We start from the raw sequence: 71,038 nt of genomic DNA on the forward strand, positions 1-71,038 counted from the left end.
CCAATTCAACGCCAAGAACAGGAAGAACCAAAAGCACCGATTTCAATCCCAAGAATTATAAATAGGAAAAGAGAATTACTCTGCAAATGAGGGAAGAGGCGTTTGTTGACGAATCTGGAAGCCTCGGGTCCGCCATGGCCATCATAGACGCCGATATAGGTGGCGGAGGGAGACGTGAAGACTTGGCCCTGATCTTCGAGACTGTTATTGGCCTGAGCAACGGCGATGGAGAAGTGGCCAGAGGCATGAGGCTTCAAGTCGGAATGCCACAAAAGGCCATCGCCGCCGGATCCTCGCCATCCAAAGCAACGCTCCAGCGGCCTGTAACACAAACGAAGCATCGTCTATACACGTAAAGGATCAAATCGTATAGATTCGGGGGGTCTGAGGGGAAATCGAGATCACGATTGTGATTGTGATTAGGTATAGAGAAAGGGAAAAATGAGATGAGAGATGAATATTGGATATGGAAGAGAGGAAGGGAGAAAGCGAGTGGGGTAATTGGTAAACGCTAAGGAAAGTGGCGAGGCAATGCCGCGTTAGAAAGAAGAAGATACAATACAACTACGAATGTTGCTTTTATACTTCACGCGTACTCTTCTTCTCTTTCTCTCTGCGTGTCCCTGACTCTACAACGAGTTGTCGATTGTTATTATCCCTGGCCATTTCCTCTCAAGGAAACAAGCCATTTATTTCACCTGTTCACTGCATTCCGGCCAAAAAATAAAAAATCCCATGTTCACTGTATCCACTCTTTTTTTTTTTTTTTGCCAAGCTAGTCATGCTTTTCTAGGCAAAAAACAACAAGACAAAACAAATGTTAAAACCATTCGATATAGGTCCACGTCATTATATCCTTGTGGTTAATTCTAATCTAGACTTACATTGGTTTGGTTATTTATATATTTTCTCAATCCTTATGTTTTTCATTGTTTAATTTATCATTGTGATTTTAAATTTTTATGAGAAAATTGCACATAGGTCTCATATAAGATATTTATTTATAAATAAGTATCACAAAATGTAAAAATTACAATCAAATCTCTTTAGTACTTGAGTGTAATTTGTAGTTAAAGTGTAAAGATAATACCACCCTTATTAAAATATATCATATTATATATTAACAAAATGATAAATTTGTATTTATAAAACACAAAATATAATTTATAAATTAAGAATTTTTACTTGTGAATTATGAGGTTTCACTTTATAAATGAAGGATAAATAGAGCTTCAATCTATTATTTATAAACACAAGAAATATAACTTGTGAATTAAAAATTTTTACTTACAAATTACGAAAATTATAGTTGTAAATAGAGAGTAAATATAGTATGACTTTAGTTTATTATTTATTAAATATAAAATATAACTTGTTAATTAAGAATTTTAAGTTATAAATTGTGAAAAAGTTACAATTATAAATGAAGAGTAAATATAACTTCATTCCATCATTTATAATACACAAAATATGATTTGTGAATTAAAAATTTTTACTTATAAATTGTGAAGCAATAGTTATAAGTGCACAGTAAGCATGGCTTTAGTCTATTGGAGTATTGGTGTCATGTTTGTTTCAGGAAGTAGGGGCATAAATGCCTTTTCACCTAACATTTCAATTGTACTCCGGTCTAAGGGAATTGGCTATGTGTTTCCAAATTTACGGGATATATTTATAAATTATGAAATTATAATTGTAAGTGAAGGGTAAATATAATTTTATTTTATTATTTATAAAACACAAAATATGAGTTGTGGATGAAAAATTTTTACTTATAAATTGTGAAGTTTTAGTTATAAATATAGGATAAGTATGATTTTATTCTACTGACTGTTTCCTTCTTTTTTTTTTAAGTAAGTAGGGGCATAAATGCTTTTTTATTTAAAATTTCAATTACACTTAGATGCCAAGAGAATTGGCTATATTTTTTAAAATTTATAGAATCTATTTGTAAATTGTAAAATTATAACTATAAGTAATGAATAAATGTAACTTCATTTTATTATTTATAAAACACGGAATTTGATTTGTGAATTAAAATTTTTACTTATAAATTAAAAATGGCAATTATAAGTGTAGGGTAAGTATGACTTTAGTCTACTGGCGTTTTTTTTTTTAGTAAGTAAGGGCATAAATGCCTTTTAATTCAAAAGTTTAATTACACTGAGGTGCTAAGAAAATTGACCATATTTTTCCAAATTTATAGAGCCTATTTGTAAATTGTGAAATTACTACCATGAGTGAAGAATAAATATAATTTCATTTTATCATTTATAATACATGAAATATAATTTGTGAATTAAAAATTTTTACTTATAAATTATGAAATTGCAATTATATATAAGTGTTGGATAAATATGGCTCTAGCCTGCTGATGTTTTTTTTTTTTTTTTTGGGGGGGTTGGTTTTAACAAGTAGGGGTATAAAGGTTTTTTTCACCCAAAATTTTAATTACACTCGTGTCACAAAAGAATGGGCTGAATTTTTCAAATTCATAGGACCTATTATTGACAAGTTACTCATATGGGACCCACGCATAAATTTTCCCTTTTTTATTATTATATCCATTTTATATTATTAAGCTTGCTGACACTAATTTATTCAAAATTTTCAACCATGTCACTATCATGTGTTGTTTTAATTGTCTAAATTAAAAAAACAATTTAGACAAATAATTAGCAAAAATAACATATATGCAATGTGTGGCCAAAACAATATGCAGACACGTGATACAACACATCATATATTAATTAGGAATTTCTTGTCATCGGTTATCTTGATGAATTAGTTTATAAATTACTCCTATTGCATATATGAGTAATATACTTTTTTTTTACCTGAATACGAGTAATATACTTGAGTATCTAGATAACAAGTGAGTGACCTCGTCAATTAAATTAAACAATGGTATTAATAACAATTTAAAAACAGGGGTCAAATAAATATTCTTTTTCGAATGAGAAATAAAGACTACTATTAAAGAATAAAAAAGAAAATAAATCAAAGTGAAAAAAGTTAAAAGATAAGGACAAATTTATTCAACGGTTAATTATTTGATTATGAGTTATGAAAAAACCTCACATTTTTGTAAAGACAATTATCGATTAAAGAGGCTACAGAGAAGTAATATTCTCAATATCTCAGTGCAGACTGTAGAGTAATTGAGACACTAACATGCATGGGAGGAATTAATGTAGGATTTCTTAGTTTGACTTTATATTTTGAACTTGGCACAGAGTAATCAAGGAATATTCTGATTACATTACATTAAAAATTTTCTTTAATGTAATGTAATCTAAATTAAAAATTCTAAAAAAATATTAGTTGGAATCTAAATTTTCTTTAAAATTTTTTTACATATTTATTCATTTATATTTTCATTAAATATTTTATAAAAATATCTTGATAATGACAACTAAAATTTTAAAACATTATTTTAAAAAATAATGAATGAAGAAAAGGTATATTTTAAAAAAATATTTATAAAATTTTATCAATACTCTGTATCCTAAATAAAGTAAAAAATTTAAAAAATATTCTACATATTATCATAGGGAGTGAGCACATAATGACAGGAAATACAAGTAACTCTTTGGTTGGCAGTTTCCACAAGTAAACAATAATCTATGCCCTCAGTCCTCGCCGCCGCCCCACCTCCCCAAACACGACAACAGGTACTGGGATGTTGTCTTATCATAAATAAAATTTTAAAATATTTATGATACTTGCAAAACCAAAACTTACTTTTACGAGACAAACTTAATTCTTTCACATGTTAAAAATCAATTACAAAAATAATTTAATTTAATGTTTTAATTTCACTCATAATTATTATGCATAGCTAACTTTTATAAGTTATGTAAATTGATTAAAATTTACTTACATTTTGAAAAGATTTATCCATTGCTCTTGATATTTTAGGACAAATATTTTCTGTTGTAAGCAAGACCTATTCCTTACCTCTTCAGTCCAGATTATAAGCATTTTTTTAATTAATATTGGTTTAAAATAGAAACAACTTAATACATGTAAATTTTTTTATTTTATTACCACTTGTATTTATTAATCCAAATCCTTATGTAAATTTATATTTTACTCATCATGATGTACTATAAGCTACAAAGGAAAAACTATCAGATATTTTTATTGATATGCGAATTTTTTTAAGAAATTATTTATACTTTAGACGAGAGGACTTATTAAGAAAATTTGCCTGCATTCTAGATATGGAGGAGTATGTGTTGACTGTTGACTAATACGGCATAAGTAGATTGAGTGGCAGATATTCACAGGACAATGTGAATGTTCGCTGTATACTCCCACTCCCACCTCTCCTAATCAATGAAATATTTGTGACTCATCTTACAAAATATTGACTTTTCAATCCCTCTCTCCCCCGGAGAATGATACCAATGCGATTATTTTGAAAAGTTGTAAAAAAAAAATTATATTTAAGTAGTTGTAACAAATTTTATTAATCTCGTGAAAAGAGTTAATAGGATTTTATAATAAAGACTGAAAAAAAGAAGATGCTATGATGGAGAGCTTGATGCACCGTACACGGTTGTTACGAGCTCCATCAAGTACAAGACGCATTAGCCTTCCGCAACGTGCCAAATCCTCTCTAACAATTTTTTTTTAATCCCAAACTCTCGCCCCCCACCCAAAAACAAAAACAAAAACAAAACAAAAAGGCGTAATTGGCTCACAACTTTATCGATCGACCTTGTAAAAAGATTCCCTGCCGAACGAGTCCCCATCTCAGAGGTGCTTCAATTTGACCATACCTATAAGGGGTGTATTTTTCCACACCATAACTCGTCTTTAACTGTACAGCTCAGAGATTGTTTTCGCTTCAATATTTTAGATTTTTGATTCAGATTGCTTATAGTCTTTTTAGGGACATATTCTCTATTAAAAACTTAATTACTGTTTCATCCTTAAGACTCGAACTAAAGACTTTTGATTAAGAGAGACCAGCTTCTCTAACAAATTAATCTAAACGTCCAATATCAGAGAAAGCGATTTTATATAAAAAGCAACTCGAAGTGGGAGACAGGATGAGGTTAATGGATTTTATCTAAGATGGATTTCAATTTATGAGGGTTAATGGGTACATACTCACGCTTAGAGGAGTTCCGTTTGGAAACAAGATGCATGTGTAATTTTCAAACAACCTTCTTTTTTCCCCATTTTATATGATGAGGTTTATGAATTTACTTCTAAAGGCCAAAATATTTCCATTTTACTTTGCTGTAGTCACTTCCTTCATATACTTGTAAATAGAATTGCATTTACTCAACTTGTATGTCATGGTTCTTGAACTAAAGTTTTGTTCATATATTTTATGTAGTCTGCTTGTTATCAAAATTATTTGTTGCTTATAGGGGTAATTTATTTTTCATGTCAAATTTCTAGCTTTTTACATACCATTATTGCTGATGAGATTTTTTTGCACTTTTACCTCGAGACTTGATTGCGTGTGTTTTATATTCTATATTTTTCCTGATATTATTAGTCCCCGAGAAAGTTCTGCCATATAGTGTCATACTTAACACACAATTTTTTTACCCATTGCAGGCCAAATCATGAGCCGATGAGCGCAAGAAGTCAAGAAGCTACTATAGGTGTCGTTAGGACTGATATTGTCTGGAGAGGGTTCCCTCCACTTACTCTCTCTCCTTTTCCTTTCATTTCCCAACCATATCTATTCATTAAATTTATAATTAAAATAAATTCATTTAATAAAACAAAATCAATGGTCATGATTTAGAAATGGAGGGAGAGGAGAGAAAGTAAGTGGAGAGACTCCTCTCCCGATTTGATCTCTATGAAAGCTGCATTACAAGATAGCTAATGTTTATGTGTATATTTTTTAAAATAACTCTTTTTTATATATACTATGAAATTTATTGTATTTTGAATACTATTAAAAATTATGTAATGATCAAAATTTATATAATTTATTATTTATTATGAGATCTATCAGAACATATATAATAATAAATGGTATTTTTTGAATTGAAAGTAATTTAAATAAAGTTAAGACTTATATACTGATCCTTATATACTTAATATACTTTTAACCAATTAAGTTAAGACATGTGAATTTTAATATATTAATAATATTAATAATAAAACATTATTATAGAATAAATAATTTATAATAGAAACACATAGTTTGATTTAATTGAAAACAAGCACCTCAAATATATAATGTTAAGTATATAAGTTTTTCTCTTTAAATGATGAGCTCCAATCCAAAAAAAACAAATGCATCTTTTTCAAAAAAGAAAATGACACTTTCTATATCGATTGTAACTATAATTGGTGTAGAAAGTAAACTTTTTACATTGATTGTAAATACAATTAGAATAGAAAATCTACTTTTTATACTGAATATAACTAGAACATGTGTGGAAAGTATATTTCTACACCGGTTGTACCTGTTGTCTTTACAACGGATGTAGAAAGTTTATTTTTTATACTAGTTGTAAAATCAGTCTTCCCATGCTTATTTTGAAACATGTATAAAAAGCCATTTTTAGTCTGTATAAAATGTAATTGTTTTAGTAGTGATATGGCTCCCAATCCACTTTGATCTCTCTCCTTCACTAATTTACTACTTTTTTCATAAACAAAACCAGAGATGCATCATGTGATTGAGGTGGATCTTACTATTCATGCCGTTATGAATAGCAAAAATGTATTGTAATTATTATATTTTAAATTGATGATGTTATTAAATATAACCAAGCTACGCTAATAATGTAGAAGTTGAAGTTAATTAGTTAATCTGTTGTACTATATCTACTATACATGATGGGATGCTCTCCTTCGATTCAATGTGATGCACCAGTTTGTACCCTTTTAGGTCTGCACAAGTCATGCTTCTTTGCCCCTTTTAAAGCCTCTTTGATTTGCTTCAAACTATGTCTTCGTGTCTCACGTTAATTCCGCTTATATCACAATTTAATCAAATAATTAATTTATCATGATGTGACATTTATTTCATTGAACAAAAGTAAGAAATATTTAATTATACATAGGTAATAAAATGGCTAAGAGAATGTGAATGGAAAAGTCTCACAAAATACAAGCATAGATATGCACATATTTAAACTAAAATCTATAGTTAAGTGAAAACATCTTGAAAAGACAACCTTAAATTATGTCATTTTCTTTCAATTTAGGATGAATCAGTGAAACTAATTTGATCAATTATTTTAATCCATTAAAAGACATAATTCCAATGTTAATATCAAAGATGTGAAAAAGTGCATTTTATGATCAATGTAACACTTGCCCTGAGTGTTATCCAAAAATCACACAAGTCAAATAAACTAAGTGTGATTAAGGAGTTAATCCTAAAATCAACTTAGGAAACAAACCATTTAAATCACTAAGCAAATATACGATTGCAAAGTAAACATTTAAAACCTTAAAAAAAATTATAGGTTCTAACTATAACGCACGGAAGCAAGCTAGACGAAAGAGAAATAAAAAGATACTGTCATGACAGCATTTAAATTGCTGTCATGACAGCCCTCCCGGGTCAACTTCTGGGAGGCGCCGTTCCGCCATCCGACCTCCGATCGAAGTGATTTTAAAGCTCACACGTCACATTCAAAGGGTACTATAAGTATACCAAATTTCAAAAAGATCCAACAGTCAGATTAAAAATTGGACATGTTATAAATTTGGTTACTTTTGCTATCATGACAGCTAAAAAAGCTGTCATGACAGCACTTTCGGACTAACTTTCGGAGTGCACCATTTCATCATCTGATCTCCGATCGGAGTGATTCCAAAGCCCACATGTCACTTTTAAAGAATACTATTAGCATACTAAATTTTGAAAAGATCCAACAGACGGATTGAATTTTATGCAGGTTACAACATCAACACTGTAGCTGTTATGACAGCAGTTTAATGCTGTCATGACAGCACCTTCAGACCAAATTTCGAAGTGCGTTGTTTCTCCGTCCGATATCCGATCGATGTGATTCCAAAGCCCACACGAAGCTTATAAAAGGTTTTACTTGTGACCCAAATTTTAGAGAAATCCAACGGTCGGATTAAGATTTGGACACCCGGATGTAAAAGTGCAGCTTTTTAGTAAAAACCATTTTCAAAATTGTCCAAATCTCATCCCAATGGTCACAAACCTGTGAAAACACTTTGGACATGTCAAATAAGATTAAAAACACCTGATAGAACATTCAAATGATGGAAAACCTCTATACATCAAAATTTGACCACCCGGGTGCCATTTCCCAAAATGGATCCTAGACCCTCAAAATGCACAAATCATACAAGAGTGGTCACAAATCAATCCAAATACCATGTATTTATATAAATACATATGCTAAACATTTTCACTTGGCTCAGAGCTCCTTGTGGGGCCCACGCACCCACTCTCTCTATCCAAGGTGTATGTTTGCCCATAGCACACCATTTGCAATGCAACCACTTTGCATTTGCTTATAAAATCACATATATATCAAAATAAATATCTGCTTATAATAGAAACTTAGTCTACTGAGTAAATCCATCAAAACCACACACCATAACCAAGTTTTCTAGCCACAAGTCTACAAACAGACAAAAATTCATACACAAGCACACAATCCACACATATTCACACACACACACACAATCATATCCTACTGGCACCCTAATCTTAAATACATTACAATATATTTGCTCAAAAGAAAGGGGTTGCAGTTCTTTACAAATCACAAGCAAACCCCTAACTTTGCTCCTTTCCCCGTCCACCACTGGATCCTTCACCTGGCCCTAGAATATTGAAAAGAAAGGGGTGAGACAACCACAGTCTCAGTAATAGCGAAATCTACATTGATTATTACAAAGTAAGCCATAATCAAATAAACGAATAATAAATTCAACATAGTATACAATTTAGCCATTTAAAACGCATGAATGCATGACCTAGGCCGGTATGGCCTTTCATGACCAACAGAATGCCCCCTGGCACTCTTTAACTCGCAGGTAAACCTTATACCTACTTGTACCTCCACAGGCACAAAACATAATCTAAGGCATGATCTAATCCACCGAACCTCCTATGCCCCTTCGACGTGAATCCTAAGCAGTTGAAGCTAACTCCCTCCCAGAGCCAGCCCAACTTACTTTCCATGTGAGGGCTACCTTGGCCTAGGCACTCAACCTCACACTTCATATGTTGGATTCCCTCCCCTACTGAGAGGTTTCGAACACTCAATACACTAACCACTTTAGTGCACTGAGCCCACAATACGTAAGACAACACTGAGTACTGACAGTGTGCCATAGAATATCAAAAATCCACACCCTCTCATTGGTGAACTCCCACCGAGATCATGCCTTTTACTCTTGTCTACCTTTCCTGAGTATTGACCATTCAACACTCTAAAGTAGTATAATATTTATAAATCTCTTTTTCATAAAAACATTGTTATTAAACAATTAGAAAACATATTTGGACTATAATCAAAGTAGTACCCCATAACCCCTTATAAAGCACATTTAATCTTTTAAAACATGTAATGCATGATAACTAGTAATATTTATTCAAAAATAGCTAAAACAAAGTAATAAAAAATATAAATTCCCCTGTTACCTCAACCCTTTGGTACCAAAAGGGTTTTCCTTGTACAAAATAGGGCCCGGCTTGTTCCTTACTTCTCAATAAGTTCCACCAATAATTTTCTACAACATATAAGTGATCCACATCACTTATTATGACAAATAGCATTAATGAAGACTATAACTCATACCATACAACTTAGGTCAATGAGTCATAATCCCCCCTAATGGTCCATATATTAAACCAACCATTCACATAGTATCACTTAACCACCAAAACCATTTATTAGCCATCACTAGGCTAATTTTCAATTTATATAATTTTTTTATCAATTAAAAACCTTTACTTAGTGCCATCAACTTTTACCATTAGCCCTTATAATGAAAACTAAACTTTAATCTAAATCTTATTGGGCTCAAATAGCAAAATTATAACTAAATCAATAAGCTTAAACCATTGAAGAGCAAAAACCCAATTTCTCAGGATTTATTTTGTGCCCAAAACACCTCTTTTCATCCAATTATCCACTCAAAACATTAGATCACTATATAGAAACTCAAAACATGCTCCCTAGGATCCAAAAAAATAAAAGCTTACAAGAATAAAGCCTTTGGGATCAAAATCTAAAAATTTCCTCTTCCAAAAATTGAAGAAAATCAAGAGAAAGGGAAGAGGATTGAGTAGGGAGTTTACCTATCGTGTAGCCGAGCTCGCAACGGTCGCAAAGACTCCTAGATCCAAGCCTAACTCCCTCCCTTTCTCTCTCTCTCTCTCTGTGTGTGTGTTTCCTTTCCTTTCCTTTCCAATTCAGTTTCTGCATTTCTGCATCAGTTTTGGCCTTTAAATTGCTGGTCAAAAAGTTTGGAAAAAATTACAAGAAAGGGCCCAATATTTTTTATTATTGCACAAAAGCCCGGGTCAACTTTGGTAATTTTTCCCATAGTTAAAAATCAAATAAAACTAAACTTTTGCTTAGTAAAATTCAAACTCTGAACCTCTATCAAATTATTCTAAATTTTAATTTAATTATAGATATTTTATTTTATTTTTAAAATAAATTTAAGTCTTAAAATTTTTAGGATGTTACAATCAAAATACTCTTAATGCATGTAACATCTAGACTTAGGCAAATATGTACAGTAGATTAAATATGAACATGTTTAGGAGTGTAAAATGATCTACTTAAGCTAAGAAATGTGTGTAAATAATGAGTATTATTACTATCTTTGCGTGTGAGATTTCCTCCTTTGACCTAATGCTTGAATCGTTACCATAAAGCGTCCATAGTTGTGCTTAATCAAGCTTGCAACTTTGTCAGGCTAGTTTCCTTAGTATTCGATGATGATTGTGAATTGGTATGTCATTCCTATTTCTTTTTGTGCCGATATGAGTTTGAGTGACATTAGTTGCTTGAATTTTAGTTTGTTGCCAAAAGAGCTTAAAAAGGGTTGAACAAAGTTGTTGCTTTGCCACTTGCTCCTCCCATAAGTAGAGACTGCCACAAATTTAGAGGCTGGTCTCCATTATGTAGAATATGATAGAACCATCCATTATTTATCCTCCACTAATTTTTGTTGATAGTAGTTATTTCCTGCCATGTTAATAATTGTAGGTGTATATATTATCTTCATGAGCAAGAAACAAAAAGACTATTTTATTTTCTTTCCATATAGGAGGAAAGGTTATTGTTGATTAAGGAAAATTACAATATGTTAATGGTAGAGCAATGAAAGGATAGTAAGTAGAGGAATGCCTATTGATGAGTTGAGAAGAAGAATATCTTTATGTCTTTGGTGTGAAATTAAAGAACTGAAATTGAACCATACATTACTGCAATTAGATGAAATCACCACTATAGACTTGAAAGATGATAAAGGAGTTCAGCAACTAATTGACTGTAATGAAGGTGTAAATAAGTGTAGACTTGAAATGGGACCCGTGTTAATTTTACAAGGGTTAAAGTCTTTAGAATGCTTACTTGGATTACTAATAGTTAGATCTTCAACAAGTCAACAAGTAAAGAGTTTCCTTGTTTGATTGAAAGCGCACATGCTCCCTTCCCTGATCATGATGTAGCAAAGTGGAAGGATTTATTATTGGAACAAGGTCAAACCTTCAAGAATGGAGGCAAATTCAAGGAATTATTATACAAGTATAGTTTGGGGCACAAGTTTATGTATAAGTATGCCAAAAATAATGCATGCAATATGATAGCAAAGTGCATTGTTGATGGGTGTCCATAGAAGATAATTGCTCGTGTAATGGAAGATTTGAGGTTCTTGCATGTACATACATTCATTAATGAGCACATTCACTCATCTTAGGACGATCTCATATTTCATAGGAACTTCACCTATACTTTGGCTTGATCAATCATTAATGATGGTTTGAAGTGTTCATGAGATAAAACACTAAATAAGGTAAGGTGTAACTTGTATCGAGATTATGATCTTTCATTGTCATGTAACTAAGTATGGAAAGGAAAAGAGCTAGCATTAGCAAAAATCTAAGGAGATCTTGAGCAATATTACATGTTGATTCATTAATTTTGCCAATAATTATAGGAAGGAGACCTAACAGAGCATCGATTGAAAATAACTATTGGAAAGAGGTTGTTTCTCAAGTGGTCCTTATCAGGGCACTATGTTGTCTACATCTACACATAACGCTAATAATGAGCTTTTCCTTATTGCATTTTCCATTATGATAATTGGTTCATGCACAACATTAAATATATTGTAGACAATGTGTTGGTGACAATAGTATCTGATAGGCACAATACAATAATATATGTTATAAGATTTGTGTTAGGGGTTAAGAGTCTACATTAATTGTTTCTATATCAACGATATGCTCTCTCCTTCTAACATCTCCTATAGCTACATCTCCAATATCCTCCAACATATTTTGACCTTTTATATCCTCCAAAATAACCTCCTATACATACCTTGCAATCTGTCCTTCCCTTTCCCCTTGTGATATTGCTCTCTCATGTTATAACAAATCTTGTCCAATCTTCAGCCACTCAATTCTAAGATTTTGACCAACCTATCCCATTATATGTGAATAAATTTGTCTAAATTTTTATGATAATGACATGATTAATGTCAAACAAAATATTTTACAAAATATTTTAAGTTATATCATAAACACAAACACAAACACAAATACATGGTTACTCAATAGAACATTGAAAATTGTCTAAAGTGGAATTGTTCAAAACAATATATTTAGATTCACATTTGGGCCCTTTTCAAGCTATTTGCTTCATGTATTCTTAGTAGGAACAGAGAATAGGAACTCTTCCATTATGTCCTTCTCTAATTGAACCCTTTGATTCACTTCTCATCCTCCTAAAAACAAAGTGTCTTGTCTATTGATAGTGTTACTTTATCTTATAAGAGAAACTTTTCAAACAATAATATCAGTAACAAATTACATGAATTTTAAACTATCAAGACTTGAAAAAACATATATGACATAAACTAATCAAAAAGCACATAAATAAAACAGATATCACATTCTTGCCATAAAAAAATAAATGCAACCATCAACATATTTCCTCCCCTCCCTTTCATCCATAAAAATTTTATACTCTTGAACCTCTTTCATTAAATTCCTAATTATAAAATTTGATCAATTGTAATAATCTAACCTTGTTTTCCTGCAACGAACCATTTTTAACAAATGTTGGGTTATACTTTCACATTCAAGAAGGCACAACAATGTTTCAAGAGTATAAATAACAAACATGGGCTCAAATATTTCATTATCTTCCCTACAATGATCATGGTCTTTACCTCACTAAAACATTTCTTTTCCTAAATTTGTCTTTAATATAGAATATATCTCCTTATTTAGTTCATCTTCCTCCATAACATCCACTCTCTCTTTAAGCAGCCCTGATATATTTTCAACTAGCCACCTATCAATTATTAGCCTAACATTTTTTTATGAATATTGAAAATGTTGTGGGGTCAACACATCTAATAATTTTCATACAGATAGTATGGTATAGTTTTATACACCTAATGTCTAACATCTTATTGAGTCCAATTTTTTCAATCCTTTCCTTCAAATTTGCATAATTCTCCACATGCTCGACCACTTTCACAAATTATTTTGGTGCGTATCGTGCCAGCATTTCACACCTTTGGTCGAAGAAGGACCTCTTTTGCTTTATCTTTCCTCTTTTGGCATTCTAGCATATTTACTCCTTTCTTTATACAAGTTCTTCCATGCTTCTTTTGCAAATTCATCAACGTCTTGAATTTCCTTAAACTTGCATTTTCCTTTTTTGTCTAACCAGAACTCTTGCTTAAACTCATGTAAAGAATTAACCCTTTCCTTTTTTTCTTTCCCTTTCTCCTTTTCCATCCTTTTTTTTCACCCAGACTTCATAAAGTTTACAACCTATTTTAACATTGCCAAACATTAATTATAACTTACTGTCACGGGATAAAATTCTCACAAATCACAATAAAAAACTTGAAAATAAATTAAACAAGATGAGAAATAAAGATTAAGAGTATCAAATAATACATCTTCGACCCAAAGCCACAAAAACTCCAATATTATCGTCGATACTCCTCAAGTTGCCGGCAAGTTAACCCCTTTACTGCCAATTCTTCATTTTCTTCGTTTGTCCTTTATGAATTCCAATCACTTGCAAGACTCACATTTGATTGTTGAACATTTCTTCTTTTCTGACTTTCAAATCTCATTTAATAGGAGTATTTTGGTCTTTTAAAGTCACTACATATTATCACAGAAGGATTTCACTCTCCAAAAAAAAAATTAAATTAAAAGTGATGTGATTTAAATTAAAGTAAAGTAAATTAATTAATTTCTAATTTACTTTAATCTACTTTACTTTAACTCTTCTTTACAATCTCACTTTTAATTTATTTATTTTCTTTCTATATTAATATACGATAATAGATATTATTTTATGTTTGAAAAGGATCATTGCACACGTTGGGCTTTGCTAAAAAGTTTGCGTTAGATCTCTAAATTTCTTTAACTGGCCTGAGATGAGGAAAGGGAGACAAATGGTTTGTTGGATGCATTTTGATCCTGTGGCTTTTGGTATGAATGAACCATTTCTCATAAAAACAAAATAAAAAAAATAAACGTTGACCTAGGCAACACGTTTATTGTTTTTAAAGTAAAAAAAAAGTACTACTCCGAGCACTACCAGTTTTTCCTTTTTGCAAGCAAAAAAAAAAAATGTAGCTAAATGAATTAATGAATTAAGTTAATTATTTTTAATAATGAAGTCCACCGAGACGATACTTACCCTAAAAAAGATGACGAATCATGTGATGTCTTTCATGATCAAACGTTGAACTTGATGCCTTATATTCCCAAAACCAAAAAATTGCTTTACCTAGCATGGTTTCGTGGCATTACGTTATTGAATTTTTTGTTCAAACGTAATTGCGTACAGGCCCAGCATTGCATCCTTCTTCCAAATTGTTGTCCTATGAATTACGTTGTATGACCATGAATTCCTGAACACAAACACACACACACACACACACAAACACACAAAGGACAAGGACACACTCCAGTGAAAACTCCACACAGGTATATTACACACGCAAACAAGCAAAAGTGCTTATCTTTGTACTCAGTCTTATTCTCTTTATAAATCATCTCCATTATGTTCTATTGAATAAAGTAAATCTTAAAACTTATTCTGTCTAAAAATTCAAAGTTTTCAATTTTACTTCTATCAATACATATTTTAGAAGTAAAACATTTTAACATTTAATAAATTTTCAAATATTTAATAAGGGCAAAATAGTAAAAATAGACTCCCTCAATCTCAAATTATAAAACACTTTGGAGAGATTTGGTATTTCAAAATACAAGATACTTTATAAACAATAAAATTTTATTAAATAAAATTTATTTCAGTGTTATCCTTTCTCTTTCTATATTTAATTTTTATCTCTCTTTTTTTTAAAATATATTAAATGAAGGATATTTTTTAAAGTTTATATTTTGTTTTTGAAAAAAATAAGATTATTAAGTGTATTTAATAAAATTTATTAGTATATGAGATTTTGTTCAAAAATATCTTATAATTTAAGATGAAGTGAGTACATAAAAATAAATAAGATGTCTTATAAATATAACTAAAATAGATACTCTTTCCCTTACTTATAAATAATAAAATAATAGGACTTAAGAGCATGCTGCAGGGGATTCATGACCGTGTGAATATGTGGATTATATCAACCTATTTCCAGAATGCTCTGTGACTTGATCAACACTATTTTAAACTAAATCTCGTTACAAAGCTGGCGTAGTGAAGTTGCTTTTGAATAATCTGATGACTTCTATAATTCGATTAAGTAATTTCATTTCATTTTGGGAGAATAACATATAGGTTTCAAGAAGACTAATTAATTTAAATTAAATTTTAAGTGTCAAATTCTAAAAATTTATAAGTTCGTCTCTCAATTTTATAATTTTTTTGTGATAAATTTATAAATTATTTTTTAAATTTTAATATGACTAAAGAATAAATAATTTTTTTCTTATTAAAATTTAAAAGATAAATTGTAAATTCATGACAAGAAAATTATAAAATTAAAAACTGAATTTGTAAAGTTCTGGAGCTTGACACTTGAAATCTAATTTGAATCTATTTCGTTCTCCCTTTCATTTTTTGTTATTAGCAACGAACAAATAAATAGAGAATCCCAACAAGTAAAAATAGACGAGGCTTGAATTTGGCGTTGGCTCGATTAATATGTAGCTCATTCATCTTCTTATTTAATTTTTGTTAGATTACAGTATGTCCAATCATAGGGTAATGCTTTGCTGGTATGATCTGGTCACTTGAACAGATAAACTAATTACAGAAAACTCATGTCATGCCGAAAAATTATTATGGAAAATAGCGGACAAATTGAAATATTATGAATGTCGAGGCCTGTTGGATTTGATTTGGAGGAAATAATTTTAATGAAACAAATTAATATGAATAAAGGTAAGAAAGGAATGAGAATAAGTATGCATGACTGAATGAAAGAACTTCGTTTACGGTGCTTTTGTAAGGCTGAGTGAAACTTCAATTATTGCTTGAGATAAATTTTCAATCATCAGATAATAGAGCTCAGAATATGAGCGGGCTTGGCCCTTAAAGATTTAAGTTCTAAAGTCTGATTTTTTATTTTGAATTTCATTTCTCTAGCCCAGTCCTTATGTGAAGGGTTCAAGGCCGGGCCTGCAAGTCCTTTTTTAAAAAATAAAAATAATAAAAATAAAATTAAATATTATAAATTAATTAAAATATTATGAAATTAAAAAAATAAAATTCTCATAATTTTTTAAAAATTAAACAACACACATTTAGAAGTCTAGTAATAAAATTTAAATCTTGGTTAAAAACAATTCATTTTTTATAAATATACAAATATAATAGTTATAGAAAAATAAAACATATCAAGAATTTTATACTATACACTAGTATTTATTAAATTATATTAAATTAATTTTAAAATAAACTAAAATTAATAATAATATAATGTGCGTAGGATCAGGTAAGCATGTCATTGGCTTCAAATATGTGTTTCACCAAATAAAATAATAATAATAATAATATAACAAGACTTGAAAGGCTACCCGAGCTCGAGCCTTTTTTTATAGGACTTATCAAAGCCAAGCCCTCAAGCCCGATTACTTAAAAAAAATTATTTTCAAAACCCAAATCCTTATTTAAATAGGGTCTTTAAGTCTGGTCCTTATTTTAAACTCTAACAGGTAGCTTATAAACAATTTTATAAGCATTTCTTTCATGTATTTAGCTATCGCTAAATATATATTTTTTTAGTTGGCCAAAACACATACTTAAGAGAAATATAAAACGAACTTTTGATTCCATTAAATGACTTTTTATTTTTATAATCCTAATGGGTGGTCTTATTAATAGAAAATGTTGATCTTGCAATTTTAAATACTGATACACCATTTTTAAATGTTGATATATTATATTTTATTTTTTCAAAATAAAAATACTCAATTAAAAGGGTTAATGACAATTTTGTCATTCAATTATATATTTAAAAATGTCTAATATCATAAATTTATTTTTGATATAATATTTTTTTAATATTTAAAAACAGTACAACGTTGCTCTTACAATTAACAAATATTAATTTTGACAGTAGTTGACAAAAAATTTAAAAAAAAAGAAACATGTAAAATTACATGTAAAAGGACAAAAATAAATTACAAGCAAATTCTTTTGAGCTCATTTTTAATAATTTTTTTGTTAGCTAACGATTATAATTAACTTTTGTTAATGATAAGAGTAAATACAACTCTAGTTACTTTGCATTCTATTTTGATTCACTGTTGAGGATGTTATACATGTCCTGATGTCCATCCAAGCTTTCAATGTGGTTCGTTGGGATCATTTTTATTTTGTCATGTTTTTCCTGATAGAATTAGTTATTTAGATGGGCTTTCTATTTCTAGTTCTACATTCAATTGGATCTCCTGTTTCGGAACAGAAATACAAAACAGCTAACAAGACCATGGAAACCATGAAATAATTTTTGAGGTTGTTGTAGCGATTTCCTTTAAAGAATACGTTAATAGGAAGAAAAGGTATCAATATATTTATACAATATACTATTCCTTACATTTTAAATTATAAAATACTTTTAAAAAAATTTATTATCTCAAAATATAAAATAATTTAAAAAAATTAAAATTTTATTAATAATACTTTTTTAATACCACTCTTTAAATGTAGAGAGAACTGAAATGATATTGTAATGCAATATTTAAGTGTATAAAGACATTTTTAAAAATTTATAATTTTTTTTTGAAAAAATAAGTTTGTAAAATATTACTATTGAGCTATATTATTATGCATAATCTTATATTAAAATTTTTCTTTTAACAATAATTAAAATGCTGTCGTTGGAGTTTTTTTTTTTTTGGTTAGCATGTTAAAAATAAAATAAAATAAAAAAAAGTGAGCAACCTAGGATGATAAAGATATTTTTAAAAAAGTGAGCAACCTAGGATGCATAATCTTATAAAGACATTTTTAAAAATTTATAATTTTTTTTTGAAAAAATAAGTTTGTAAAATATTACTATTGAGCTATATTATTATGCATAATCTTATATTAAAATTTTTCTTTTAACAATAATTAAAATGCTGTCGTTGGAGTTTTTTTTTTTTTTGGTTAGCATGTTAAAAATAAAATAAAATAAAAAAAAGTGAGCAACCTAGGATGATAAAGATGAAGCCAGACATTGATGATATGGCATTTAAATTTTAAATCTTACAAACAACATTGAATAAATGAGATCCTTAGACAAGAAACAAATGTTCTGGTAAATGAAACAAAGAAAAAACTCACTGTAATGATGAAGCAGACAGATGAAGATCAGAAATCAAAACTCAGAAGACGGCGATCGACTGGTGGCTGTGGCCTGTGAGTGGAGGCAAATGAGACGATCGACGAGGCATAGGAGGGAGGATGAACTTCACAGATCAGGGCATCGCAGCTTGGCAGGCTCCGTTATGTCGATTGATCGGCAAGAATGAGAGGACTAGGACGACGAACTAATGAAGCCGAACGCTTAAGTGAGGGTCGCGCGACGTCGATCGTGTGACAATCACAGACGCAGAGAATGAGAGGAGGAGGGACGAACTGACGAAGTCCAAGTTGAAGTGTCGAACACTTGAACTCTGATCTCAATTTTAGTTTTCAGCTCCCTGTCTTGCTTTGTTGGGTTTTAGCTTTTTGGGCTTAAAAATGAAAAAAAAAAAGGTCATTTTCTTTTTTAAAAAGTAATTTTTTGAACCGCCCGATTTTTTAAAACAGGATTCAATTCTTGACTTGATTTCGAATTTTGGTCCAATAATCAGTCTAAAATAGCTTTACCCATGAACAGTTTTTTATGGCCGACCGAAGTGGAAGCCTGACAGGTGTGGTCCGGTATAACTGATTAAATTTTTAGATAAAATTTAATAAATTTTAATTTTTTTTAATTTTAATAAAATATATTTAAAATAACTTTTATATATATATATAATTAGAATTTTAAAAAATAATATGTTAAAGCAAAAAATCTTTTAAATTCCTCTAACCCCTTCCTTTCGTCTCAAATCAACCAGACACACCCTTATCTTATACATTCTTTTAATTTAAAAATATAATAAATTTTTAATTGAACCTTACTTTAATAAAATAATAATTTATTTTTAAATTAATAATATTTTAATATTTATTTTTATTTAATAAAATATTTTATTTTAAAATAAATATAAAATGATTTATTCATTAAAAATATTTTTAAAAAATTAATAATTATATTTTAAAATATTAAAAATATTTTGTAATTTTTAACATTTAATTTTTTAAAAATTACCATGGATTTTTACAATAAAAGAGTATTACCTTACAAACACAACGGAGAAAGAAGGGGGTAGAACTTGGATGGAGATGTAACCTGCCAACCTGAACTGGAGAAACTCCCGCCATTGTCGTGTTGGGTCACATCTTCCCCTAAAACAGAGACAAAGCAACTAAAAAGCTTCAAATCTTGATATTCACTGTCGAAATTCTCCATTGTACCCCACGTCGCCCACGTTCTTAAAGCCTTCCCAGCTCAAACATTGGAGGAGAAAGTGAAGAGAAATAAAGGAACAGCATAATGAAAGCCAAAGCAAAAGGCTCCAATTTGAAGTTGGGCTTACCTTCTTTGATCTTCTTTTGTTCCCTTTTCTTCTTTGTTGGACTTTATTTGTCCACTATCCTCTTTCAGGTCTCTTAAATTCCCTCTACAATACTCGATTGATTGCCTGGTCTGTACTCGATCAATCTCATGGATTTAACTGATTATGTAATTTGATTGCAGGATTTGGGCGATGTACGGCCACGAACGACAGCGAGAATACTTGAAGAATCGGTGGCGAAGAACGAATATGACCCACTTGAGCATGGCAAAACTGGGGAAGATTTCGTTGAGTCAATCCCGTTTCAGGTGATTCGTCTTCTTTTGATCTCTATCTGGTTGATGTGTTTTCCGTTTATGCTTTTATGTCTAACGAATGAAAACATTGTCATGACCGAGTTTGATGATCTTATGAGAGTATCGAAGCAAGGCCTAAAATTCAAAGTGATACCTCGGTTCTCGTAAAAGTTGCTTGCATATTAGTTTAAGGTATTGATGATCCCCGCAGAGAAGCATCCTTAGGGTGTTCTGATTAGAATATCTATTTGATTCACTTCACATATGGAGGTACATGACACTTAGAGAGTAAGACAAACTGCGAAGGACCCGACTTTGGCTAGCACTATCAAAATCCAGGAGTATTGTCAACTGATGATGCGCGGTCATTCATGAATCATAGTGTATTTCGTTCTTATTTCTTTTTTGCTTTAAATGATACAGCTGGCAAGTCTGGTCCGGTCTTTTTTGTGATGAATTTATCCTAACTTTTCAAATTCTTGTGAATAAAGGAAGGTGAGTTCATATTTGTCCTTAAATACAAAAAAAGAATGTTGCATAAGTTTACTTGTGTGAGGAGATACGTGTATACATTTTATTGATTCTTGCTCACATCATCTTAAGTAACATGAAAATCCTAGCAAACGCTTAGAGGCCCGCTTCCTTTTTAAATCAAGTTTTCATACCTTGACAGTATTTAGAAGATTATAGAGCTTATGGCTATGGCCTATGTTCATAAGGGGAAAACTCTTGGTATTTGTAATTTGGAAATGGAAGTTGGCATATTCAGTTGAAGTGAGAAAATGTCTTTACTTGGGTTTTAAAGGAATTGTTTTCTACTATCATTGAAAAGAAGACATTTAATAGACATAGATTTGTCATCTGGAAGTGGTTAGCACTTAGCACCTGCAGCTGAGATGAAGCCTTCAGAAAGAAAATCTCTGCTTTTTAGAAAGCTCCTTGAACTTGTTCCTGTTATTCATTGCTGCTCAATATCTTTCTCTTCCTTTTTTCTCTTTTTTGCAGGTCTTAAGTTGGAGGCCACGAGCAGTTTACTTTCCAAACTTCACAAGTGCTGAACTATGTGAGCGCATAATTGACATGGCAAAATCAAAACTTCAACCATCAAAATTAGCTCTGCGAAAAGGAGAATCTTCTGAGAGCACCAAGGGCACTAGAACAAGGTATTATCATTCTCACGTACATCATCCACTTTGATTTTTCTCGTGAATTTTTATTAGATAGCTATTTAATGAAAGCTTGGAATTCCTTATATAACATACACGTGGATTAACATGATCAGTTTTAACATAGATAAGTCTGCTCAAATGAGTCAGACTATTTTTGGTAATGTTTTTTAATTACTTATCCTGCATTGGAGTAAATGGTTATCTCAGTTTTGCCATATACATAGGGTTTAGGTTATTGAGTTTGAATTATGTCATCTATCATTTATTGAGCTCATAGTACGGTAACAAAAAATAAAATTATTGTGACATTTGGAAGTTAGAACTATATTAACATCACAAACATTAACTATTTGTTTGAGGCGTTCAGTTCTCTTTACATGGATTATTTAATGCACGGTGATAATTGATGGTTTCAGGTAATAAGATGTTCTTTTTTAAAAGGGCGTATTATGAATTTGGTAAATTGATGGTAAGGGGATAAAACCTTTTAAAAAATTGGTTTATGCGAGAGTCATCATCTTATTTGCCAAACATTGATCTTTGATAGAATGGATTATTCCATCTCACTGAAGGCCTATCTCTAACATATTAGCTATGACTATACATAATAACCCTGCCATATTATATTTTGGAGCATAACATACAGAGGAAACAGCCAGATTATGATGCAATCAAATGCATTTTTCCTCACAAATGTTATCATTTGAACCTATCCACATCCTGAAAAGACAATTCAAAAAATAATTTGTGTTAGAACAGATAGTCATTGAAGATGATTGAGAGACATTTGTATTGCTGCTACTAATTTATACTTGGAAACAGTTCAGGCACATTCATTAGTGCATCAGAAGACAAAACTGGCATCTTAGACTTAATTGAGAGCAAAATTGCTAGGGTTACAATGCTTCCAAGGACCCATGGAGAGGTATTATTCCTTTTACAATTCCGTTAACTTTCTATGAAGGGTTAACGTTCAAGATGAGTGAAGTGGGGGCTGGTGTCAAAATTTTGCAGGCATTCAACATTTTGCGGTATGAGATAGGCCAAAAATACGATGCTCATTATGATGCTTTCAACCCAACTGAATATGGCCCTCAACAGAGTCAAAGGGTATTATTATCAAGGAATTCTTGTCAAATATCACTTTCTGCCATCTTTCTTTTTCTTTGTGGTGGTATTATTGGCTGAATCATTCTTCCTGCAAATCTCTCTTTTCAACAACTTTGTGTCTTGATATATTCTGTACTTGACACCTGTGTCTCTTTTTGAGGTTTGATTTAACTAAAGCCATATTCACCTAATTGATCTCCCAGATCAAGGAAAAAGAAATTTAAGGTTGGATGATTCGGAAATACCATATAACAGTTCTTAGCGAGATTTTAAAATGACCCTGGTCATTGTGTAACTAGTTCTTCTTATTCCTAGTGGTACGTGCTGTATGATATTTATTTAGACCGTGAATTCACTGGGAAAGTGGGAATAGATAGGAGTTAGAAAGAAAAGAACCAAGTGGGAAAAATAGGAATAAGCAAAGCAAATGGAGCATTCTTCAAAGTTATCAAGTAATTTTGACTTTACCTTCACTATCTAGATTAATTTGACATATTAAGTGCCCGTTTGAATTTTAGTTTATATCTGCCAAAAATACATTTGAAGGATCCAATTATTTATTGGATTTGGTAAAAACATATCCTAAATATAGTTTGGATGTACTTTGAAGGGTTACCCATATAGGCCTTAAGTTTGTTTCAATGTTATGACCAGTCCAGGTTGTTCTGATTACCCAATACTCATCATGGGCTCATAAATTGGTCTAAAACATGGACAGACGCCACATAGAGATATACTTTAAAACTTGGACCAGTTATGGCTGACAGTGATCCCTTGTGGTTTTTATACCTCCACCATAAATAACTAAGACCAGAAATCAGTTTAGGATTTTATATATGCCATATCTAGAATTTCAAGAATTTAATAACTTCAAGAAATTCATTAACTAACTTCTCTTTCAAAGGCTTTTTCTTATCTGAACTGGTCTGATCAGTCTGCTTATGGATCTCTTCTTACGCGTATATTCATGCTCAATTGGGCAGGTCGCTTCCTTCTTGTTGTACCTGTCAAACGTAGAAGCAGGAGGAGAAACCATGTTCCCTTTTGAGGTATATTGCGGAATTTGACGTCATCCGTATTTATGGTACTTTTCAAAATATGAATCTTGATATAGATGTAGTCAATGGAGAGTGTTCTAACTTGCAGGATGGTACGAACATTGGTACACGTTATGATTATAAAGAATGCATTGGTTTGAAAGTGAAGCCGCGTCAAGGTGATGGACTTCTTTTTTACTCTCTGCTTCCAGATGGCTTAATCGATAAGGTAATTCTTTTTTCTTTTGGGAATTAAAGTCATATAGTAATAATGTATGCATATAATTGCTGTTCTCCTTATAATACACCTGGTATGTGTGTGTATATATTACTGGAAGAGCATCCGGTTGTAACTGAGAAGATGAGGATTTTTTGGACAATGATGATAGAGAAGATGGTACTTTCATGATGATAAATTCAAATTGCTCTTATCATTCTTATACCAAGAAGTAAATTATGCGTATTTTCCTTTAATTTTATAAAAACTATACACATGTATCTTTGGACTTCGGTAACAAAAACTCATAGTTTCACTGTACTTTAGTGAGTCTAATTTTAAGTGGTGCACTTGTCGGTAGATGCATTGATTCTCGGCATTTCTATCTGGCAAGAGAAAATTTCGCTAATATTTTGTGTCAAAATTGCCATGGAATTGAAATGGATTCTTAGTACACGTCATTGATCGTCTCAAAAACAAAATCTCTCTCTCTTTCTCGCGTTATTTTGTTTGCTTTCATTTGTCAGTAACTGAACTTTACTGCAGACCTCTCTCCATGGAAGTTGTCCCGTGATTGAGGGGCAGAAATGGGTGGCGACAAAGTGGATTAGAGATCGAGAACGAGAGCGACACTAGTTGTTTTTCCATTACTAGCCATGGTCATCTTGTGAGATTTTTAAATTAGCCTAATTTATTAAAAATATGTAAAAAAAAAATTGACTCTATGTGTAACTGCGTGCAAGATAAATCTCGTTTGGAAGTATGTTTGAAATTCTTTGACATATACCAATGAGCATTAGATCTAATAGAAAGGACTAGTTTTTTATGATGTGGTGAAGTACGTTTGAATTTTCACTAAAAAAAAAGCATCCACATTTAGTGCACATGTGTCTTAAATGGGATCATTTGCACCTTCTAATCACTATTTAGCTGTGTTGTATTGTACGGGTATAGTAGTTATTGCTATGAAGTTTTATGTAGTTAAATTTCTGGATGTTGGTTTTAAATTAGTAAAAATGTGAGGAGAAAATATTTTTTTTTTCAAGGTGTAACTTTGGTGGGGGGAAAAAATTAAGTTCACTTTGTGAACTTATGTCATAATTTTTTATGACAAAAATATAATAAGAATTTTATATAACTTAAATATGATATGATTGAGTGTTTTAGAAAACATCATTATCAATTGTTTATTAAATAACTTGTTTATATTTTTTTTTACCAGCATTAAATAACTTGTTATCAAATACATTGAAGAGTCTCAATTTAACTTGAGTCAGAAGTGAGACATAGTCTGAAATTCATCATCCATATTAACATTAAGATACTATCTAATCGTCTTTTGGAATAAATTTTTAATTCTCAATATATTCCCCGTGTTTAATGTAATCAAATATTTTTAATTAATTTGCATTTCAATAAGTTAGTTAAGGATATCTAAAATTACATATTTTATATTTATTTTTATCTAATAGGTGTTTCAATTAAAAAAATCATTAATTATATCCTAATTAACTGCATTTTTGGAAAGACCTTATTAACTATACTTTCAAAGTCCCCAAATGTTTTATATTTTTGAATATGATATTTAAAAAAAAGTGTCTTATATACCCCTCGAAAAAAGTAAATCATAGAGGATTATTAATTTAAATTAGTATATTTTAATTTTACCTCTATTGAAATTATTAAAAGAGAAATTAATTCTAATTTAATATTTTCATATGACTCATCAAATATTGTGTTTCTCTTTCTCTTGTAAGGGCAAAGCTGAAATATTTTTAAATTTTGAGATTAAGATATATTTAATAAGTTAATCTTGTGAGGTGATTGAAAGTGATTTATAACAAAAAATAAAAGGGACTAAAATGCGAAAAAAATAGAAAAATAATAGTAAAATTTTCTCAAATTATATAAATGACAATTTGATTGCTTGAAATGTCATAATATTGAAATTTCTAGGGACTTATGTGTTAATAAATTTTAAAGTAAAAAAATTATTTTATCTTTATTAAAAAGTTATAATTTTTTATTTAATTCCTGTGATTCTTTGAATAAAAATTATTATTCTTTTAACAAAAATTATGATTGAGATTTGCTATTCTAAAAACTTATTTTTCAATAATAAAGGGCTTGTTTGGTTTCTGTTCTTATTTTTTATTTTTTAAAAAATATTTTGTAATAAATTTTTAAAATTGTTTTTTAAACAAAAAAATATAAAAATACGTTTGATTATGTTTATTAAAAAAATTTTAAAATTTAAAAAATAGACTGATAATAATGATTATAGACAGTTAATGGGGGTGATTAATAATAAAAATTGATCAATCTAATTAACAATTTTAATAATTAAATGTATTGCATTTTAAAAATAAAAAAATAAAATGAAAATAAGTTAAAGTTGTTTCTATTTTTTTTGTTTTTAAAAATAAAATATGAAAAAAGTTTTGGAGCAACTAAATGAAAAACACTTATCCAAACAATTAAATGAAAAATTGTGATTGATATTTGTTATTCTTAATAAAAGTAAAATAATCTTTTTAGTTCAAAATTTATTAATATAAAAATTCTTAAAATTTATAGTGAAATTATGATATTTCAAGAGATTGAATGGTCATTTATATAATTTTAAAAATTTTATTATTACTTTTTTGTAAAAAATATCCATAACATCGGTTAATTATGATAACTCAGATATTAAAGCTCTGCGTAAATATCTCTATTTTTCCTAATATGGTTTGATTGCTTGATAGGTGAAACACATTACTAATAATTAATGATTATGTGATAAACCTAATATTAATATTTTTATTTATTACGTGACTTGTTTGATCTTTAAAAAAATTTGACGCGGATGTTTTCTTCATTTTATTTAGATTTCGTTTTTTTCTGGACTAATTCAAACATTTCGATTTTTCCCCAAAAAAAAAAAATGGAGAAGAAACTGCCGCGAAGTTGACAGTCAAAGGCAATTTCCCCATTTGAAGTCAGATTCAGAGTCCTACTTCTCACGACACCACCCTCACTTTCCTCGGAACAACGCTCCTTCCCAATACTTCCAGTCTCTGACTGGGCCCCACACTACGCGCCAATTCATCCGTCACTCACCACCTTCCCATGATTTCATTTGCTTTCCTTATTCAATTTCAAACACTATTCCCACTCTATTCTATCTTTGACTTTGACACACCCCCCCTCTTCTCCGTCTTCCTCTTCTTTACCCTCATTCTGCTTTTCTTCACAGCAGAAAGAAAGAAAGAAAGAAAGATGACTCCTTTCATATCCCTCTCTCTCTTGCTTGTCCTTCTCCACTGTCCCCTCCCATCCTTCTCGACCAATTCTGAAGGTATGTTTTCCTTTTCTCTTGATTTCTTTGTTTGAGAAATCTGAGGAAACCACAAATACTCTGATTCAGAGTTCAGATGATAATCTTCATTTGGATTTTTCTTGTAGGAACTGCGCTGAATGCCTTGAGAAGCAGGCTCTCTGACCCCCACAACATTCTGCAGAGCTGGGACCCAACTCTGGTTAATCCTTGTACTTGGTTCCATGTTACCTGCGACTCCAATAATCATGTCACCCGCTTGTAAGTTTCTTACTTCTCATTTCTATTCATATCTTGATTTATATTCCTATGCTTGTTATGTTAGGCTTCTAACCTGCTTGTCTATACTTTGAATTTCAGGGATTTGGGCAATTCTAACGTCTCTGGAACTCTTGGCCCAGAACTGGGCGAACTTCACCATTTACAATACTTGTACACGCCCTTCCCTCTCTTCCCTTATGCTTTTATTATTGCTTTGGTATTCCAAAGGTAAACCCTAGTAGGATTGTGTTTTCATAATCAGAAAGCAAACAAGTACCTAAGAATCCCCAAGTTAATTCTCTCATATGAACTATTCCTATATCTTGATTGGGGACTGAATAAATACAGATTCTGAACTAGGCCAGTCTAGAACTAAGCCGTTATGTATGCTTGTCTGTTCATATGATTGTGATTTTGCATGGTAGATTGGGGTTACTCGTGATTGTTTCTTGATTGAGAATTAGCTCGGTGTTACTTGATAATCACTAATTGGTCAGGGTTTCTGGAATTGATCATTTTTGCAGGGAGCTTTATAGGAATGACATAAGAGGGAAGATTCCTACGGAACTCGGCAACTTGAAAAAACTTGTTAGTCTGGATATGTACGATAACCAGTTTGAAGGGGAGATCCCAAAATCATTCAGCAAGTTGAAATCTCTCAGATTCCTGTGAGGATGTCTCTCTTTGATTGCTCAGAAATCTTTGAACATTATATAGTTCTTGATCAGAATGATATCTAAATCACCATTTGTTTCGGTTTCCTTGTATCCAAAATTCAGCCGCCTAAACAACAACAAGCTTTCAGGGCCAATCCCAAGACAGCTCACTCGTCTCACTAATCTCAAAATCTTGTAAGCTTTATTGTGACTTGACTTGTGATTTCTTTGCTGTTGCTTCTATGAGCTAATGGAAATATGAAGATGAATTCATTTTCTAATGTTGCAGTGATGTTTCTAACAACAACCTCTGTGGAACAATACCAGTAGATGGCCCTTTTGCGTCTTTCCCTCCAGAAAGGTTAGTCTTCTCTCCAATTGATCCTGCTCATCAAGAACTTAAATCACTTGAAATAAACCAGAAAATAGTTGATGAGACATTCTTCTCTAATGTCTCCGGCATAATAGCTTATAGTTCATAAGAAGTTTCTCCAGAGTCTCTGATGTGGGCTTGCTTATTGTTGCAGCTTTGCAAACAACAATAAACTCAAGGGTCCAGAACTTAAAGGATTGGTTTCTTACAATTTTGGATGTTGAAGAAAGCTATTATACTGCGAAGAGAAAGGGAATGTAAAACAATATATTTGGTTGCCATGGAAAAGAGTCTGATATATGAATAATAAAAGGGAGTGATTAAACTATGATCTGATTGTATCACCGACCATTGTGTGCAGCATGTAGCTGAACTCAGACTTTGATGATGGTGATAAACAAATGTCTCAAGGAAAACTTGTTTGCTTGGAAAATCATTTTATTTATATAAAATCTATAGAAAAACTGTTACTTATAAGCGATCATCAGCAGTATAACTTATCTCCAATTTCATACCTGGTACCATAATTATGTCTGTTTTGATCTGGAAAGCTCCAAGTTTTATGAAAGAATTATCAATTTGTAGATCACTTGATTCAAATGTTTGCTTGATTGATAAATTTGTCATTAAAGTTTGTTTATTTCATTCCATGATGGCAATATTCTGTTTTTATTTTGGGAAAATAAATCATTTCGTATTAAAATTTAGTACTCAAACTTTGACCATGTCAACTCAATTCTTATTATTTTGATTTAATTAAGACTCAATTCTTGAATTTTAGTTCAATGTAAATATTATAATTCTCTTAAAGTTTTTGAAGACTTTTTTGTCATAAAGAAATTAATATAAATAATTAAATTGCTTTTAATTCAAACTTATAAATTGTTATAGAATTTTTATAATTTTAAAAAGAAAAATTGTAAATTTTAAAACAAAATTTATAAATGATAATTAATATTTAAACACTTGAAGAATATTAAAATTTTAAATGTGAACGTGTAAATTTTTGTTGAATTCTCATAATTTAAAAAAAATTGTGAATATTAAAACAAAACTTATAAATAGTAATTGATATTTAAATTAAAAAAATTTTAATCATTTATATTAATTTCTTAATAATAGAAAAATATTTACAAACTTTAAAAAAATTATACCATTTTAAGATATTAAAATAATATTTATATAATTTAAAAATATTTTATTATTATTTTTTCTAATTTTATCTATTTGAATGGACGCTTTAAATGTCTAAAATATAAAAATTGAATTGCATCAAATTAGACTTCAAAAATAAATTTTAATTAAGTTGAAAAAATAATGATTGAATTGCATTAAGTTTAATTTTAAAAATTAATTTTTGATTAAGTCAAAATCATATAATCAAATCATTAGTTTTCCAAAATTAAATAGTTTCTCCTCTCACTTGATGAGAAATTCTTAGATAGACCGATGCACAAAATAAAATTTATAATTTATTTAATTAAAATATCTCAAGTCATCTAAATAAAATTTTAAGTAATATCATTTTATTAGTTTTATTTTTATAACAAAATATATATTTAAATTCTTGCCCGCTGTTCCCTCTATTGTCATTAATTTTAGAATTAATTTATAATTAATAATATTTAAATATTATATTTTCATTGAATATATTACAAAAAATACCATACGCTTATTTTAGTTGATTCTTTATTTTGATTTAAAGCATATTTTTGTAAAATTTCGGTTTTAAAAGACGCATATCATGAATTGTGGGAAGAGTGGCTATCGTAAAAACATAAAATAAAGTTGTTCACATGTAGTCGAACACGCGGCCAGGGTGTTTACCAATTACCACTAGGGTGGATAAGTTGATGACTCAACACAAAGTCATTCAAAAAATTTAAAATTAAACTTAAAAAAAATAATTTTTTAATGTATGTGTCATTCGTACCAAGTTTGATTAAATTCAAATTTAATCTGAATATCAAAATAAAAAAATTTAAAAAAATATATAAAATATAATAAATAATTATTAATTTTTAAGTTTTATATCATTTTATACTAAAATATCATATATTAAATATTTTTAATATAAAAAATTTAGATTTTCATATTTTTATTATTTTAATTAATGAAATATTTCAAAATAATATTTTAAATATATTTTAATATTAAATTTTATATTTTAAAACCCATTTTTTGAAAAAAGTTTTGAGTCCTATATATCATTTTTGTATGCAAAAAAATATGTTTTATATTTTTTATAAAATAAGATAGTTAATTTTAAGATAAAGATAAAATTCAAGCATGTACAAATTCATGACTTTATTATTAAATAAACATAACAAATAAAATAATAGTCTTGAATAATTATTTGATTATCGTCCACTCTAAAATAGTATTTTAATCATAATTAAATAATTTTGTGATATAATATAATGATGGTTATTTTTTTCATATTCTTAAAAATAAAAAATATAATTTATCCAAAAGTTATTACAAATTTTAAACTAATTGAAGCAATGATTTTAAGTTAGGGGTTTAACTATAATTAAATTGAGATCAACTTGACCATAATTAAAATATTATTATTTAATTAAAATATATAAAATATTTATATATGATTATGGTAAGAGAAATATTTAAAAAATTAAATTATTAATTAATAAATGAAAAATTCAAGAATAAATGATACACAATACAACAAAACAGTAATAAAATTATTTAGGTATAAAATTGATAAGTTATTATTTTTATTTTATTTTTTTAAAATTAAAATAATATTTATACTTAACATAATTATTTAAAAATTAAATTATTTAAAAAATATAAATAAATAATATTTTAAAAAATTTTAGGTATTCAAAGTGACTCGAATAAAATTAAATTTAAAAGTATTAAATTTAAATTTAATTATATAAATTTTTTAAAACAAATATAATATATTAAACTTGATTCAAATAAATGTGACTCAAATTAAACTTAATTTACGTAAGCCCATCCACTCGAATTGCCACAGAGTCGTGTGTATTGAGTTATTGACCATTGAGACCATCTTCCCAGAAAAGAAATTGGCCTCCCCGTTATGCATTAAAGTGCACCTATACGTGGCATAAAAGTAATGGCCAACTGTACACGTGTCGAGAAGCCGATGCCGTGACTCGAGCCGCAGTTCTTACGACATCTCGTGATATAGTTATAAACTGTTGTTTGAAGTTTGAATCTAAATTAAAAGTTAAAATATTAATTTTTGTTTATTTTAGAACCTCCTGGATCATGGGCTCTTCTTTAAATTTAGTTAAAATATTACCGTAATATTTTGTGTACGGAAATATTGAAATATAATTTTAGATTTGTCATAATTAATTACGATTATTTTCAGTAAAATTAATATATTTTTCGCCAATTAGTAAAATTAATATTAGACTTCAATGTAACGCCATCCGCGCACATCCTTCTTATAGACCATAGATTTTGTATTCATATTTTAATTTCCATGCATGAAAAATAATAATAAAGCCAGGCAAAAAAAGGAAAATAAAATAAAGTGCGATTTAAATTATTGGGGGAAGCAAGAAAAACGCCGTTGAGGAAGCGAGTAGGGGTAGATTTGCGTTATCCAAGGAGTACGGTATTATTTCACTACTGGAGAGAAAATGATATCGCCACGTTTGTTTTCCTGCAGAGCTCCAAAAGGAATTTGCTCAGGCTTCAAAGAAGCAGCTTGAAGGCTTGAACAACGACTTTCGTCGCCCCCTTGGTTCTAGTTCTTTCTTTTTCTTTGTTAGGTCTAAACCCGCCTTAACCCCTTCTTCATCCCTGAAAGTCAAAACCCCTAATATTTTTAACCCAAAATGAGCTCTGCATTCTTGAGGAATCCTCCTTTTCTCGCTTCTGGATGCAGAGGCATTCGATTAAACATGTCACTGATTCAACCCCAGCCTCCATTATGTGTAACCAAACTCAGTACAGAGTATATTTTCGATCCCCATATTTTACGAGGAAAACCAAAGACTATGCCATTTCTCCTTCTTCGTTTTTCTCTTCCTCCTTTGCTTCTTCCTCTTCCTCTTCGTCGTCTTATGGTTGTCTCTCCAAGGTTCGTTTTGTAGGTTGGTATTTGGGGATGGTGAAGTCGCGCCCCATTCTTACAAAAAGTGTTACTTCTGGGCTTATTTACACGGCTGCTGATTTGTCCTCCCAGGTACGAAAACTCTTTCTGGATTCTTCATTCTTTTATAACTCTTCAAAATTTCGCTTTATATATCTTCATGAAGATGGATTTTGTTTACCAAATTCTTTTGCCCCCACAATCTTGGAACGGGCTATTACCCTTCCCAGCTTATGGGATTTCACCAATGCGAATAAGCAGCTCAACTGAACTCATGCTATTTTGTCTTAACATGATGGGGTTTCCCCCACTTTTTAGCAGTAAATAGGATTATGAACTCTCCGGATTCTCATCATTATTCTTTACATGGAATAATTCTGGCGGCTTTTAAGAATATTCGGTTGGCGGTGGCATGATGTTTGGAATTTTAATGCTTTCTTTATTATTGGATGCTGTTAACCTTACATTCTTGGGATTTATGTACTTGTTATTGGTGATAGATACACCCTCAAAATCCTGCGGCAGTTGTTACACTGTACTCATTCCCATTTATATTTGTGGTTCATCTCGTGCTAGATATGTGATTATGAGCCCTTTACTTCATGATCATTTTGTTTTCTTAGTCATATGCACTGGCTAATCGGATCTAATTTCTCCAGACTATTTCACTATCATCTTCAGAATCGTTTGATTTTGTGAGGACATTACGCATGGCAGGATATGGGATGATCGTTTTAGGACCTTCACTGCATTTCTGGTTCAATTTTGTGTCAAATCTTTTCCCAAGGAGGGATCTTTTCTCAACATTGAAGAAGATGGTCATGGGCCAAGCAATTTATGGACCTATCATGACTGTCGTTTTCTTCTCCTTGAATGCTATATTGCAAGGTATTTCTAATTCCCTTGGCATTACAACTTCTAGAGCATGTTTTTTGCTTCTTCTTCTTCTTCTTTTTCCCCCATTTTCTTTGCTTTCTGATATGGAAATTCCTTACTTCCCAAAGAGTATATTGAAATATATTGCTAACTGGTGTCAATTGAGGTGCTCAAGGTCAAAGGCTTAGGTTGTTAATAATGTAAATATGTAATGTGGAGCTGTAAACAATGATGTTTAGCTCTATACCATAGACATTGATGCAGGTGACTAGATAAAACAATGAATTAAATGTAAAAAAAGTTTGCTTTTGAGTTTCCTATAATCATATAGCACATACTGCCTTTCCTGAAATGTGACAAGACGCAGCTATTCTTTCAAGTTTAAGTTGCAACACTGCATTGTTGTGATTTAGTTCTGTTTCTAGCATCCAATTATATGAACGTTAAGTTTACAATATAAGCAGGCCTTTAACAGCATGGCGGACCCCATTCATGTCCTGATTAGTGATACATTGTACTGTGCTGGTTCTGTATCTATCTATCTATATATATATATATCACAAAGTCTATAAGAAGTAACAGTATTCTAAAATCATGAATAGTATGACTGACCTAAAATTTCACACAAAGCATGGGATCCATATTTCATTCATTGGTTTATTGCATTTTGTTTGTCTCTGTTTATGATTTTGATTCTTTAACTTGAAGAAGCCCAAACCCTTCTCACTTGGCGGAGAAAGGAGGGAAAAGTTTGAAAACTGAGGTGGCAGCGGATATTAGACAGGAATTTTTGTTCTATAATTGTGTGTGGTCCATATTTAGCGGGCAAAACATGACAAAAGATTTCAAAATTTTTTGAATCAAATAAAAACGTGTCTCAGATTCATGTCATGGTATTATTTGCTGCTTTAATATTTTAGTTCTGACCTTTTGCCAGGTGAAAACAACACAGAGATTGTTGCACGCTTAAAGCGTGATGTACTGCCTACAATGTTAAATGGAGTTATGTACTGGCCTGTTTGTGATTTTATAACATTTAGATTCATCCCTGTCCATTTACAGGTACGTAGGAGGTTGACTCCTCATCTTTCCTTTCTACTCTCGCAATTTGCCATGAATGGTCGTTAATTCCTGACCTTCTGTGTTCATATATTTTCGCAGCCACTAGTCAGCAATTCATTTTCATATGTGTGGACCATTTATATGACGTATATGGCAAACCTTGATAAAGCAGAGGCTGCGAGTTGAGCAACATAGTTTGAGGAGCCCTTGTTTCATGATTCAAACATGGGCTAACTATATGGTTACAGTATACAAGCCAAACTGGTGAAGTCGGTATTTTGCAGGACGCTCTAAGATTCATGATGTGGATCAAATGCTTAATAGTTTCGACCAAGTTTTCTTTTTTCCACTTAATTGTAATATTATAGTATCCATTCTTCCTAGGGGACTGGACCAACTAGTGGACTCTGTAAAGCATTTTCTGTTACTAAGTACATTGGTTTGGCTTATTTCTTCATTTTAGATATTTGGGTTCGATTTCTCAAATTCTTTTAGTTTTTAGCTCCTACAGTGTCACAATTCACATTATACTGCACATTCGACAACTGTGTGAATCTTTTGGAAATATAATAGTTTTTATCCAACGAGCTGTTGCTTGTTGAGGCTGAATGTCATTTGATAAGTACTTATGAAGTCGATTTTTTGTTACGATTTGGAGTATAAAGAAAAGTGGATAATTGGTTGAATATTACAGAATGTTCATAATTTAAATGGATGTTTAATATAATTTTTTTCCCTTCTCTTCGCTTCTCTGGATTATTAATATAAACATATATTAAGAGATGCTGTTTTGATTAAATTCATAATTATTCCAGAACCAGAATGCAGCAGATAATCTATCATTCTAAAGAATGCTTAACTCTAGAAACTACTAAATGCCCTGTTCAACAGAAAAACAAGTATTTAGGTTGAAGTTTTTGAAGTTGATCAATGTCTCAGAGATCACACGAAACTACCAATTTTAAATGTTTGGATTAGGAGAAAAGGGGACGAAAAGGTTTTATCTAGATGTAAATAAAAGCAGATTGTTCAAATTATTTTCCCCCTTTATATCTGAGCATGCCACTTTGGTAAATTTAAAACTATCATCCACGCATAAAATAAAATCTTAAAGATGCCATTTAGAGTTAGAATAAAATCATCATTATTCATTTGCGGCAACGAATGGAAAGTTAATGGAGGACTTGCCCCTTCTAGAGAACAGAGAGAAAATTGCTGGAATTAGGACTAAGGAGAAACTTGTATTATATAAAACAAGAGGGACCCAGAAACTACATTCAAGCCTAGTCTACAACAATTAGTCGAAAAGTCAAAATAAGAGTGACAAGAACTGGCTATCATCAACAATCAATGTTGAACTCTTGAAACAATGAAGCTTTCAATCCTACCCAGAGGTTCACACACTTTGGTATAAACATGTCCCACTCCCTAACGACCATCAATCTCTATATCTTTTGTGTAATCTAACCAACTTACACCTAGAATCCCAGATGCTCCTTATTCTGTTTTGGCAACCGACGTGACTTCAGGATATGATGGAAATCAATAATCATGTCAGCTGAAGCAAGAAATTATCAACACACGACTTCAATCAACAAATTAATCCCTCATCCGCAACTTCTGCCCTTTGATTCCCTTTGATTCCAGTTGAATTCTAATCAGCTGAAAGTACAAGCTTCATTCTTCAGAAGCACTTACACAGATCTTTTCAAGCTGTATGGGCCAATCAGGTCCAAGAATTTGGGGATTCAATTCCATTGCAAGACGAAAATCTAGAAGAGATGTACAAGAAGAAGTTGTTACTGTTTGCATATATCTTCCAGGTAGTGATGCAATTGAACCAGGCACTGACTGACTATTTGGTTGTCTTAAGCGCTCACTACCACATCTTGACGCAGCTAAACTGAAAGAGGACTCAATCAGCCTCTTCAAATATGAATCTAGGGAATTATTCAACAGATTTACACAGTCCACAGTTACAGATAAATCCTCCTTTTCTAACTTCCACTCCAATCGCCTCCTCAAAGAACTAGTATCAGGTAGCTCTCCACTGCTTTGACAGGTCTCTAAATAATATTTACGACTTGCTGATGCATTTGATAGAAGTTTTCGACCACAACCAAAGTTCATGGATATACCAAGAGGCGCTGTAACTGGGCTCCTACTTTGGATACTGGGGCTTCCAGTCATCTGTTCAACCTCCTCGCCATCTTCAACAGAAACAGGTGGTCTACTCCCAAGGGAATGCAATTCGGTTGCACTCTGCTGCTCCAGTGCCTTGGATATCAATTCTAAAGACGTTACGCTTTGAGGTTTGCCCACTGGTCGCAATGGACTTTGCCAGTCCTTAAACTTGCCATCCCGGCCTACTGAAGATCCACTTCTCTGGAGGGAAGGTGACAATGAACCCCCATTCAAAACTTTTACACTGAGAGGACTTCCTACTTTACAAGCAGCTCTTGGAGGCGGGGCTTTAGCCAGACGAGCATTCTTGAGCAATGCCCTCATAAGTTGGTTGTGAAGAGGCATATTCTCCCTCCCTATTGTCTTGATGCAGCACCTATTAAACTCAGACTTGCTAATCTTTAAACAGATAAATCTTTTAAGCTGTTCCATGTATTTCACAGCTCTCTGATGCCCAATCTTCCGAACAATCAAAGCTTTCAGCTCCAAAGTGTCAATTCGAGTGAAGCTTCGACTGGGTACCGTCATTTTACCCAAATTTCTTGCAATAAACGAATCAGCATTCAAATCATCGTCCGCAATACTTTAACGAAACCAAGGTGATCATAAACGTAAGTTTCTTTAAACCCTAATTCCCAGGCAATGCCTTAATCTGCAATTCATGAAAATATCAATCAGAAACTATTACGTATCCCATTTTTTATTAACTTCTCAAGTGAATTCAAATTAAATCCATGAATGCTGCGCAGCCAAAACCTAAAATTTGCATCATTTTAAGGATTACAAGAAAGCTTCAAATTTACCAAACCAAACATTAATTGAAATAACAATTAAGACAAAGATGCGCGATTGAAAACAGAATATCAGTTCACTTAGTTTAACATTGAATACCGATGTGCACGGGGAAAATCGAAGTGGTCGAATTTGAAAGATATGCAGCAAACATGAAATACGAGAAAAACCATTAAGGGATTCAGAAGAAAGATAGAAAATTTACGAAGCGATGTCGAAGGTGAGACTTGTACAAAAGTGACGTGATCCCGAATTCCGGTAGGCTAAGAAGATCTAGCTTGAAGGTTTTGCCTCCGATTGCTGTATCGGCGAATTTTGCAGTTCGCGGTTCAACGCAATAGGAACGAAGACCAAACGCAGACTAAAGACGAAAAGCGCTCTGGGCTTTTACAACATGCGCAGATTTCATGTATCTCACAAAAAGCAAATTAAAACCAAGGCTTCAGACCGCAATGGGTAATAAAGGCCCGTTTGTTCCTGACGAATTTTGAAGGGAGCGAACTTGTTATTTGCAGGATCAATTTTGTTTTTGTAAAAAATATTCCCCTATCCAATATTCCGATCTATGAAAAAATAATAATAATAAAATAGTTGAAATAATTTAGAAAATGAAATAAAGAAGTTCTACAAAGGCGAGCCACATATGTTGTGGATTTTATTTACTGTTATTTGATCTTCTACCAAAAATAAAAAAAATTTACAGATACCCTATTCATGTCTCTTTAATGTTTTTTTGTTTTAAAACTAAAAATAATTTGAGATGTCAAAATTTTAAAAAAATATTGATACCCGAAAAGAATATTTAATATAAATCACCAATAACTGCACTTTTTTAAATACCTAAGAAGCCGGAAGCCTAAAAAGGAAAAGAAAAAAAAAAACAAAGAAACAAAACTACTGATAAACTAATCACTTTTCTTTTTTGGGCTCCATACCTTCTTCATTCAAATCGGTTATATTTCTCTTTTTCCCCCCTCAAATATTCACATTTCTAAAGGTTATTGTTCATCCCGTGCGTAACATTGGGAAAAAAAATTAGTTAAAGCTGAATTTGAATGGCTAAAAATTGAAGAATAAAAGAAAGTAAATCAAGAATCTAGTTTAAGCTTTTTTAGATAGTGTCCACCGTATCATTACACATCTGTAAACAATGCAAGCGCACAATTGATTCAATAATACATCTAGATAGGTATAATGTGACCCACTTCAAGGAATCTAAGGTGATAAATGGATGTCCTACTAGGCTAAAACAAGTGTCTACATTTACACAACAAATACGGCACATTCAACGTCAAGGCTAAATCATGTTAAGGCATCGCAATAAATCAAACCTAAAACCTCAATCGACATCATTCCCCCCTTCATCACCACCTAGGAGCATCATCACGAGATATGCTTCCATGAGCAGTGTGAACCTGCTAGCTTGACATTTAATCACTCAGCATAAAGAATAGTTCTAGCTTAAAGAAATAAACTACTCTTCATCATTTAGTGTAGATAGCATCATTATCAAATGCCCAAAAAACATCGTCCGCTTATGAGATTCTCTACTAAAAATATAACATACTGAAGAAATCCTTCAAATATTCACGTGGTACTAAGCTGTAAAATTAGGCATCTCGTGTTATTAGACAATCTGATAAGAAACGCCAAAAAACCATTCCTCATTTATCTAATAGCTGCATATCAGTGCATCCAACTCGCAATATTTGCATTCATAAGAAATTAATGTCAATGGCTGTAAGGCCCCTACAAAGATGACATTCAAAAACACTGAAGATAAGATGGCCCATTAAAAAAAGAAAAAAAAAAAGATAAACAGATATATCCTATGGTTTACAGTTACCCTGTCAAATCTCAACTCCCAGATGATGAATTTTCAGCTTGATTATCTCCACTGGGCGGATGATTAATTGTTCGCAATGGTGGAGCCTCCCTAAATTTCAATATATAGGCTATTTCATGAACTACACGCAGCTGTGGAATCGCTTGAGCATCTAAGTAAGCATCACAGGAGAAGCACCAGACTGACAGATCACTGTGTGGCAAGAGTGCATTTAGGACACAGCTTCAGTATGCCAACAGATTGGCTGAGAAATTATGCATTTCCAATTAACATTTCACAGAACAGCGGGCCAGTTACCTGAAGCTGAGCGCCACACTGTGACTTGTCCGCTGATAATGCTGAAGCATATGCTTGTTCACAAAACGGCTACAGAGCACATCCTTACAGGACAAACACAACCAATTCTCACTGGGGTGTTGGCAACTGAAAGTTTAATCCAGTAACAGATTAGAAAGCATCCACTTTTGATGCAAAAACTAGGCTTCTTATCATAAATTGTTTGTATGCTAGATTGTAGGGGTCAGTTCAAAGGTGGATACAAGCATATTGTGATCTATAATTGGGTGAATTCTACTATCAAGAGGCCATGCCTTCTTCCATATGTCTATCTCACATGCACTTCTTCGGCTGCCAAACCTTCAGTCAACGTGAATATCCCTCAAATGTACAAACCATCCATTTTCCCTCATCTCCTTGAATTTGGCTATCCGTTTAGCCCCCCACTCAATGCACAGAACGTATAGGCAGTGACTCACGCTCTCAGTTGCACCCCTCACTTCGAATAGACCTCCTAGTATTTAGAGACAGGCACTAATGCACTGATATGATCTGTAACTTCCGTTCACTTACACATACACGCTTTCTGACACTTCGAGTGACGTTCACTTACACTTTACAAACAAAACATCCGATGATGGGTTTTCATGCCCAATTTCTTTCAAACACTTGCCATATTTTTCAAAAATCCTTAGAGCTAAGCAAGAACAAGACTTTTATTGATTAATAGCTTTGTGGTTTAAACTATAAGCATTGTGACAGTTCCACGGAGAAAATAACATTGGGCGTACATATCCAATTTCAAGAACATCCATTCCGCAGAAAGCGTAAATCGTTAGCGATTGAAAAATCAACTTAAGCTCCATTCATTAATAGGTAAGTTGAAGGAACTGGCTTTTGATCATAAAAGAAATTGATGACATTTTAGAAGTATGAACCACCAAAGGTACCTGTTGCATGGAGTCTCGGGGGTTGGGATGTGGGTAAGATCGGCCCCCAACGAACCAAGGTGATCGCACGAAGTTCGAGCTTCGACACAACCAGATTCGGAACCATACATTAAGTCGTATTCTTCTTCAAGCAGGCCTTCCTGAACATGGCACAAATATGACAACAGTAAACACATGTTGCATTGAAATTTTTATGAGCAAAATTTCTGATGGTTTTGTCGGGGCATCAAAAAGGAAAATACAGATGGAGGAGAAAGGTAATACCGGCCGAGAAGATGACGAAGCGCCTGCTTTTGCCATGAACTCCAGGACACGAAGAGATTGATACCGTCGAAGAGCGCCGTCTTCCCAAAGCTCGGCTCCGGTTACATATAATACAAAGCAATATGTATTGGCCGGGATATGAAGGATCTATACCAAATTTCTAATCTCGACCGTCCAAGGGTGGCGTAAATTTGCCGACAAAACACAAGCAAAAAAAAAAAAAAAAGTTTATAGTATTAAATAGTAAAAAAAAACTTATTAATTTTAATTCATAATAAAATTTAACTCAAAACGTAAAAATAAAAATTTTAATTATTTTTATTTAAAGTTTATCTATATTCCAATCAAATCCAAAGGGTAATTCAAGCTACGTTTGATGGCCAAAGCGAATAAGTACAAAAAAAATTTAAAGTCAAACCTAGTGAAACAATATTTTTTTAATGTTTGAATCTGTTAAAATTAAGCTGAATACAAAAAATTTATTTTAAAAAATATATAAAATATTAATAATTTTTTAACTTTTAAGCCGTTTTATATTCAAATATATACTATAATATATCATATATATTTGAGTAATTGTTATAAATTTTTTTAAAAAAATAAAAATATTTATATTGTCATATTTTTATTATTTTTAATTTATAAAATATCTCAAAATAAAATAAAAATAATTAAATTTAAAGTAAAAAATAAATTACAATTAATTTTAAAAATAAAAATTTGATAACTTAAGTATTTGAATTGGCTGAAAACTAAAAAAATTCAAACTAAACTTAATTATTTGGATTTTTCAAGAAGTTTAAACATATTTAATCGAGCTTAAATAAGCTCAACTCACTTAAATTATTAACTCTAAGCAAAATTTATGTAGTGAGGGTAAATTTAAGGAGGGCAAGGGCCCTTGCATAATTTTTTGAATTAAAAAAGTAAAATTTGTATTTATAAAAGACATTACATTAGATACTGTCCCCTTATTTTGTGTTTTAGTTTAAATGTATCGATTGTTAAAAAGTTGCATTGTTTAGGATTTGCAATAAGCACCCTTATAAGTAGGAAGTTGTGGTTCGATCCCTTCAACCAATTAACTTTTATTTCAACAATAAGCATGAAATATTTAGACTAAAATATATTTTTAATCCTTTAATTTTATATAAGGTTTTAATTTAATCATTTAATATTATAAAAATCTTTTTAATTTTATAAATTTAACACTGTTAATTATATTAATATAAATTCTGACTATAATGCTGATTATGCAATTTTATAGACTTACAAAGCATATTTCTTTAATATAATATTTTTATATTTTAAAATGAAAAAATTAATTAAAAATAAAAAAGTTCTAAGAAATGAGTGGCGCTGTCTCCTTATATGTCATTTCATTTGCTTTTCCAAACCCACAGCGTGACTACTATTTTGCCTTCTTTTCGACAACAATGGCTGCCATGCTTATCACTCATCCTCACATTCCTCCGTATTTTCCATTCCTTTTCAAAATCCATTATTTGAATCTTCAACCTTCTCCTCAACTAACTCTGTAGCAACTCCGTTTCTAAAATGTTCGAACGGCTCCTACTGATGGTGGCATGAGCATATTCTGTTAGCGATTGTTGGACAAGATAGGCTGGCTTATTGGAACTCTTAGTTATGAGAGCAAACAAAAAGAGAAGATGCGTTGGATTCTCAGACTCGGTGTAAAGGAAGCTTCCTACAGTCACTATCGGTGGAGTTGAAGCTTGAGATTAAGGTGAGATTTTTGTTCGATTGAGCCAAGGCTTTGAAATTACGGCGTGTGTAAGAAATTGTGCCGTTGGTGTTGATGTTCATTCGAATATGCATGGTTCTTTGTTGCTGGGTATATCCTGATAACTTTGGGATTTCGCAATTATTGGTTTTTTTCATTGTGATTTTTTTGGAAAAATATCAATCAAAAATCACTAAAAAAATTTATATTAGTTAAAGATTATTTGATGTCAAAATTCAAATGAATATTTGTCAATTTAAAATAATCTTTTATCAACATATATTCATTCTGGTTTTAATAATAATTTATTTAAAATTAACAAAAATTTATTCAAGCTTTTTTCATTTGATTTTTAATAGTAAGTAATTTTTGACTGATATAAATTTCCTCTAATGATCCTTCGTCACTATTTTTCCTATTTTTTTTTAGCATGGTTGATCTTTTATGTTTGAAACAATAGTGAAAGGGTCATATTCAAGAGGTGTTGTATCAAATTTTTCTTTTTCTTTTTCAATTACATAATTGGTTGCTTGTTTTCTCTGTAAAGTCCAATTATTGAGGGTATATGGATGCATCTTATGCATTTTTGTGGTATTTAAAAAATCTGTAATTTGATTTGAAGACATTAACTTATGTTATCTAGCAACTTATGCTCCGAAAACCTATTCTTGATGCATCTATCTCCTTTGTTCTGAATCAACGGCTTGCCCGAAAATAAAGACTAGAATTAATTCCAATCATTATTTAAAAAAAAATTAATGATGATGATGATAATGATCCAAATCTATAATATTAAAGTACATTTTTATGACACTTTTTTCAAAGAGAAAATGACATTTAAAAACTAGGGCTGTGCAAAAAAACTCCAGACCCAACCTGTTTAGTTCAATTCAGTTTGACTCCGTCCAAGAAAATGAACCAAAGAGAAAAACTAGACTGATCAGGTCAGACTCCACTTTCGGGTCAAATTGGACTAGAGACTGATGTTTGGGACTAATTAGTTTGGCCCGGTCTAGATTATTATTTTCCTAATATTAAATAATAAATAATTATATTATTTACAAATAAAATATAATTGATTAATAGTCAGACTCATATCTAATATCACTCTCGCCTCTCGCACTCAATCTCTTATCTCACCATCTTGCTTGCCTTAGCTGCTTTCACTCACCTCTCTGCCTTTCCTTGTCAACTGTCACTCTTTGTCTCTCCTTAAAATGCTTTGGGCATCGTTGGGCTTAGCCTTCTTCATCGTGCATTCTCTTCTTTTCCAGCGATGGTGTCGGCAACTGAAAGGTATTTTTTAGTTTTTCTTTTTTAGCTACATTTCCAATGATTTATTTTCCATTTTTGCATGCTTTGTTCTATTACTTCTCTTGTTTCAAGTTTTCTTGCCTTGCTCAAACTACTCAAAATCTATCTTGTTTCTAGATATTAGTCATGGTCCTTTATTAAAGAAAAAAAATCTGGCCTTAATGATGTTCACTTTGGAAGGCTCAACAAGGTAAGAGGACAATGATGTTGTTTGGCTCAATTTTTTTTAGAAAAAAGGAAGGTCTCGTAATCCGGTGGATCAAGTCTAACCTAGTCTAGATGTCGAGTTTAATAAGACTGAACCAATCCTCAAACTGAAAATTCTAGCCTGATCTCCATTTAGACTAGACTTTGGGTTGGCATCCAACTTGATTCAGCCCGGTATTTATGCAATCCTATTAAAAACCCTATAATGATGATGATGGATTTATCTTTTGCCCACTATGCCCTAAGAAGAATAGTTTCTACCATGACCAACTTATACTTATTGTATCAAAAAAATATAAGAATATTTAAATTCTTTTTCAACTTTTGAACTTTTATTAATTTTATTTACTTTAGTTTGGTTTTGACCCATCTCATTTTCATCCCTACTATAAACACTAGATAAACAAAATAAGTAGGAGATTGGGCTAACCATCCAGGCTTTTGAATAATTGTAATAGTAATACTTATTTATATGACACCATCTTGGTGTGACTATATTAGAAGGTAATGAACAACAAGATTAGGGTAATAGGTTTTTAAGCATCTAGGGTTCTCTTCTTGCCCTCACATTTTCTTGTTTCTGAAGCTTGTCTTCTTGTTAGATGGGGTATTCTAATGTGTGGAATTCTCATCCTAAGAACTACGATCCTAACTCTAGTACCTGGTAAAGGAAATTTTGTATTTCTCAACTCATCATATTATGGATTTGGCTTGCCTTTTCTCATTACCTTCATTTGGGCATATTTTTAAAGGCGTTTATTTCAAGTGTCAAGTTATCATTGAATCAGTAAAGCAATGGTTGAATCACTGCTTTGTGTTTCTGATTATAAGTATATTAGCAATTGAAGTTGTAACATCCTAAAATTTAATCCAAGATTAATTAAGTTAATCAAGGGCAAATGAATGATTTTAGAGAAATATTTAAATATAAATAATTTTATTTAAGAAATTATTATTAGATTTAATTTAGTATAAATCCAAATTTTAAGTTATAATTTTTTTTAGAAAATAGAATTATTATTATTATTATTATTATTAAAAGACAAAAGAAAAGGTGAGGAGCAAAAGCTATGGGACCCATGCTATTTTTAAAAAGGCCAACAAAACCTTTTGGCTTTTCATTCTCTTCTTCCTTTTCGTTTCTGCTTTCGCACACAGAGAGCGAGCGACGCTATGGCGGTAGGAGTTGATTTAAAAGGTAAAGCTCCATAATAAGATACTTCAGATGAGATTTTAAGTATTCTAAAACTAGATAAGTGTTCTAAATATTTTTTAGTCATTTTTTCCTTTGAACTGCAGATTTTAATATTTTGAAAAACTTAGGGTTTGAAAGAGGGATGAATTTTTTATGAGTAAATCTAGTTGTTGAGGTTGTTAGTAGTGTAATAAATATTTTAGAGTATTATTTTGTTGATAAAATTGAAATTTGAGGCATTTGAATTTATCCCTAAATCCCTATGGGTAGATTTTTGGTTAAATCTAAAAATATAAATTAATTTATTGATATTTAGATGATTATTTGAGATAAAAAAATAAATTATTATGGCTGTAGAATAATGATTCTAAGCTTGAAATTAAGTTTGCAATTTTTGGATATTTTTTATGTGCGAATTTTTGAAATAAAAAGGAAAATTTTGACATTAAAAAATTATTTGAATAAAATTATTGTGAAAGGGACTATTGAACCAAGTAGATAGGTTTAAATACATGAAATTAAATTTTAAAACTTAAAAGGCTGAGACTAAGGTCTTAAAAAAATAAAATAAAATAAAATAAATACTTAGGTGTTAGAGTATGAGTGAAAATTGTGTTAATAATATTATTGACACATTGGGACATGATCAATTATAGATTAACTTCCTTTTGACACCATTCAAGCTTTAGAAAGTTTTGGAAGTGTTGTAACTTGAAGGGTAACCTTTGACCTCTCAAAGGTTGAGGTAACCGGAAGAAATTTATTTTATACATTTGTATATTAATTAATTAATTATGTCAGTAAAAAAAAGATATATATATATATATATGTATATATCTAAATTTTAAAATGATTGCTTGTAATGCATGTGGCTTGGTTGAGACTCCATGATTTGTGACCAAGTTAATTGTAACTTGGTGTGAGTAATGAGATTGATAGTTGATGATGATGTGTACATCCTTAATTATAAATTGTGGATTATGTATAGTGATGAATTGTATTTGAGCATGTTAAGTTTTATATGATGCTAATATGGTTTTTATGATAATATAAAAATTAATGCAAGAGGCATGATTAAAATATGATGATTCTTGATGTTTGTTAAGCAAGAAAGTTGATGAGCATGTGAGATAATTGTGAATTATATATATGAGCTTTTGAAATGTATTTTCTCATAAGTATGATCATATGGCGGGAGTTCGCCTTAGTGAAGGAGTTAGCGGTTATGCAAAATCCATATAATACTTGGCTATTAACCAATAATTCTGGGGGTTATAGCTGGTACTTACCTTATAAGGTACTATAACATTGTTCCTATTAAGGAATTTGACCCTACTGGCCTACCTAGAATTTTGGGTAGAGCTAGTTTTGAGTATGACACCCCATAATGTGTGATTTGGGGGAAACCGTGTTCATAAGTGAGTAAGGTAACCCTGGCCCAGTAGCCCCTCATGATATGATTAAGGTCTTGGGTAGTCTCACCACATGGACGATCCATTTCGATTGTTGGCCCACGAATTTCATGTCAGAAAAAATAAGGGGGGATATAAGGGAAAGATTCATCATGCATATTATTATTATTATTATGCCATTTGAGTGATTGATGGCTATGTTAAAAATATAATTATAATTATATAAATAAGAACATGTAGTAATTATGCAAATAATGTATATGTGGCTATTTGTGTAAATTTTGTACTTGACTTTATTCTTGAAATTATTCACATAAGTTGAATGTTAATGTGATTAACATGTTATTAATGTAATTATTTGCATGATCACCTTGATAAATTTATTGGCCACTTGCATTCATGAATAATTATCATACATTTGTATAACTTAGATGTACCTTGGTTATTGAGTGTTTGTACTCACCCCTTCCTTTTAACATATTTCAGGAGCTAGCTTATCTCAGAAGAATAGAGGAAAGGAGCATTAGGCCAAGTGATAGTAATCACTTGAAGTAGTCCTTTTTCTTTTTATTTTGATATGTGTATTTAGTTTATGATATTGCCAATTAGGATAATATATTCTTGATCCACTTGCATTATCGGTTTGTGTAGGGGAAAATGTATTTTGGGCCCTTGAAAATGTGGTTGGATGCTTGTGCTACATTAATAGGCTAAAATATTTGTGCAAGTGAAAATAGTTAATATTTGCTTAATTTGAGAACTTGAATATTGTTATGGTCTCCCCTTGTATTTTTAATATCTAAGGATAAGCAGTTGATATTAATTATATATGAATGAAAAGGAAAATTCGTGCATATGATGGGTTATTGATGAATAGATGATATATAGAGTATGATAATTAGATACTAGTCACTGTGATAAATGTGATTGAGACCTTGGCCCCCGCTGCCAATTATAAAAGGGTTTGAGTGGCTAAGGGTCATGTTGTGAATATGTATATATGTATTGTGGAGTAAGGCATAGAGAGAAAATAAAGGGGGAAGCTCTTCTCCCATGTTGATGTGTTTCCTTTATCATGCTTTTGCATATGTCTAATTGAATGATATGAGTTTTTGAAATATGTTAAAGACTTGGGATCCCTTTGTGTTGAATCGTTTATGAAAATACATGTTAAGAATTTATTTAGATTAATCTCTTATACGATAATCTTTTTGGGTTTGTCCTTGATTCACTATAGTTAGTCTGATGATTAAGTCCTAATTTAGGACACCCTTTACAGAAGTTCTTTTCTTTTTAATCTATTTTTCTCATAATAATGTTAAATAGATTGCTTTGTTGAGTCTATCTCTTGGGGCCTCAACATTTTAAATTTTGCATACTTTGGTTTTGTTATACTCAAGTAATATTGCATTCGTCGATATTAGGGCTGCATAAAGGACTAGACGGAACTGGACTTTAGCCTAACTCTAAGTCTGGTCTCTTTCATGAAAAGGACTAGATTAGGCAATCCGTAGATCGGTTTGATCTAATAATAACTTGAAGATTAACAGAATTGGACTTGGCCCATAAGATTGGGAGACTGGTCCTGTTAGTCCAATATTCACTTATTTTTTTTCCTATATGAGAGGCAATAATCCATTTTAACCTAATAAACTCAATAACGATAATAAAAACACTTATTATCATAATAAATTCATAATAATTTATAATAAAAAATATTTCAGTTACAATTCAAGTAGTCTAGATTATTAAATTATTAGTTTGAGCATGTGACCATACCAGGAACCAGACTTATTAAATTATTAATAGTATTAACTTATTATTATAAATAATTAATGAATTAATTATAATTATATTAAATAAATTTAATAGGACCAGACTGGATCAAGTGGTCTAGATGCCCAGTCTCCTATCCAGTCTAACCTGAAGAAACAGTCTGATCTTTTTTGTCTTTTCAATCCTAAAGGATCATTTTTTAACAAGATCGAATAAGACCGGACCTTCTCATGTCAGACTAGGTTGAACAAGACTAAAAGACTTTTGCACAGCCCTAGTTGATATAAAGGTGATGTGTGTGCTCATTGGGTGGAGATAATTGTTTTAAACTGCAATGATGATATTTGATTGTTTGTTTTACTACTTAGTAAACTGGTAATGATAGTATAATGTTCTTAAGTTGTGAACAACTGATGTATGGATTTATTTTTTCATTATTTGATGTGTTTGATTGGATGGAATGGGAGATATTCTATTCCCTCCTCTTTATTGGTTAAAGCAAAATGAATGGAGGATTCTCCCCTGGAAAGATCATTAACCCCTCAAGGACCTTTCCTCTATCAAAAAATCCTCCATTAAACTTTCCTCTGTTGAATCAAACACTATGTTTGGAATGAATCAAACACATTATGTGGTTTTCTCTCTTGTGGACATTGGCAAGCACAGATGATATTGCTTCACTGAACTGCATCTGGTTAGAGCCAAAATTATCTCACATTAGATGTTAAATCTACTTTATGAAGCTTGAGTGAAGTTTGCTATTGCTCATTGTAATATCCTTCCTTTTAAATCAACATTAACTCCAAATCTCTATAATTATAGATATTAGCTTAAAGTAAAGACATGTTTACCAAGTTTACAAATATTTCAAAAGATGGGATCTCAAGTTTTCAAGACCAAAACCATTTTGAAAGGTTTTATAATTGACAAATCAAAGTTAATAACCATGCGGAAGCAAGGGATTATTTCTGAAATCAATACATTTACTTAAAAGTCATAAAACAATGCAATTATGTTATTTCTAGGGCGTGTGTTGCGGCTCATTGAACAAGCGCCATAGCTAATTCGCCTTCGTGCCATGCACCACAGCTTATTACACAAGGCACTGCGGCGCATTAGATACTTCATGACAATAGATTTTTGTTATCAATTTGACAGCTTCCAAGGCAACTTTCGACACGCCTCATTCCTCTATTTAACTTCGATTAACATGAACTAGGTGTCTACGAAAAGCTCTTTCCAAGCTTGGATTTCATGACTAAATCATTATTCATTCAAAATTTGGACACTTTTTTCAAAATTTATACTTTTTACAATATTTTTCACAAACTAAGTGTCCAAATCATTCACCAAAAGCTAAAAGCCAAAAGCTATTGACACCACTTAGACCACTTACAATAGACGAAAATGAAACCATAAAACACACCACCTTGCACATAACATGTATAATTCACATTTTTAACGCTCTACCCCTTAATTTTCAAAAATAGAAGGGAGAGTTTAAATCACTTATTTTATCAAATATTTCATAAACATGACATAATATGTCAAATTCTTACTTACATTAGTATTTTGGCCTTATAACAAATATCACATTTCATAAACACACTCCCTAAAGCTAAAATACACTTACAACTCACAAAACACATAATGCAAGTAAAAACCAAAATAGATTAATGCTAGTTGGCAATTTTAATCATTATATATACATAATTACTCAAGATAAAAGAGGCCTACTATAGGAAGACAATCTTATGCCTTGGACTGTTTTCCTCTATTTGATTCTCTTGAGCTATTTCTTATAATATTAAAGATAACGGGGTGAGTACAACTATTTAGTAACTAAAGTCCAACTAACTCATACTAATGTATGTCAATTAATTTAAATGCAAGTGGCAATTTAATAAACCAATTCAAACATAAACATATTTACAAGCATAGCTTAATCTTTTCATTTTTAATAGGACACACACATACGGTAATGATCAATATATCAAGTCATATAACATGGTTTTAAAGCATATGTCTACATTTCTCATTCATAATAATACATGTTCGAGATATATAAATCAAATTAATGGCCTTTCTTAAAGGACACGGCTTTCACTAGTTATATATCAATAGGGGCACAATATAACAACCATGTGCTCATTTTCACTACATACATGATCACACCTTCTTAATATCCTCTTTATTCCTCTAACATGAAACTGTGGGTTATAACACATTGAGATAGTCTATAATCTAGGACTTCTTAAAGCCTAAACATGTGTGAGGGGTTACTAGGCCAAGATTCTCTCAACTCACTTGTGGCTCACAGTTTTCCCCATTTTCTCATACTATGAGGTGTCATTCTTCTTATACTAGCTTCCTTATTGAACCAGTGGGATTGTCACTCATTAAATAAGTAGGACAATATACATATAATAATCCAAGCAAGCTATCAACTCGGATAAGAACCTTACCACGTGGACTTAATCCTCTACTCCTCTTTCTAGGTGAGTTCTCACCTCTCAAGATTATGCAATGCACATATATGCACAATTTAAGCATGTATTTACTTAACAATCAAGCATGCATCATCATACGGTTGTGCTTAATCACATATATAATAATCACATATTATACACAAACAAATCATTGAACTCCACCACCAATCTCATTGAATTTCACATTTTCAAATAGTCATTGAACTTTTTAAATACATTCTCATTGAACTCCTCTCATATATAATCATTGTACCCTATCACAATTCACATCATTGAACTCCAAATTAAATAAATCATTGAATTCTATATTTTTAAAATCATTGTACCTCACACATTCACTATAATTAAAATCTAAAATTTTTAAAATCATTGAACTACATTAGTTAACCACCTTATAGTGGGGTTTTTAAATAAGTTGTGTCACATTTGCATTTTAATCAATCTCTCACAATTCAATTATCAAATATCAATCAATAAATTAATTAACATACAAAAACACAAGATAGAATTCCCCCAATTACCTCAAACCTTTAAAAGGTCACCCTTCAAATACTTACTCCTAAAGCTTTTAAAAAGTTTGAATGATACCAAAATGATTACTTTACAATCAATTACAATGAAGTTCATCAATATTCACTTTCGGGCTAATTTTCACTAGTAACTCAATACTTCTTTATGCTCAAGATTCATTTTCTACTCAAATAAAAATATCCATAAAGTTTCTTAGCTTTTCCTAACTTTGATTAACATCATTGAGCTCTTTAATGGTCATTAATGGAGTCACATTGCCTTAACTAACATATTTATGTGGAATTTTTGGATATTAAATGCTCTCCAACCACCAATCTTCATAAATACATAAATACCAAGTTTTACTAGCTCAATCTACTCCCTTTAACTCTATTTAAAACAATGGGTTCGGATTCACAATCTATATAGATTGAAAATAATCATTATCAATTAAATCCTAACTTCCAACACTAAAAAAAATGAAAAAAGGTAGGAAGATTTAAATGTAGGAAACTTATCTTTAATGTTTATAAACTCCAAATACTCCCAATGTTCAAATTCCTCAAGCCTTGGCGAAGCATTTTCGTCCCTCCTTTGTATACCTTTGTTTCTTCTCTTTATCTACATCATTTCGTGATCTTATTACGGCAAAAAAGCGCGGCGCATGCCACAGATAGATTTTCTTTCTTTTTTCATTTTTAGGTGACCTGACTTCCTTCAGATCCATGTTTAAGACTAGAAAAATAATCAAACACATCCATTAGACCTCTTTGGCGACAAACTTCACTAATAAACTCATATTACTCTAATTCATGCTTAATTAATCCGGTTTAAATTTGATGATGTTACACTCATGATCACTTGGTTTTTAATTTCAACCGTTTTGAATATTTTTGTGGATCATGGTGTTAATCTTATTGTTTGTTTTGCAGACGAGTGTGTGGAAACCCACATGGATTGGTTAGGAAATACGGGCTCATGTGTTGCAGGCAGTGTTTTCGTAACAATGCCAAAAAAATTGGCTTTGTTAAGTTATATATGTGTTCAGAATTTGTCAGTATAGTATCTCGCTGCTTTAATATCTTCTCTATCTGTGACTCTCATTGCTTATGATTGCCAGTTATTTTGTGTCATTTTCTGTTTGACAATGAGTTTCTCACTAGTTTTTTTCTTTGTTTTGTTTCAATGGCAGTATTGTTAGAAGGCTATTGGGTATTCATGGAGAGGGATGGAGGAATTTTAGACTTTTAATTTTTTTGTTTTATTTTTGTTTGGAACTACTAGATCATCAGTTATGTATTGGATTCTGAAAATTTCTCTCTAAATTGCCATATTCCTATATATAAAAGAGCTTCCCGGTTTCCTCTCATAAGGGACGTGCATACAATGGTTTTTCCCCTTCTCAAGCTAATTTTTACTTTGAGAAATGATTAGGCATTAGAAACCAATAAAGTTTTAATAATAAAGAGATGAAATTAAGCATATCTGATTTTAGTTCTTTTTCATGTCTCTCCCGTCGCCTGTCAAACAGTCCATTTTTCATTAGTCAATTTTATGCTTGGTGCTAAAAAAGAAAGAAAGAACATGGTACAAGTTAGCAGAAAAAAGAAATAACTCAATCAACATAGAGGTACAGAAAAAATTTATGTAAACATCTCATTTTGATGGGGCGTGTAAATATGGTGATGGTTACAAGTTGTGGCTCATGAAGTAGTTGGACAAGAGGAAGGCAACATTAGATTCAACAATACGTTTGGGTGCCTTGTTTTGCATCTAAATTGTTCCTCAGTTTCAAGTATGTATATGAAAAAATAAATGAAGAGAGCTGGAATGTAATGGAATCTTGTTCATCCTCCAATCGAATGATTTGATTACAGTGCACAGCACACTAATAAATGACTGTTTGACAAGAATATTTAGTTATACAAGTAACTTGTCTTTCTCAACCTTGTTTTTCTTCCTTTCAAGAATCATTCTATTCCCTATTTACCATTTAAACTTTACACTCAAGTTTATATATGCTTAGCTTCTGCTTATAAACCAATCTTCTTATATATCTTCCTAAATCTCCTCTTGGAATGTTTCTTAAGGTTTAATCTTCTATATTTAATATAAAAAAAGTGCCATGCACAAATTATTGCTATGTCATCATAAATTAAGTGCTTAAAACAATACAGGAAATACCAGAAAGAAGCTAATAGTTAGTGTGTGTGAATAACTTGAGGCATTGATGAACAAAGCAATGACAAGGATACTGAGTTTTTTTTTTTTATAATAGAAAAAAAAAAAGGTTCTTGAAGTGCTCAAAACTTAAGGTGGGCAAATAGAAAAAGAGGAATCTTTGAAGTCTTTGGCTTGAAGGTATATTAACTCCATGAAATAAAATAATTATAATAAGCATATTTTCAAAAAAGAGCGTATAAAATAGCCGCCAAATGGAAAGCCCCATAAGTAGTTGAGTTGTAACTCACTTTTAGTTTCCTCAATAAAATAATTAGCTGTTAAAAGACCATGATTATCATCTTATATATTATGTTATTGTCCGATAATTTATATTATTTGGTAATGGAGATATGATAAACATTTTTTGTTCATATTTTCATTTTTTTAAAAAAATATTAAAAATGCTGGAAAGATACTGGGGCAAAGGATTGGATCATTCTATATTCCATAATCAGTTTCCAAGCGAACAAATAGGGACCCCATGAACGGACATACTTTGAGTGGGTGACTCACTTTTTAAATCAATCATCATCATTCTTATTATTTTTATTATTATTAATATTATTCACATTTTGAGTGTCCTTTAAGTCACATGCCCTCAACACATTATTATATTTGCCTTTCTCATCACTTATCCCATCCCTTTTCTTTAATCAAGCATTACTTAATCCAACAATTATTATAAACCAGCCCCAATAAAAAAAGAATTTCGTTTTATTTACCACAACAACTTGATAGCATGCACAAACATGTCGGTAAATATTTGCAATGATTAAATCAAAATTTAACAGAACTAATTAATTCCATTTAAAGAGTTATTTCTTGGTGTCTAGTCATTGTAGCCTTTTGGAATGATCGGTTTCCAAGTAGTTAAGTAAAGTGGATTGTGCAATTATAATTCAAGGAATGTTTTACAAAATGACGCAAATGATGCAAATTGGCTTGTCATAATATGATCACGCACGGCGACATATGAGCTTGTCATAATTTAACAAGTTCAAAATACACACGATCAATTTCTACGTACAACATTTTTGCCAAGGAAAAAAAAATTCTACGTACAAGTTACAACAAACCTTAACACTCCACTTGTCATCAGAGCTTTGCTCTACAATAACATGCCAAAATATTTTTTCCACAATACTTCCTTCAACATAGTTAATACTTTGGAACTTGAAACGATACCGCGCTTTTATTAATTATTTTCCCCCCAAAACATGACAAGTGTCACATGAGAGTCAACCTTTCACTTCCAAAACAAATATTCAGATTTATAAATTACTCTTAATATATTTTACAGAAATCAACAAAAATTTTAAAATTTATTGATTATTTCTAAAAATTTAATAAATTTTTAAATTTTGTTTTTAATATATATATTTTAATAATGTATTTTTTTATTAATATTTAATAGTTAAAATGATAAATTTATAACAAAAGATCAATAACAAGTTTTATAAATAAAACTAAAAAATTATTTTAATATTTTATAAATAAAATTGGAGAGAATAACTACTGAGGAGAGACAACCTTAAAATGCTTAGAGAGAAAATATTATCTCACACAGTCACGCAGCCTTGAATTTTAGATTTCACTTGAGGAGTATTAAGCCACTTTCTCATTACAACTGATTTATAAAATGTTTACACTAAAAATAAAATGAAATATCTCATTAGAACTTATCTTGCTTAGAATTAATCCATTAATAACAATAGTTCAGAAATACTATATGCATCAATATTGTATCTGAAACTTCCTTCTCTTGCTCCTCTTTGGACTCCATCATCCCCTCCATTACAAATAATAAAGATAATTATTGTGTGTTTGAGATAACAATCTATTGAAAATTAATAATTATTCTAACTTATCACACAAGAAGTAAACTGTTCGAGAAGCAAAAGTGAGGGAAAAAGGATTCAAGAATGGGTGGAATTTTTAGATCCGGCCAATCTCATATTTGGTTGCTTTGGTGAAATATATATCAGTCAAAAAGAATGAAAAGTCAGTAAAAGGTGTATATCAAAGTATTCAAAAACATTGAAGAAAGAGAGGCGAACACGAAAAAAAGGATATATAATAACAATTTCAGAATTAATTTCCAAGTGACATTTAAAAACGCATCACCTCATTTTTGAATCCAAAGGTGAAAGAAACGCCAATGAGTCCAAATGAGTGAAAGGTCAGATAAAGCGGACGAAATGCACAGAACCATGGAACACATACAGGAGACAGACAAGATGATATTAACTAATTAATAAGGAACCAATAACTAAATAATTAAGAAGCTTTCAAAGCCTGCAATATGAATGAGGGAGACAGAAAGAGATAGGGCATCTTAATAATATATGTGGTCACACTAATAAAAGCCAATAATAATAACCATAATTAAATAAATTGAGTCATGTAGCTTGGCTTGCAAAAATCACAATTAAGCAGAGATGGGAATTGTGGTTGATAATGTGAAAGCTTTTTGGAATCATCATCAACAACTGTAGTGGTTACTGGTTAGTTCGTTGAAGTAACCTCTCTAACTTACGTCACTTTGGAGTATCATGTATCTTTCAAGTAATTATAAGTTTGTGTGTATAAAATCGTTTTTGCTTATTATTATATTCAAACATTTTATACACGTGATGCAATTTACGAGAATGAAACATCAAAGTCTTGTACAGCTTGTTGGAGCAGTTCTCTCTAGGTACTATTGTTGTATTTTTTTGTCCGTGAAATCCATGTCTTGTATATAAGTCTGATAAACGAGTTGAACTGTTGAAGATTCACAAATAGTACAATATGTCATCGATTTTGTGTTGAGTATTAATGGTAACATTGATGACATACTTTTCTTATTAAAGTTATTCCAACATCATTTTTTTAGGACTAATTGTAAAATAAAAAATTACTTCTCTGATCTTATTTATGAGTTTTAGTTTTGTTCAAATTTCTAATAAAAATTTAATGACTTATAAATAAGATTAAGAAATTCTTTCTTCATATCTTAAAAGATTATGATAAATTCTAATATTTTGGGTGAGCAGTGAGGTTTACTTTAAAGATTTTCTTTTTTTCCAGACTATCTTTTGCTCATTTTTTATGCATCAAACTATGTGTCAATGCTGTATTTTTCAGTTGTAAGATGTACATGTATTATTATGATAAATTCTAGTATTTTGGGTAAGTATAAGGAATTGATTCTACCAATGATAGAGAATCCAACTTGTTTAAGTGATGGAAGCCTCTACTACTCATGCCAATTTTAATTAGTTATGTTTCTTTGGTTAAATTGAAAAAAAAACTAATAATAAGAATTAAAAATGTCCCTAAATTTTGAATTAGAAAGAGTTTTGATAACTAAGAAATGCACACGTCATTTTTGTTTTGTTTTAAGGAATAAAATGTTTCATTTATTTTGTTATCAATATTATTATTCACATATCTTTTTTTTTCGTGGTATCTTAAATTATATAATTTCATGTCAACATAAACGGCGTGTGGGTTCAAACTGCAAACCCTCTTAATTTGGCAAAAAAAAAAAAAAACAAACAAACAAGCCCTTGTGAAAATAAAGTTGTATAAAAGAGGGTGTAATGCAGAGAATGATTTATTTGCTTCATCCATAAAAATTATTTGTTTCATTAAAAATATTTTTCAAGTGACTCAAATTTTTAAATTTTTAATTTTAGCTATTAATCCTCTTAAATTAATTAGATGTAATCACATTTGAAATAAGTTACATTGTTCGGAGCATGGTTGTCAAATCTCAAGTTTACTATTTGAGTTCACCATTTTTACTTTTTTTAATTTTTAAAATCACCTCAACTTACTCATAAACTTATCTCATATACAAATTCAATTAAACTCAAGAGTTAATTTTTTTAATTTACATTTTTTATATTTTTAACTTATAAAATTATGTTAACTTTCTTGTAAACTTAAACTATATGTAAACTCAATTAAATCTGTTAAACTTGTTAATTGTTTATCCAATTAAATGAGTCATGTACATATATGTAATACTCAGTTTATAAAAGTGGCAGGCATCATTCAAAGAAAAATAAAACTAAAAAAAATAATATTAATAAATTTAAAAACAAAAAAATAAATTGCCCTATTTAAAATTTTTTACATTGGATATGATAATTTATCAATATATATAGATTTAATTTTAATAATTTCTATTTAAAATATATTTAAGTTAAATTATGATTATATTTTATATTTTAATTATTTAATCACATATATTTAATGACTATTTATTAATAGTGATAAACTATCACAAATTTATGATCTAAGTATATGATTTAAATTTATATTTTCATTACGAGTTTACTTAAGTTTGTAAGCTTAACAACTTGATTCATAGTGAGTGTATAGATTTTTATAATTCTCTAAAACACATAAAGAAAGAGATAACTTATATATTGCATATTTGTTGAATTATATATGGTAAATGCTCCCACTTCTCCTGAATGCACTAGAACTAATGAATGATAATTAATTTATTAAATATATTTTAAAATAAAATATTTTTTTAACTTTACCAAAAATTGTATTAAAAAATAAGGAAGAGAGATACACAATATATAGGGGATATAAAATTAAATTTATAATAGGGTTAAAATTAAAATATAATAATAAATAATCTTTCATGTATCTTATATTAATGATTAAAAAAAATCTTTCTAGTAGAAGGTGCCATAAATTAACAATCGGAGGGAGTATGCTCTTTGAATCTCTATTTATAGAATAGAATGAAATTACTTAATTTTGACATACTGATTAAAGTAACTGAATTAATTCATGTTTTAAATTTACTTCCATTTTTTAGTGCTATCTTTATTTAACACCTATTTTAATTTTCTAATAAAAAGATAAAACTTATCACAAGTCATTTCATACATTCAATATTAAATTTAAATGTCCAATGGGATTTTTTTTTTTGGCCAACCATGACTACGCAAAATGCCTTTTTTCTCCCCTCTCCACATCCTGAGAATGACTTCAATATCGTATTACATTCTTTTTGGCCCCAAGACTTTCGCATTACTAAACCGTTGCTTTATTGGTGTTTTAATTCCAAATGCCACGTTACTTAAATTGTATAATTTGGGGGATATTTGGAGTGTGTTGACGGTTACTTATTTTAAAGTTATTAAGAAATTTACAGCTCACAACTACATTACCGGCGTATTAACAATGACCCAATAAATTACATTTTTTGAGTCAGCGAAACTGGGAAAACAACAGCCTTAAGTAGCGATTTAGTACTATAAACCGTCATTAATATAACATAACGTTCCTCCTAACATCCACAAAATCCAAAACCCAAAAGCTTTTTCCTCTCTGCAAGACTCTCCACTCCCTCGAATCTCGTTTACCTACTCTCGCTTTCTCAACCCTCTCCTATTTCAATCCACAACCAGCAAGCAAGATACCCCGTCACTGTTTCTTCTTCCTCTGGTCCTCTGAACGGTTGAATCTTGCCCTGCGCCCACCCTTTTCTTGATTCCTAACTTTTCTGTAATTTCTTGATCTCTCCGCACGGAATCGGCCATGGAAGGAGCTGGGGTTTGGGAATGAAACCCTTGATTTTAGAGGCAATGTGAGAACGAGATTGTCAAGTTCTATGATGGTGGCTGCTATTTCTGAAGCAGCTTCGACTGACCCGCTGAACGGCAAGATTTCCTCCAGGCAACAGGAAGAATCACAAAACCGCCAAAATCCGTTGAGACCCCCGCTCCTACCTTCAGAGAAAGACAATGGCACCGTGCCCCGAAGGCCCAAGGGCAGGCAGGTCTCTTCTAGGTACATGTCTCCCTCTCCGTCTACCTCCACTTCTACTTCGACTTCGACTTCGTCGTCTTCTTCATCTAGGAGATGTCCGTCACCGCTCCTTTCACGCTCCACCAATTCCACTCCTGCATCGACCCCGCTGGCCTCTGCGCTGCCCAAACGCTCCCAATCAGTGGACCGTCGGCGGCCCGGAACGACGCCTAGGTCTGTGACGCCTCTTCCCGATTCCAGGCAAGGCAATGTTGGTGATGTATCGGCAGCTACGAAGCTTTTGGTCACGTCTACTCGGAGTTTATCGGTTTCGTTTCAAGGGGAGGCATTTTCGCTTCCGATTAGCAAGACCAAGGCGGCGACGCCGACTTCGAGTAATGCCAGAAAGGCTACGCCAGAGCGACGGAGGTCAACTCCTGTTAGAGGTAAGGGTGACGGCGGAGGAGATCAGGGAGAGAACTCGAGACCCATGGAGCAGCATCGATGGCCGGGTAGGACTCGGCAGACAAATTCAAGTTCCAATCAGTTGTCAACGAGTGTGGACTGCACTGGTGATAAGAAGAAGCTTCTTGGAAATGGATATGGAAAAGTGGTTCGGGCATTGCAGCAATCGATGATGGATGACGGTAGAAGGGCATCTTTTGATGGGGGATTGAGTTTGGATTTGGGCAAAGTTGAGCTACTCAAGGCTGCACAGCAATCCCCCGATGTAAATTCAGTGAACGAGTCTTCCTTGCCTTCTGATCTCAACACATCTGATACGGACAGTGTTTCCTCTGGTAGCACTTCAGGAGCTCAAGATGGTAGTGGTGGGGCTTCTAAGGTGAAAGGTGGACCTCGTGGCATTGTCGTATCTGCGAGGTTTTGGCAGGAAACTAATAGCCGCCTACGCCGCTTGCAGGATCCAGGTTCACCTTTATCAACAAGCCCTGGCGCGAGAAATGGGGTACCAGCAAAATTGACTCAATTAAAAAGGTTCAATAGTGATGGCACATTATCATCACCAAGAACTATGGCTTCCCCAATTAGGGGAACGGCTCGTCCTGCATCCCCTAGTAAACTTTGGGCATCTGCTTCATCGTCACCTTCTAGGGGGATGCCTAGTCCATCTCGGGTGAGAAGTGCGGTTGCCTCCTCTATCAACAGCAATTCTAGTAGTGCACCTTCAATTCTGAGTTTCTCTGTTGATCTTCGGAGAGGGAAGATAGGGGAGGATCGAATATTTGATGCGCATACGTTGAGGCTTTTATATAATCGGTATTTGCAGTGGAGGTTTATTAATGCCAGGGAAGATGCTACTTTGAAGATTCAGAAACTGAATGCAGAGGTATGATAATAGTTCATAAGTCTTAAAAATCAAACTTTAATTTATACCATAGTTTTTATTAGTTGTAATTGATATGAATATCCCAGATAGGCCTTATTTTGTATCATATTGAATGCTTTCACAAATGATTTAGAATTTTAGATTTATATGGTTTATATCATTTTACAATATTTCTTTAAAATGCATTTTTAAACAATAAGTGACAAACCTGACCCAGTATCACAAATTTCGCTCAAAAGAAGAAGGATTGATTAGGAAATGCAGCTAGTGAAGGATATTATTGTTTTTAAGTGAAGGTGAATAGCTTTAGCTCTTAAAGGACTTTTGAAGCCTCAACTTCATATAGGGATTCTCGGTTACAGATTGCAAATGGACTGCCAGTGCATTGTTTATTCCAATTTGCAATTAATGGCAGAATCAGGAGAGAAAGGTTCAGCCTGTACAGAAGGATGACAAAAGGAGTTCTTTTCAAGTTTTATGCTTCAACGTGAAATGTTCAGTTGGCAATACCTTCAGAGATAGTCTTTTGATGGTTTTTGTAATGACTTAAGGAGCATATTGACTACCTTTTGCATTCTTGTGATGAGAAATACGCACTAATTTAGTTTTATTTTTTTTAACATTCGTGAACATTTTAATGTTTGATGACTCTTGGTGGTCCTTATGGTTGCAATCTTATTCGCTCACCTTTGATTCTTTTGTGCCTTTTCAATTTAACCAGCATATAATTCACTTTGAAGTATTGCCAAACTGCTATCAACTATCAAGTGATTAAACAGTATGACTTGTCTTCTTGGTACTCTAACAGACTTGCTCTGTCTTAATTGAACGGTGGGTAGAAATATCTTGGTTTACCTTGTGGTACTTGATGGGTGGCAAAACTTGACTATCACTATGTTGACCTTGGAATTAGGGCTCTGACCAAGTTGACTCAAGTTGAGCTTTTTTGGTCTCATGATATGCTCCATTGGTTTAATATTTGGCAATACCCAATCAATTTCACTGATCCTTTGCTGTCTTTAGATTATATTAACACAATGCTTTGAAGTCTTAATCTTATGATTTGGTCACACTATAACAAAAACTTGTTTCTCTGCACTTGGGTTTGTAATGGCAATGGCTGTTATGTTTTCTGTTCTAAAAATATAGCTAAGCGATTCGTACTACACACTGTAGCCTTTTTTTTTTGGTGACAGAAACATTTGTGGAATGCATGGGTATTAATCTCAGAACTTCGGCATTCAGTCATACTTAAAAGAATCAAGTTGCTATTGTTGAGGCAAAAGTTGAAGATAACTGCCATCCTAAAGGGACAGGTAAGATTCAGAGCTTTCATCTTCGACAAATATTTCTTTAGTAACGCATGTAGCTTTTTAAAAGTAGCATGCATGATAAAATTGAACTGGATACCTCTGCATCTTTGTTTCTGGTGGTAAGATGCTCGCTAAAAGGTTGATACCAATAAGGAATGAAAGACCGAGTTCAGGTGGAGAGTGGGGATTTAGTGTATATATTCATTTTACACATTTATTCCCTGGGCTCTTTACACCGCTTGAAAGACCACTGTCATAATCTTGACAGGAAGTCATCAGTTTTGAGTAAATTTTTAGTTTCTTCCTCCCTAATCTCTCTATCCCATGTCTCACCTCCCTCTTCTCTCTGCTCTTACTTCTCAAAGTCTGCTGTGATTTTTCACATAGATGCCTTATTTGGAAGAGTGGGCACTTCTAGATAAAGATCACACCAGCTCTTTGCTTGGAGCAACTGAAGCTTTAAGGGCCAGTACCCTCCGTCTTCCTGTTGTTGAAAAAGCGATAGTATGTGCTACTTCTTTAGATATACAACACCTATTAAAATAGACTGTCACTTTACCTAACTTGTTTCCTTTTTAAAAAATCCAGGCTGATGTACCAAATCTGAAGGACGCTGTGGGTTCAGCAGTTGATGTGATGCAGTCAATGGCATCCTCAATATACTCTCTTTTGTCAAAGGTGATAAAGCAAAAATATGCGTATATAATTCTTTTCTATCCGTATGTTACCCCAACACCTTGGCACTCAGTGGTAGAATCTTAAATTGTTGCTAGCAGGTGGAAGAAACTAACTCCTTGGTGGCGGAACTTGTAAAAGTGACCACAAAGGAAAAATTTTTGCTTGAACAATGCAAGGATTTCTTGTCCTCATTAGCAGCCATGCAGGTAATCATTAGTCAATCATGTTTTGATGAAACTTTCGCATACCAATTCTAAGCATTCTTTTTTGTGTATCTGATTTATTCTGACAGGTTAAAGATTGTAGCGTAAGAACACATGTATTACAACTTTGTCGTGTGCCAACTACCAGCTGCCTGACAACACGTGTGTAGAACTGATCTTATTTGACCGCTCACTCTCAATGCTAACATTAACCCCAGACGTTTTATTTTTCCATGGGGTGGAGATGATGACACAGAAGGTAATAACAACGGAAAGGAGTCGATAGCTGGTCTTGTCTTTTATTTTCCATTTTGATCCCTGCTGTGGTTTCTACGTCCTGTGTGTAGTTTTTATCTTCGTGTCCGAATGTTACAGAAAAAAGGGTGGTTTTTCTCTCACTAGTTAGCTGTATACAGTTCACTTTGTCATTCGAGGAAAGGTAATGTGTATCAGTCTATGTGTATATATAAATATATGTAATCAACTCACCATTGTTTAGTAGGTGTTCTGTGGCCAAGATATTCATTTGAAGCTGGTATCCTTTGTTTTATTTTTGTTATCGTTATTACTATTAAGATAAGATTATAGCAATCACATCACAGGCAACATTTTCCTATATATTAAAGCAATTTTGTTGCTTGCGGTCAAATTTGTAGCTGCTGGACTTACGGTACAGATAATTGAAGATGATGAGATATTGGTTTACTACCAAGTGGGGGAAAAAAAAAAAGAAAGAAAGAAACATGAATCATGGTGACCCATAATTTAGCCGCACTGTCCTCTCTCTTGACAGCATCCTACTGTGATGATGTCAAAGGTGAAAAATTGCCTCTTTATTTTCGACAAAAGCTCATCCATTTTGTAGAGAGTGAAATGAAATGAGAAGGTAAGAGTAAGAGAAAGAGGGGAAAATGAGAGGATTTTGTGATAATTAAAAAAAGATGTGGAAAGTCTTTCCAGCTGTGATTTACATTGCAGTTTCCTGTTGAGATTCGGTCAGAATCATTGAAATCCCTGGCAGTGCATGTTTGAACGTACACTATGTGCAGTTATGTTGTGTAGTTTTTTAACTTGGCATTTGAATAAATGTCGTTTTCTAGAGTCACGGATTTGAGTTTCTGTTTATATAGGAATGGACATGTTGGCATGTTTATTAATTTTCACTGGTTACAGTGCTCACGGTCACGGACAATGTGTTGCTTTATTTAAGTAGTAATGGGCCTCCAAAGTGGATACTTAATATGCGCCAAAGCAATGACCTGTGCGCCCTGGACCACTGACAAGTTTAAGCATCACCTGCATCAATACATCAATTTGGTAATTTAGCAACGTTATAGATTAAATGCGAGACACGAACGGTATATTTTATATTTCATAAATTAATAGCCATTTTGAAAATTTGAAAAGAAAATCTGATGCAATTAATTGTATTTCTTTGTGCAGGTTTATTTTTTTACGTAATGCCAAACAGAAGAAGTAAAAATGTTGCTTTTGAGCTTTCACATAATGTAACTGAAATTCATGCACCATCCTGTTAAGAAAAAAATGACATATAGAGGATCAATTAATTTAAAATAAATTTTAAAATGTTAAACTTTAAAAATTTATAAGTTTTGTTCTCAATTTTTCAAATTCATTGTGATGAATTTATAATTTATATTTTTAATTTTAATAAAAAAATAAATTTATTTATTATTCAATCATGTTAAAATTTTAAAAATAAGTTATAAATTTATTACAATAAAATTATAAAATTGAAAGTCAAACTTATAAATTCTTGAAGTTTGACACTTTAAAATTTAATTTGAATTAATTGATCCTTTAAACTAATATGTCATTCTCCTTTCTTTTAACATGTAATTACTCTCTTTTGTTATTTTTTTTTAGGTAAAAAGTGCGTATGACGATTTTTTTTTTTAAAAAAAAGAAACTGGATCCTTAAATATTCATCTAATTTGCGTCTTGGTCCCTTTGTTTTAATTAGCATTAACATGATTCCACTAATTTCATAACGTCAAATAAATGGTCTCTACGAGTTTCTATAATTCACAACAAAAATTTAAAAAACAATACCAAATTCAGAAGAAACAACAAATTCAATTATTAGAGATAACGAAAGCAAAATCTAATATTAGTAGCAAATTCAATTCAGCTCAAATGCTCACTCGATTTCCAAAGTACGAGGACAATTTATTTGACTTTATGAAATCAGAGGAGCCGTATTGATACCAATAAAAATGTGGGTCGAAATTGCAAGTCGCATGTAATTACTGTGAGAACCAAGAGTTGTGTTTCCTTTTCTTTCCCTTTAATTTAATGAATAAAAATATGTATGGTAAAGGGAAAGAGCATTCTGAAACAAGTGCTGAGAGAATGAAGGAAGAATTGTGATACTTGCGAGATGATTGGTTTGAAGCCTAACCCTTTGGTGTGGGAGTGATGGCTGAAGGTGAAGACGATGATGAAGTGAGGAAGAAGATGGCTCTTGGAAGAAGTAAAGGGGCAGGGGACATTCTTGTGTGTGGTGCTTCCACTTCCCACGTACACATATTTTGTGCAACCAAAGAGACGCTGATGTCATGCCTCAATTCCTGTCCCTTGTCCCTTTCCCACTTCACTCTTCAAGATTCCATCTATCTATCCTCCATGCATTTTCACTTTCACATTAAGCTAAATCAATATCTATTATGATACTAATCTAGACATAATCACATGTGAAGATATTCAAACATTTTGAATGGTGTCGTGTGTATAATGTGTTTACATGTCTTCTTATGATTAGTTTCATTAATTATTTCACTAATAGAGTCTTTATAAGCATTTGTTGAATTTTTTCTGTAACTGACCAATCACCAGTATTGCAGACAGCATTAGGCTCATCCCGAATCATTGCAGCTTTTGCTTTCAGTAAATAATATTTTTATTCGTTTTTTAGTATTGCTATATAATTTTGCCATATTCCAAATTTGTAAGTCGAATTGCGGGTGGCTGTTTTTAAAGCATTTTCTGCGGACTTGAACTCAAAAATTCGTGTTTAAACGATTATAATCCCATTCACTAGAATCATTTAATAATTTTCTTATTTAATATCAACCAGTTTTTAAAAGTCAAGTTGGCCCAATTAATTTGATTTGAATTGAGTTTACAATTTTTTTCTTATTTAAAAGCATTTTCTGCGGACTGTTGTTTGTTTTTGGTTGATCAGACCACTGTTGCTGGATGCTTTATTGTTCTTTAACCAACAGATGCTTTACTGTTTCAAGTATTTTAAAAAAAGCTGAAGTTATTTATATATATTTCTATTTAAAGTTCTTACTTATTAGGTTTACATTTATCTTTACCGTAAATTTCTTAAAAACACGAATAAATACTATCTTTTCACAAATACCAAATTGACAAATCTCAAATTTCACAAATTTCTTTGATTCTTATCATCGCAAATCAGTGACAATCTAGAAAAATAAATTGGTGGGGTATAATTTATATTTAAAATAAATATTAATATTTTTCTAAAAATAATTCTAAATATTTATTGATATAACATGATAAAATTAAATTGTAAAGAGAATGCATAAAATAAAAAATATAATAAAATAAAAAATTACTTTTTGACGGGATAAATTTTTTAGTCTTTTAGATCATATATTGTTATATGGGAGAAATGAATTTTAGTAAGGGGACAAGTGAATTTTCTAAAATGATGGGGCAAATGAAATTTTTTAATGGGGACATATAAAAATTTTGTGGTCTTATTTTATATAATATTTTCTTGGCTTGTGGGAGCAAATTGCCCCCATAAGCCTTAACGTTGGCCCGTCCCTATGGCAAATATATTTTCCAATCTAATATGTATTCATGACGTTTTGGTTCCTAATTTGAAATACTTCCCAGTAAACAACATATAAATTTGACCATATTATTATTTAAAAAAAAAAAATACATGGTCATTGGAGAAATACTTGACGGTAAACAACAGATAGTTCGACCTTGGACCTCAATTTTCAAGTTCACAACAACCGTCCTAACAAATTCTAGTCGTTCTGTTTATCAACAATGCTGGTGCCCGAGTTATTTTTTTTTTTTTACAGCATTATGCAGCCTCTCAATTTCAAAATAATACTATTCTTTGAAATTATCATTTTAACGATATTATTATCATTTTTAAATAATTATATGATATTGGTAGGGACCCCCCCGGCCCAAAAAAAAAAAAAAAGGAACGAGAAGAGCCCAAAGAGGCGAGTAGTGAAAATCTACAACATCTCAACACTATCAACCGAGTATTATAAGATACTCTTTCCGATTCTATTCACAAGGGAGAGGCTAAATGACTCTTTTGGCCTGATTATATTTATATGTGATAATGTCAATTTTTTATTATATGTTTTTCCCCTTACCTTTTATTAAATGTTGGTTAGAAGCTTATGTCATTAAAACATGTGCATTCTTTGAGACAAAATTAATAAGTTTAAGGTAGTGTTTGGAGGTTTTTTAAGATATAATGGAATAGGATGTGATGCTTAAAAGTTTGATACCTTTATTTTGAAAAAAAATTAAAAAAGTGAAATGATTTAGGATGGCCTTCTAAGCATCATTAGCCATCTTAAAATTTTTTTTTTTAGTCAAGACTCTAGCCATCAATTTAGGGGGTAAAGGATACCTCCTGAGTGGTGTCACGACACCCATACCTCTTTTATCATTGAGTGATCATTTAGAGACTTTACTAGTGATCCAAGCTATTTCTCTCTTGACGATGAAGCTTATCCCTCATTGTCTCACTGTCTGACTTCAACCTTATTTTGAGGACATATTTAGTATTCAAAGTTTACCTCGATACATAATATAAATAATATTAGTACAAAATTATTATCATTTTTTCACTCCCTCTCACCCTAAAACTAAAAATATAATTATATTTTTTTCAAAACTATGACTTTTTATAATAATTCATAAATAATAATTAAATAAAAGTGTTCATTCATATGATAAAACTCACAAATAATGTAATGTTTCATTCTATTTCATTATGTCCCACTTTATCCCATCTCATTATCTTTTTTTTATTATATACTCTCAAATCTATCCTAAAATTTTCCTTGGTAAAACATTTTGAAAGTTACTTGAAGTAACCGTACTAAATTAATTTTTGTTCACCCTCAACCCCAAACTGTTCCTAAGCATGTAGTGGAGTCGCTTTAACCCAATGAACCCATCCTCACCATCACCATTAATGGTAATTGTTGTTTAATATGAAAGTCATAATTTCATTCTCTCTTCTTATTTATTTTGATGATATTACATTGAAGATGACAGCAAAATTTGATCCCAGATTAAGATCGAGGCCTTATCTTTGCCACTCATAGTTAGAAAGATTTAGGAGAAAAGCATTAGGAGCTTCCTTTCCGCGCCGCACTGCGCAGCGCTGCTTCCTAACGTTGACGTTTCCGATCCCTCTGACGGCGTCGCCGCTCTCCCATCTTCCTTTGCTTCGTAACTCCTTCTGCTGCCGCCGACCACCACCACTCTCTCCGGCGACCGTGAGCAGTACCGATCAACACGATCACGTGCTTGGATATTGTTCTCCAACACCAAGTCGTAACTGGGGACCTTTCTATTGAGGTTCCTTGATCCCGATCCCATATCGCCTCGTCGCTGCCGAGAAAAGTATAGAACGTGTCCGTCGTCGTCCGCCGCAGTTGGCACCGAAGATCCACCGGAGACGTCGGGGAGTGGCCCCAAGGCGCCACCGCATAGCACTCTCTGGACTCCTGATTGGCAGAGGTGCCAGTTCCCGGTCCAGAGCAGGCCCACCGCACCGTTCACTGGATTTATGGTACGTCCCACTGCTTCGTACAAAAGTGACCGAAACAAAGCTGCCATATCCACAAACACACAAACTCAGAAAATGGTACTGAAGCTCTCTATCTTCGTCCGTGTGTATGTGTAGAGAGACTAGAGGGAGAGAAAGGAAGAGGAAGGTGGCACATACCGGATCTCTGGGGGGAGGGTACGGCGGAGACGAAGGACATGAGGGCAGCGCGGCCGAAGAATTTAGCGACGAAGACGGTGGCGTGGGCTTGGGCTTGCGGGCTATCGATGCCCCAAAGGCAATCTCGGAGCATGCAGTCCTCCCCACAACCTTTTCTAAGCACACGACAACCGTTGCAGCTCATCCTCTCTCTCTCTCTCTCTCTATATATATATATATCTCCTTCTTCTTCCTCCTTTTCCACTCCTAAGTGAACTTGATAAAGAAGACAGAAAGATGAAGGGAGGGTTGTTCTGGATTGCAGAAAGAATCTGAGGGATTAGGATACTATATATCTATAATGAGAAGCAAGTGATTATGGGAATGGAATATATAGAGGGAATTGCCTTCATCATCATTCCTATTTAATTGTAAGCCAACCCATTAAGTAATAATTTATTATAATTTATTTATCATCATTTTTGGAACTATGGTTAATTAAGTGAAGTGGTTAGGTTGAGTAGTAATTAGTAGTACCATGTAATGTAATGGGGGTGGGGTTGGGGGGTTGGTCTCTTCCAAAGAAACTGGCGACAACAGCGGCTCAGGTTCTCCGCAAATGTTGGAATTCCTCCACCGTTGGATTCTCCGTCCTTCCCATCCTCCAACATCGGATTCTCTCCTCTCATTCCCAATCTAAACCACATGCATGTTTCTCAACAGTTTTTATTATTCCTGTCCAACTTTCATCAAGCTAGTCTTATTCATATCCTCTAGTATTACATTAATTGATGCCAAATTAAGTTATGTATTCTCTCCCAGCCAAGATTTGAACTTTTGTGTCCTCATATCTTAAGAGACTAACACTTAATTTTATATTAAACCCAAACTCATTAGTTTAAATTGCGTTCGATTCACCAATACTATGTTTTTAATTATATTATAGATCGACATAGAAATTCTTAACCCAATTTGGAATATGGGAATTTGCTTAGCTATATTTGCATATGCATTTGTAATTGGGATAATTATAGTAAAATTTCAAAAGAGACAATTAATCACAGTTAAAGTCCTTGACAAATTATTTTTTAAAAAATAAATTATAAATATTGATTCAGACAATTATAAATAAAAAGCATAATTTCAAAATAACAATTACATTTAATTTGCTCTGAAAGTCCGAGAAAATTGTGAGCAAATAGTCCCAAGGAAAGCAATGTTTTAAATATGCAAAAGAGAGAGATGGCTGGCTTGTGGATGGATGAGCATGATGAAAATGGGATGAAGGCATAGGCATATAGTAGAAGTTACAGCCAGAAGAAGAATACAAGTAGTGGCTTGTCTATCCAAAATCAATGGGCCACATTTGCATTCATATATTAATACAATTAATTTCAATTAATAGAGTGATTAAAAAAAGTGGTCAGCGTCTATATATATATATATATATATATATTCCAAAAAAAAATTAATGTGTTTGTGGGGAATGGGATTCCATTTAGGTTTAACTTTTTGAGGTCAGACTGTGGCTTCATTCATACCCTTCATTGTGGTTAAAGTCTATTTGCCATTATTTTATTTACATTCTTTATTATTAATTCCAGAACCTTCCCCTCCATTATTGTTCTCTTTTACCAAAAAAAAAAAAAGAGGTTTAAATTAAGTCAATACTCACTTCCCACTTGTATAGCCCCATGCCCACGATATTATTAATTATTTATTTATTTTAATTTCACACAACCAATATATATCTGAATCATCCGAAGTTAAAATATTTTTAAAATATGATAGAATATAGCATATAGAGGATTCATA

The 71,038-nt window shown here is 31.7% G+C and overlaps 8 protein-coding genes and 1 pseudogene across 13 annotated transcripts in view; 5 read left to right on the forward strand and 4 right to left on the reverse strand.

Annotated features, from left to right (window-relative positions):
• Positions 1–635, reverse strand: part of LOC129284830 (probable protein phosphatase 2C 63) — a 2,866-nt gene extending 2,231 nt beyond the window's left edge. The window contains exon 1 of the mRNA XM_054920315.1: positions 80–635. Coding sequence (XP_054776290.1) covers positions 80–341 — 262 coding nt within the window. The 5' untranslated portion in view covers positions 342–635. The remainder of the gene's footprint in view (positions 1–79) is intronic.
• A 19,429-nt stretch (positions 636–20,064) lies between these two features.
• On the forward strand, positions 20,065–24,957 carry LOC129286785 (probable prolyl 4-hydroxylase 9). The gene is made up of 8 exons (XM_054922826.1): positions 20,065–20,391; positions 20,485–20,610; positions 21,604–21,761; positions 22,590–22,692; positions 22,782–22,877; positions 23,861–23,926; positions 24,024–24,143; positions 24,678–24,957. Exons 1-8 carry the CDS (start codon positions 20,281–20,283, stop codon positions 24,765–24,767), a joined length of 870 nt encoding a protein of 289 aa, XP_054778801.1. The 5' UTR covers positions 20,065–20,280; the 3' UTR covers positions 24,768–24,957.
• Positions 24,958–27,314: 2,357 nt separating this feature from the next.
• On the forward strand, positions 27,315–29,217 carry LOC129286582 (leucine-rich repeat protein 2-like). The gene is made up of 7 exons (XM_054922527.1): positions 27,315–27,471; positions 27,579–27,711; positions 27,811–27,882; positions 28,236–28,379; positions 28,491–28,562; positions 28,657–28,728; positions 28,895–29,217. Exons 1-7 carry the CDS (start codon positions 27,393–27,395, stop codon positions 28,962–28,964), a joined length of 642 nt encoding a protein of 213 aa, XP_054778502.1. The 5' UTR covers positions 27,315–27,392; the 3' UTR covers positions 28,965–29,217.
• Positions 29,218–32,327: 3,110 nt separating this feature from the next.
• LOC129286774 (uncharacterized) lies at positions 32,328–35,220 on the forward strand. Its single transcript, XM_054922802.1, has 4 exons — positions 32,328–32,926; positions 33,493–33,721; positions 34,647–34,771; positions 34,871–35,220. The coding sequence occupies exons 1-4, from the start codon at positions 32,621–32,623 to the stop codon at positions 34,955–34,957; spliced, it is 747 nt and encodes a 248-aa protein (XP_054778777.1). The 5' UTR covers positions 32,328–32,620; the 3' UTR covers positions 34,958–35,220.
• Positions 35,221–35,992: 772 nt separating this feature from the next.
• LOC129286845 (uncharacterized) lies at positions 35,993–40,953 on the reverse strand. 3 transcript variants are annotated; one of them, XM_054922917.1, is made up of 2 exons: positions 40,820–40,953; positions 35,993–37,607 (listed from the first exon to the last, which is right to left on the reverse strand). In XM_054922917.1, exon 2 carries the CDS (start codon positions 37,481–37,483, stop codon positions 36,449–36,451), a length of 1,035 nt encoding a protein of 344 aa, XP_054778892.1. In that variant the 5' UTR covers positions 37,484–37,607; positions 40,820–40,953; the 3' UTR covers positions 35,993–36,448. The 3 variants fall into 3 exon arrangements, with proteins under 3 accessions (XP_054778892.1, XP_054778890.1, XP_054778889.1); XM_054922915.1 differs by lacking the exon at positions 40,820–40,953 and adding an exon at positions 37,981–38,187; XM_054922914.1 differs by lacking the exon at positions 40,820–40,953 and adding an exon at positions 37,953–38,186.
• Positions 37,474–41,212, reverse strand: LOC129286846 (uncharacterized). Of its 3 annotated transcripts, none has more exons than XM_054922920.1 (5): positions 41,084–41,212; positions 40,820–40,959; positions 39,891–40,016; positions 39,594–39,785; positions 37,474–37,607 (listed from the first exon to the last, which is right to left on the reverse strand). In XM_054922920.1, exons 1-4 carry the CDS (start codon positions 41,117–41,119, stop codon positions 39,605–39,607), a joined length of 483 nt encoding a protein of 160 aa, XP_054778895.1. In that variant the 5' UTR covers positions 41,120–41,212; the 3' UTR covers positions 37,474–37,607; positions 39,594–39,604. The 3 variants fall into 3 exon arrangements, with proteins under 3 accessions (XP_054778895.1, XP_054778894.1, XP_054778893.1); XM_054922919.1 differs by lacking the exon at positions 37,474–37,607 and adding an exon at positions 39,385–39,496; XM_054922918.1 differs by lacking the exon at positions 37,474–37,607 and having other exon boundaries at positions 39,385–39,785.
• A 3,738-nt stretch (positions 41,213–44,950) lies between these two features.
• LOC129286081 (40S ribosomal protein S29-like) lies at positions 44,951–52,875 on the forward strand (annotated as a pseudogene).
• Positions 52,876–59,258: 6,383 nt separating this feature from the next.
• On the forward strand, positions 59,259–63,793 carry LOC129286599 (QWRF motif-containing protein 2-like). 2 transcript variants are annotated; one of them, XM_054922548.1, is made up of 6 exons: positions 59,259–61,061; positions 62,258–62,377; positions 62,762–62,878; positions 62,963–63,052; positions 63,151–63,258; positions 63,345–63,793. In XM_054922548.1, exons 1-6 carry the CDS (start codon positions 59,577–59,579, stop codon positions 63,423–63,425), a joined length of 2,001 nt encoding a protein of 666 aa, XP_054778523.1. In that variant the 5' UTR covers positions 59,259–59,576; the 3' UTR covers positions 63,426–63,793. The 2 variants fall into 2 exon arrangements, with proteins under 2 accessions (XP_054778523.1, XP_054778524.1); XM_054922549.1 differs by lacking the exons at positions 62,258–62,377; positions 62,762–62,878; positions 62,963–63,052; positions 63,151–63,258; positions 63,345–63,793 and adding an exon at positions 61,424–62,251.
• Positions 63,794–68,496: 4,703 nt separating this feature from the next.
• On the reverse strand, positions 68,497–69,557 carry LOC129284755 (LOB domain-containing protein 38-like). Its single transcript, XM_054920217.1, has 2 exons — positions 69,245–69,557; positions 68,497–69,128 (listed from the first exon to the last, which is right to left on the reverse strand). The coding sequence occupies exons 1-2, from the start codon at positions 69,426–69,428 to the stop codon at positions 68,629–68,631; spliced, it is 684 nt and encodes a 227-aa protein (XP_054776192.1). The 5' UTR covers positions 69,429–69,557; the 3' UTR covers positions 68,497–68,628.
• Positions 69,558–71,038: the final 1,481 nt, after the last annotated feature.

The sequence above is a fragment of the Prosopis cineraria genome, unplaced genomic scaffold (assembly GCF_029017545.1).
Source record: "Prosopis cineraria cultivar Desert tree isolate PC_DT_omini unplaced genomic scaffold, ASM2901754v1 PC11, whole genome shotgun sequence".
Lineage (NCBI taxonomy): Eukaryota > Viridiplantae > Streptophyta > Magnoliopsida > Fabales > Fabaceae > Prosopis > Prosopis cineraria.

Bases quoted from the DNA above. Each gene is read 5' to 3' on its own strand.
- LOC129286785 (XM_054922826.1), top strand. From the start codon at position 20,281: ATGAAAGCCAAAGCAAAAGGCTCCAATTTGAAGTTGGGCTTACCTTCT. The intron at 22,693-22,781 runs GTATTATTCCTT...AAAATTTTGCAG, and splicing joins TTCCAAGGACCCATGGAGAG to GCATTCAACATTTTGCGGTA. The intron at 22,878-23,860 runs GTATTATTATCA...TCAATTGGGCAG, and splicing joins GCCCTCAACAGAGTCAAAGG to GTCGCTTCCTTCTTGTTGTA.
- LOC129286582 (XM_054922527.1), top strand. From the start codon at position 27,393: ATGACTCCTTTCATATCCCTCTCTCTCTTGCTTGTCCTTCTCCACTGT. The intron at 27,472-27,578 runs GTATGTTTTCCT...TTTTTCTTGTAG, and splicing joins CTTCTCGACCAATTCTGAAG to GAACTGCGCTGAATGCCTTG. The intron at 28,563-28,656 runs GTAAGCTTTATT...CTAATGTTGCAG, and splicing joins CTCACTAATCTCAAAATCTT to TGATGTTTCTAACAACAACC.
- LOC129286774 (XM_054922802.1), top strand. From the start codon at position 32,621: ATGCAGAGGCATTCGATTAAACATGTCACTGATTCAACCCCAGCCTCC. The intron at 33,722-34,646 runs GTATTTCTAATT...ACCTTTTGCCAG, and splicing joins CTTGAATGCTATATTGCAAG to GTGAAAACAACACAGAGATT. The intron at 34,772-34,870 runs GTACGTAGGAGG...ATATTTTCGCAG, and splicing joins TCATCCCTGTCCATTTACAG to CCACTAGTCAGCAATTCATT.
- LOC129286845 (XM_054922917.1), bottom strand. From the start codon at position 37,483: ATGACGGTACCCAGTCGAAGCTTCACTCGAATTGACACTTTGGAGCTG.
- LOC129286846 (XM_054922920.1), bottom strand. From the start codon at position 41,119: ATGGCAAAAGCAGGCGCTTCGTCATCTTCTCGGCCG. The intron at 40,960-41,083 runs GTATTACCTTTC...TGCCATGTTCAG, and splicing joins CTTCGTCATCTTCTCGGCCG to GAAGGCCTGCTTGAAGAAGA. The intron at 39,786-39,890 runs GTAACTGGCCCG...CTTGCCACACAG, and splicing joins AGTGTGGCGCTCAGCTTCAG to TGATCTGTCAGTCTGGTGCT.
- LOC129286599 (XM_054922548.1), top strand. From the start codon at position 59,577: ATGATGGTGGCTGCTATTTCTGAAGCAGCTTCGACTGACCCGCTGAAC. The intron at 62,879-62,962 runs GTATGTGCTACT...TAAAAAATCCAG, and splicing joins CTGTTGTTGAAAAAGCGATA to GCTGATGTACCAAATCTGAA. The intron at 63,053-63,150 runs GTGATAAAGCAA...TGTTGCTAGCAG, and splicing joins TATACTCTCTTTTGTCAAAG to GTGGAAGAAACTAACTCCTT.
- LOC129284755 (XM_054920217.1), bottom strand. From the start codon at position 69,428: ATGAGCTGCAACGGTTGTCGTGTGCTTAGAAAAGGTTGTGGGGAGGAC. The intron at 69,129-69,244 runs GTATGTGCCACC...TGGATATGGCAG, and splicing joins ACCCTCCCCCCAGAGATCCG to CTTTGTTTCGGTCACTTTTG.